Genomic DNA, 72089 nt, shown 5'->3' on the forward strand with positions numbered 1-72089 from the left:
CTCCCTTTATGACTGAACTTCACCTTTAAATCCTGACCGTTGATTGAAATCGATCTCAACCGTTGATGAATTCCAGGAAAGTCTATTTAAGAGACCCTCATCTCTTCATTTTGAAACATTGAATGAGAATTTGCATCGAATTGTTGCTAGAATTCATACTCACATTTGCTCATATTCACATATGCAAAGATCAACTTTGACCAAAAGTTGAACAGATTTAACCACGGTTGACTTGTGTTCACTAGTTTCAAAAAGAATTTTGAAATAATTAAATAAATTTATTTAATTAAATGGAGTACTTGCTTTTAATTAATTAAACAAAGTTATTTAATTAAATGAGAAGCCATTCCTAATTAATTAAATGAAGTTATTTAATTAAAAAAGAAAAGTGTCTCTAATTAATTAAAGATTATTTAATTAAATAGAAAAAGTAATTATGAGAGCATATCTCATTTTATTAAATTAAATATCTCAACAAAATCTATCATCAGTTCATAAAGGAAAATTTCCAATTCACTATTGATAAAAAATGAGTTAAATCAGTTATCTCCTTTTCTCTACTCATAATCACATTTGCTCATATTCACATACGCAAAGATCAAGTTTGACCAAAAGTTGACCAGATTTAACAATGATTGACTTGAGTTGGCTAGTTTCAAAAAGAATTTTGAAATAATTAAATGAAATTATTTAATTAAATGGAGTACTTACTTCTAATTAATTAAACAAAGCTATTTAATTAAATGAGAAGCCATTCCTAATTAATTAAATGAAGTTATTTAATTAAATAAGAAAATTGTCTCTAATTAATTAAAGATTTATTAATTAAATAGGAAAAGTAATTATGAGAGCATATCTCATTTTATTAAATTAAATATCTCGACAAAATCTCTCTTCAGTTCAAAAAGGGAAATTTTCAGTTCACTATTCATCAAAAATTAGTTAAATCAGTTAACTCCTTTTTCTACTCAAATTGAATCAGTTAACTCCTTATTTTACTCAATTTAATCTGTTAACTCCCTTTAATTTGGAAATCTCCCTTTATGACTGAACTTTACCTTTAATCCTGTCTGTTGAGTGAAATCGATCTCAACCGTTGATGAATTCTAGGAAAGTCTATTTAAGAGACCCTCATCTTTTCATTTTGAAAGGTTGAATGAGAATTTCCATCGAATTGTTCCTGGAATTCATACTCACATTTACTCATATTCACATACGCAAATATCAAGTTTGTCCAAAAGTTGAACAGATTTAACCACGGTTAACTTGAGTTGACTAGTTTCGAAAATAATTTTGAAATAATTAAACGAAACTATTTAATTAAATGGAGTACTTGCTTCTATTTAATTAAACAAAGTTATTTAATTAAATTAGAAGCCATTCCTAATTAATTAAACGAAGTTATTTATTTAAATAAGAAAAGTGTCTCTAATTAATTAAAGATTATTTAATTAAATAGAAAAAGTAATTATGAGCGCATATCTCATTTTGTTAAATTAAATATCACAACAAAATCTCTCTTCAGTTCAAAAAGGGAAATTTCAAATTCACTTTTGATCAAAAGTGAGTTAAATCGGTTAACTCATTTTTCTACTCAAATTGAATCAGTTAACTCTTTATTCTACTCAAATTAAATCTGTTAACTCCCTTTAATTTGAAAATCTCCCTTTATGATTGAACTTCACCGTTGATTGAAATCGATCTCAACCGTTGATGAATTCCAAGAAAGTCTATTTAAGAGACCCTCATCTCTTCATTTTGAAAGGTTGAATGAGAATTTGCATCAAATTTTTGCTAAAATTCATACTCACATTTGCTCATATGCACATATGCAAAGATCAAGTTTGACCAAAAGTTGACCAGATTTAACCACGGTTGACTTGAGTTGACAAGTTTCGAAAAGAATTTTTAAGTAATTAAAAGAAATTATTTAATTAAATGCAGTACTTACTTCTAATAAATTAAACAAAGTTATTTAATTGAATGAGAAGCCATTCCTAATTAATTAAATGAAGTTATTTAATTAAATAAGAAAAGTGTCTCTAATTAATTAAAGAATATATAATTAAATAGAAAAAGTAATTATGAGAGCATATCTCATTATATTAAATTAAATATTTCAACAAAATCTCTCTTCAATTCAAAAAGGGAAATTTTCAGTTCACTATTGATAAAAAATGAGTTAAATGAGTTAACTCTTTTTTCTACTCAAATTGAAATCGATCTCAACCCTAGATGAATTCCAGGAAAGTCTATTTAAGAGACCCTTCATCTCTTCATTTTGAAATGTTGAATGAGAATTTGCAGCGAATTGTTGTTGGAATTCATACTCACATTTCCTCATATTCACATACGAAGAGATCAAATTTGACCCAAAGTTGACCAAATTTAACCACGGTTTACTTGCATTGACTAGTTTTGAAAAGAATTTTGAAATAATTAAACAAAATTATTTAATTAAATGGAGTACTTACTTCTAATTAAATAAACAAAGTTATTTAATTAAATGAGAAGCCATTCTTAATTAATAAAATAAAGTTATTTAATTAAATAAGAAAAGTTAACTCCTTATTTTACTCAAATTGAATCAGTTAACTCCTTATTTTACTCAAATTGAATCAGTTAACTCCTTATTTTACTCAAATTAAATCTGTTAACTCCCTTTAATTTGAAAATCTTCCTTTATGACTGAGCTTCATGTTTAATCCTAACCGTTGATTGAAATCTATCTCAACCATTGATGAATTCCAAGAAAGTCTATTTAAGAGACCCTCATTTCTTCATTTTGAAAGGTTCAATGAGAATTTGCATGGAATTGTTGCTAGAATTCATACTCACATTTGCTCATATTCACATACGCAGAGATTAATTTTGACCAAAAGTTGACCAGATGTAACAACGGTTGACTTGAGTTGACTAGTTTCAATTTTTTTTTGAAATAATTTAACGAAATTATTTAATTAAATGGAGTACTTACCTCTAATTAATTAAACAAAGTTATTTAATTAAATCAGAAGCCATTCCTAATTAATTGAATGAAGTTACTTAATTAAATAAGAAAAGTGTCTCTAATTAATTAAAGATTATTTAATGAAATAGAAAAAGTAATTATGAGAGCATATATCATTTTATTAAATTAAATATCTTAACAAAATCTCTCTTCAGTTCAAAAAGGGAAATTTTCAGTTCACTATTGATCAAAAATGAGTTAAATCAGTTAACTCCTTTTACGACTCAAATTGAATTAGTTAACTCCTTATTTTACTCAAACTAAATCTGTTAACTCTCTTTAATTTGGAAATCTCTCTTTATGACTGAACTTCACCTTTAATCCTGACCGTTGATTGAAATCTATCTGAACCATTGATGAATTCCAAGAAAGTCTATTTAAGAGACCCTCATCTCTTCATTTTCAGAGGTTGAATGAGAATTTGCATCAAATTGTTGCTGGAATTCATACTCAAATTTGCTCATATTCACATACGCAGAGATCAAGTTTGACCAAAACTTGACCAGATTTAACTACGGTTGATGTGAGTTGACTAGTTTCGAAAAGAATTTTGAAATAATTAAATGAAATTATTTAATTAAATGGAGTAATTACTTCTAATTAATTAAAAAAAGTTATTTAATTAAATGAGAAGCCATTCCTTATTCGTTAAATGAAGTTATTTAATTAAATAAGAAATCAGTTAACTCCTTTTTCTACTCAAATTGACTCAGTTAACTCCTTATTTTACTCAAATTAAATCTGTTAACTCCTTTTAATTTGAAAATCTACCCTTATGACTGATCTTCACCTTTAATCCTGACCGTTGATTGAAATCGATCTCAACCGTTGATGAATTCCAGGAAAGTCTATTTAAGAGACCCTCATCTCTTTTTTTTGAAAGGTTGAATGAGAATTCGCATCGAATTGTTGCTGGAATTCATACTCACATTTGCTCATATTCACAAATGTAGAGATCAAGATTGACCAAAAGATGACCAAATTTAGCTACAGTTGATTTGAGTTGAATAGTTTCAATTTTTTTTTAAAAATAATTAAATGAAATTATTTAATTAAATGGAGTACTTGATTCTAATTAATTAAACAAAGTTATTTATATAAATGAGAAGCCATTCCTAATTAATTAAACGAAGTTATTTAATTAAATAAGAAAAGTGTCTCTAATTAATTAAAAATTATTTAATTAAATAGAAAAAGTAATTATGAGAGCATATCTCAATTTATTAAATTATATATCTTAACAAAATCTCTCTTCAGTTCAAAAAAGATAATTTTCAGTTTGCTATTGATAAAAAATGAGTTAAATTAGTTAACTCCTTTTTCTACTCAAATTGAATTAGTTAACTCCTTATTTTACTCAAATTAAATCTGTTAACTCCCTTTAATTTCAAAATCTCCCTTTATGACTGAACTTCACCGTTAATCTTGACCGTTGATTAAAATCGATCTAAACCATTGATGAATTCTAGGAAACTCTATTTAATAGACCCTCATCTCTTCATTTTGGAAGGTTAAATGAGAATTTGCATCGAATTGTTGCTGGAATTCATACTGACATTTGCTCATATTCACATATGCAGAGATCAAGTTTGACCAAAAGTTGACTAGATTTAACCGCAGTTGACTAAAGTTGACTATATTCGAAAAGAATTTTCAAATAATTAAATGAAATTATTTAATTAAATGGAGTACTTACTTATAATTAATTAAACAAAGTTATTTAATTAAATAAAAAAAAATTCCTAATTAATTAAATGAAGTTATTTAATTAAATAAGAAAAGTGTCTCTAATTAATTAAAAATTATTTAATTAAATAGAAAAAGTAATTATGAGAGCATATCTCATTTTATTAAATTAAATATCTCAATAAAATCTATCTTCAGTTCAAAAAGAGAAATTTCCAGTTCAGTATTGATAAAAAATGAGTTAAATCAGTTGACCAAAAGTTGACCACATTTAACCACGGTTGACTTGAGTTGACTAGTTCTGAAATGAATTTTGAAATAATTAAACAAAATTATTTAATTAAATGGAGTACTTCTAATTAATTAGACAAAGCTATTTAATTAAATGAGAAGCCATTTGTAATTAATTAAATGAAGTTGTTTAATTAAATAAGAAAAGTGTCTCTAATTAATTAAAAATTATTTAATTAAATAGAAAAAGTAATTATGAGAGCATATCTCATTTTATTAAATTATATATCTCAACAAAATCTCTCTTCAGTTCAAAAAGGAAAATTTCTAGTTCACTATTGACAAAAAATGAGTTAAATCGGTTAACTCCTTTTTGTACTCAAATTGAATCAGTTAACTCTTTATTTTACTCAAATTAAATCTGTTAACTCACTTTAATTTGGAAATGTCCCTTTATGACTGAACTTCACCTTTAATCCTGACCGTTGATTGAAATCGATCTCAACCGTTGATGAATTATAGGAAATTCTATTTAAGAGACCCTCATCTCTTCATTTTGAAAGGTTGAATGAGAATTTGTATCGAATTGTTGTTAGAATTCATACTCACATTTGCTCATTGTTGTTAGAATGGAGTACTTACTTCTAATTAATTAAACAAAGTTATTTAATTAAATGAGAAGCCATTCCTAATTAATTAAATAAAGTTATTTAATTAAATAAGAAAAGTATCTCTAATTAATTAAAGATTAGTTAATTAAAAAGAAAATGTAATTATGAGAGCATATCTCATTTTATCAAATAAACTATCTCAGCAAAATTTCTCTTCAGTTCAAAAAAGAAAATTTTCAATTCACTATTGATAAAAAATGAGTTAAATTAGTTAACTCATTTTTCTACTCAAATTGAACCAGTAAACTCCTTATTTTACTGAAATTAAATCTGTTAACACCCCTTAATTTGGAAATCTCCCTTTATGACTGAACTTCACATTTAATCCTGACCATTGATTGAAATCTATCTCAACCGTTGATGAATTTCAGGAAATTCTATTTAAGAGACCCTCATGTCTTCATTTTGAAAGGTTGAATTGAGTTTGACCAAAAGTTGACTAGATTTAACCATGGTTGAATTGAGTTGACTAGTTTCAAAATTTTTTTTGAAATAATTAAATGAAATTATTTAATTAAATGCAGTACTTCCTTCTAATTAATTAAACAAATATATTTAATTAAATAAGAAGCCATTCCTAATTAATTAAATGAAGTTATTTAATTAAATAAGAAAAGTGTCTCAATTTAATTAAAGATTATTTAATTAAATAGAAAAACTAATTATGAGAGCATATCTCATTTTATTAAATTAAATATCTCAACAAAATCTCTTTTCAGTTCAAAAAGGGAAATTTCCAGTTCACTATTGATCAAAAATGAGTTAAATCAATTAACTCCTTTTTCTACTCAAATTCAATAAATTAACTTCTTATTTTACTGAAATTAACTCTATTAACTCCCTTTAATTTGGAAATCTCCCTTTATGACTGAACTTCACCTTTAATCCTGACCGTTGATTGAAATCGATCTCAACCATTGATGAATTCCAAAAAAGTCTATTTAAGAGACCCTCATCTCTTCATTTTGAAAGGTTGAATGAGAATTTGCATCGAATTGTTGCTGGAATTCATATTCACATTTGCTCATATGCACATATGCAGAGATCAAGTTTGAACAAAAGTTGACCAGATTTAACCATGGTTGACTTGAGTTGACTAGTTTCGAATTTTTTTTTGAAATAATTAAACAAAATTATTTAATTAAATGGAGTACTTACTTCTAATTAATTAAACAAAGCTATTTAATTAAATGAGAAGCCAATCTTGATTAATTAAATGAAGTTATTTAGTTAAATCAGAAAAGTGTCTCTAATTAATTAAAAATTATTTAATTAAATAGAAAAAGTAATTATGAGAGCATATCTCATTTTATTGAATTAAATATGTCAACAAAATCTATCTTCAGTTCAAAAAGGAAAATGTCAAGTTCACTATTGATAAAAAATGAGTTAAATCAGTTAACTCTTTTTTCTACTCAAATTGAATCAGTTAACTCCTTATTTTACTCAAATTAAATCTGTTAACTCCCTTTAATTTGGAAATCTCCCTTTATGACTAAACTCCATCTTTAATCCTGACCGTTGATTGAAATTGATCTCAATCATTGATGAATTCCAATAAATTCTAATTAATAGACACTCATCTCTTCATTTTGAAAGGTTGAATGAAAATTTGCATCGAATTTTTGTTGGAATTCTTACTCACATTTGCTCATATTCACATACGCAGAGATCAAGTTTGACCAAATTTTGACCAGATTTAACCTCAATTGACTTGACTTTACTAGTTTCGAAAAGAATTTTGAAATAATTAAATGAAATTATTTAATTAAATGGAGTACTTACTTCTAATTAATTAAACAAAGTTATTTATTTAAATGAGAAGCCATTCCTAATTAATTAAATGACGTTATTTAATTAAATAAGAAAAGTGTCTCTAATTAATTAAAGATTATTCAAGTTAAATATAAAATGTAATTATCAGAGCATATCTCATTTTATTAAACTAAGTTTCTCAACAAAATCTCTCTTCAGTTCAAAAAGGGAAATTTTAAGTTCACTATTGATCAAAAATGAGTTAAATTAGTTAAGTCCTTTTTCTACTCAAATTGAATCAGTTAAGTCCTTATTTTACTCAAATTAAATCTATTAACTCCCTTTAATTTGGAAATATCCCTTTATGACTGAATTTCACATTTAATCCTGACCGTTGATTGAAATCAATCTGAACCATTCTTGAATTTCAAGAAAGTCTATTTAAGAGACCCTCATCTCTTCATTTTAAAAGGTTGAATAACAATTTGCATTGAATTGTTTCTGGAATTCATACTCACATTTGCTCATATTCACATATGCAGAGATCAACTTTGACCAAAAGTTGACCAGATTTAACCACGGCTAACATGACTTGACTAGTTTCAAAAAGAATTTTGAAATAATTAAATGAAATTATTTAATTAAATGGAGTACTTACTTCTAATTATTTAAACAAAATTATTTAATTGAATGAGAAACCATTCCTAAATAATTAAATGAAGTTATTTAATTAAATAAAAAAAGTGTCTCTAATTAATTAAAGATTATTTAATTAAATAGAAAAAGTAATTATGAGAGCATATCTCATTTTATTAAATTAAATATCTCAACAAAATCTCTCTTCAGTTCAAAAATGGAAACTTCCAGTTCACTATTGATAAAAAATGAGTTAAATCAGTTAACTCCTTTTTTTACTCAAATTGAATCAATTAACTCCTTATTTTACTCAAATTTAATCTATTAACTTCCTTTAATTTGAAAATCTCCCTTTATGACTAAACTTCACCTTTAATCCTGACCATTGATTGAAATCGATCTCAATCGTTGATGAATTCAAGGAAAGTCTATTTAAGAGACCCTAATCTCTTCATTTTGAATGAGAAACCATTCCTAAATAATTAAATGAAGTTATTTAATTAAATAAGAAAAGTGTCTCTAATTAATAAAATTATTTAATTAAATAGAAAAAGTAATTATGAGAACATATCTCATTTTATTAAATTAAATATCTCAACAAAATCTCTCTTCAGTTGAAAAAGGGAAATTTTTAGTTCACTATTGATAAAAAATGAGTTAAATCAGTTAACTCCTTTTTCTACTCAAATTGAATTAGTTAACTCTTTATTTTACTCAAATTAAATCTGTTAACTCACTTTAATTTTTTAATCTCCCTTTATGACTGAACTTCACCTTTAATCTTGACCGTTGATTGAAATCGATCTCAACCATTGTTAAAATCCAAGAAAGTCTATTTAAGAGACCCTCATCTCTTCATTTTGAAAGGTTGAATCAGAATTTGCATTGAATTGTTGCTGGAATTCATACTCACATTTGCTCATATTCACATACCACGGTTGACTTGAGTTAAATAGTTTCGAAAAGAATTTTGAAACTATTAAATGAAATTATTTAATTAAATAGAGTACTTACTTCTAATTAGTTGAACAAAGTTATTTAATTAAATGAGAAGCAATTCCTAATTAATTAAATAAGAAAAGTGTCCCTAATTAATTAAAGATTATTTAATTAAATAGAAAAAGTAATTATGAGAGCATATCTAATTTTATTAAATTAAATATCTCAAAAAAAATTCTCTTCAGTTCAAAAAGGGAAATTTTTAGTTCACTATTGATGAAAAATGTGTTAAATCAGTTGACTCCTTTTTCTACTCAAATTGAATAAGTTAACTCCTTATTTTACTCAAATTAAATCTGTTAACTTCCGTTAACTTGGAAATCTCCCTTTATAACTGAACTTCACCTTTAATCCTGACCGTTGATTGAAATCAATCTCAACCGTTGATGAATTAAAAAAAAATCTATTTAAGAGACCCTCATCTCTTCATTTTGAAAGGTTGAATGAGAATTTGCATTGAATTGTTGCTAGAATTTGTGCTCACATTTGCTCATATTCACATACGCAGAGATCAACTTTGACCAAAAGTTGACTAGATTTAACCACGGCTAACTTGACTTGACTAGTTTCAAAAGGAATTTTGAAATAATTAAACGAAATTATTTAAATAAATTGACTACTTACTTATAATTAATTAAAACAAAGTTTTTTAATTAAATGAGAAGTCATTCCTAATTAATTAAATGAAGTTATTTAATTAAATAAGAAAAGTGTCTCTAATTAATTAAAGATTATTTAATTAAATAGAAAAAGTAATTATGAGAGCATATCTCATTTTATTAAATTAAATATCTCAACAAAATCTCTTTTCAGTTCAAAAAGTGAAATTTTCATTCCATTATTGATCAAAAATAAGTTAAATCAGTTAACTCTTTTTTCTGCTCAAATTGAATCAATTAACACCTTATTTTACTCAAATTAAATCAGTTAACTGCCTTTAATTTCAAAATCTCTCTTTATGACTAAACTTCACCTTTAATCCTAAGCGTTGATTAAAATCAATCTCAACCATTGATGAATTCCAGGAAAGTCTATTTAAGAGACCCTCATCTCTTCATTTTGAAAGGTTGAATGAGAATTTGTATCGATTTGTTCCTGGAATTCGTACTCACATTTTCTCATATTCACATACGCAGAGATCAAGTTTGACCAAAAGTTGACCAGATTTAACCATGGTTGACTTGTGTTGACTAGTTTCAAAAAGAAATTTTTAAATAATTAAACAAAATTATTTAATTAAATGGAGTACTTACTTCTAATTAATTAAACAAAGTTATTTAATTAAATGAGAAGCCATTCCTAATTAATTAAATGAAGTTATTTAATTAAATAAAAAAAGTGTTTATAATTAATTAAAGATTATTTAATTAAATAGAAAAAATAATTATGAGAGCATATCTCATTTTATTAGATTAAATATCTCAACAAAATCTCTCTTTAGTTCAAAAAGAGAAATTTCCAATTCACTATTGATCAAAAATGAGTTAAATCAGTTAACACTTTTTTCTACTCAAATTGAATCAGTTAACTCCTTATTTTACTCAAATTAAATCTGTTAACTCTCTTTAATTTGGAAATCTCCCTTTATGACTGAACTTCACCTTTAATCCTGACCGTTGATTGAAATCGATCTCAACCCTTGATGAATTTTAGGAAAGTCTATTTAAGAGACCCTCATCTCTTCATTTTGAAAGGTTGAATAAAAATTTACATCAAATTGCTGTTGTAATTCATACTCACATTTGCTCATATTCACATACGCAAAGATCAAGTTTGACCAAAATTTGACCAGATTTAACCATGGTTGACTCTATTTGACTAATTTCAAAAAGAGTTTTGAAATAATTAATGAAATTATTTAATTAAATGGATTACTTACTTCTAATTAATTAAAAAACTTTATTTTATTAAATGAGAAGCCATTCCTAATTAATTAAATGAAGTTATTTAATTAAATAAGAAAAGTGTCTCTAGTTAATTAAAGATTATTTAATTAAATAGAAAAAGTAATTATGAGAGCATATCTCATTTTATTAAATTAAATATTTCAACAAAATTTCTCTTCAGTTCAAAAAGGGAAATTTCCTGTTCACTATTCATCAAAAATTAGTTAATTCAGTTAACTCCTTTTTCTACTCAAATTGAATCAGTTAACTCTTTATTTTACTCAAATTAAATTTGTTAACTCCCTTTAATTTGGAAATCTCCCTTTATGACTGAACTTCACCTTTAATCCTGACCGTTGATTGAAATCTATCTCAATCGTTGATGAATTCCAAGAAAGTCTATTTAGCAAACCCTCATCTCTTCATTTTGAAAGGTTGAATGAGAACTTGCATTGAATTGTTGCTGAAATTCATACTCACATTTGCTCATATTCACATACGCAGAGATCAAGTTTGACCAAAAGTTGACAAAATTTAACCAGGGTTGACTTGAGTTGACTAGTTTTGAAAAGAAATTTTAAATAATTAAAAAAAATTATTTAATTAAATGGAGTACTTACTTGTAATTAATTAAACAAAGCTATTTAATTAAATGAGAAACCATTCCTAATTAAGTAAATAAAGTTATTTAATTAAATAAGAAAAGTGTCTCTAATTAATTAAAGATTATTTAATGAAATAGAAAAAGTAATTATGAGAGCATATCTCATTTTATTAAATTAAATATCTCTACAAAATCTCTCTTCAGTTCAAAAAGGGAAATTTCTAGTTCACTATTGATAAAAAATGAGTTAAATCAGTTAACTCCTTTTTCTACTCAAATTGAATCAGTTAACTCCTTATTTTACTCAAATTAAATCTGTTAACTCCCTTTAATTTGGAAATCTTCCTTTATGACTGAACTTCACCTTTAATCCTGAGCGCTGATTGAAATCGATCTCAACCGTTGATGAATTTTAGGAAAGTCTATTTAAAAGACCCTTGTCTCTTCATTTTGAAAGGTTGAATGAGAATTTGCATCGAATTGTTGCTAGAATTCATACTCACATTTGCTCATATTCACATACGCAAAGATCAAGTTTGACCAAAAGTTGACTAGATTTAACCACGGTTGACTTGAGTTGACTAGTTTCGAAAAGAATTTTGAAATAATTAAACAAAATTATTTAATTAAAATTTGTATTTACTTTTAATTAATTAAACATAGTTATTTAATTAAATGAGAAGCCATTCCTAATTAATTAAATGAAGTTATCTAATTAAATAAGAAAAGTGTCTCTAATTAATTAATGATTATCTAATTAAATAGAATAAGTAATTATGAGAGCATATCTTATTTTATTAAATTAAGTATTTCGAAAAAATTTCTCTTCAGTTAAAAAAGGAAAATTTCCAGTTAACTATTGATCAAAAATGAGTTAAATCAGTTAACTCCTTTTCCTACTCAAATTGAATCAGTTAACTCCTTATTTTACTCAAATTAAATCTGTTAACTTCCTTTAATTTGGAAATCTCTCTTTATGACAGAAGTTCACCTTTAATACTGACCGCTGATTGAAATCGATCTCAACCATTGATGAATTCCACAAAAGTCTATTTAAGAGACCCTCATCTCTTCATTTTGAAAGGTTGAATGAGAATTTGCATTGAATTGTTGCTAAAATTCATACTCACATTTGCTCATATTCACATATGCAAAGATCAAGTTTGACCAAAAGTTGATCAGATTTAACCACGGTTGACTTGAGTTGACTAGTTTCGAAAAGAATATTGAAATAATTAAACGAAATTATTTAATTAAATGAAGTACTTACTTCTAATTAATTAAACAAAGTTATTTAATTAAGTGAGAAGCCGTTCCTAATTGATTAAACGATGTTATTTAATTAAATAAGAAAAGTGTCTCTAATTAATTAAAGATTATTTAATTAGATAGAAAAAGTAATTATGAGAGCATATCTCATTTTATTAAATTAAATATCTCAACAAAATCTCTCTTCAGTTCAAAAAGGGAAATTTCTTGTTCACTATTGATTAAAAATGAGTGAAATCAGTTAACTCCTTTTTGTACTTAAATTGAATTAGTTAACTTCTTATTTTACTCAAATTAAATTTGTTAACTCCCTTTAACTTGAGAATCTCCCTTTATGACTGAACTTCACCTTTAATCCTGACCGCTGATTGAAATCGATCTGAACCGTTGATGAATTCCGGGAAAGTCTATTTAAGAGACCCTCGTCTCTTCATTTTGAAAGGTTGAATGAGAATTTGCATCAAATTGTTGCTAAAATTCATACTCACATTTGCTCTTATTCACATACGCAATGATCAAGTTTCACCAAAAGTTGATCAGATTTAACCACGGTTGACTTGAGTTGACTAATTTTGAAAAGAATTTTGAAATAATTAAATGAAATTATTTAATTAAATGGAGTACTTACTTCTAATTAATTAACCAAAGTTATTTGTTTAAATGAGAAGCCATTCCTAATTAATTAAATGAAGTTATTTAATTAAATAAGAAAAGTGTCTCTAATTAATTAAAGATTACTTAATTAAATAGAAAAAGTAATTATGAGAGCATATCTCATTTTATTAAATTAAATATCTCAACAAAATCTCTCTTCAGTTCAAAAAGAGAAATTTTCAGTTCAGTATTGATCAAAAATGAGTTAAATCAGTTAACTCCTTTTTCTACTCAAATTGAATCAGTTAACTCCTTATTTTACTCAAATTATTTCTGTTAACTCCCTTTAATTTGGAAATCTCCCTTTATGACTGAACTTCACCTTTAATCCTGACCACTGATTGAAATCGATCTCAACCGTTGATGAATTCTAGGAAAGTCTATTTAAGAGACCCTCATCTCTTCATTTTGAAATGTTGAATGAGAATTTGCATCGAATCGTTGCTGGAATTCATACTCACATTTGCTCAGATTCACATACGCAAAGATCAAGTTTGATCAAAATTTGACCAGATTTAACCACGGTTGACTTGAGTTGACTAGTTTCGGAAAGAATTTTTAAATAATTAAACAAAATTATTTAACTAAATGGAGTACTTACTTCTAATTAATTAAACAATGTTATTTAATTAAATGAGAAGCCATTCCTAATTAATTAAATGAAGTTATTTAATTAAATAAGAAAAGTGTCTCTAATTAATTAAAGATTACTTAATTAAATAGAAAAAGTAATTATGAGAGCATATCTCATTTTATTAAATTAAATATCTCAACAAAATCTCTCTTCAGTTCAAAAAGGGAAATTTCCAGTTCACTATTGATCAAAAATGAGGTAAATCAATTAACTCTTTTTTCTACTCAAATTGAATCAGTTAACTCCTTATTTTACTCAATTTAAATCTGTAACTCCCTTTAATTTGGAAATCTTCCTTTATGACTGAACTTCACCTTTAATCCTAACCGTTGATTGAAATCGATCTCAACCGTTGATGAATTCCAGGAAAGTCTATTTAAGATACCCTCATCTCTTCATTTTGAAAGGTTGAATGAGAATTTGCATCGAATTGTTGCTTGAATTCATACTTGCATTTGCTCATATTCACATACACAGAGATCAAGTTTGACCAAATTTAACCACGATTGACTTGAGTTGATTAGTTTCAAAATTTTTTTTGAAATAATTAAACGAAATTATTTAATTATGTAGTGCCAACCCTCATTCACATCTTTTCTGGACATTGTTATTATCTTTAGACTATGATAGACTAGTCTTATGTTGATGGATTAGTGGTATTGTTTTGACACTATCAGACATTATGTTATGGATTCAGTGGTTATATGATGAGATCATTTAGATTTTACATTTCATGCATACATGATGATCATTATACTGTTTTCAGTTATTAGTGATGATTAGAGGGATCGTTTATTATCTTATGTGTTTTATTATGGATACTTACCCCATACTTGCATGTGTATGGTGTGCGTGTTTTCTTATTGTATGGCATTTCTGATGTGGTTAAGGAAGGGAGTCGTAGTCACCTGCTTAGTTAGGATCTACATGATGCACCACTTCCTGCCATTGTCTGTTTAGCTTAGCATTATATATATTGTATGTACATGCATGGTTTTTCTGCAGGTTGTAGGGACCAGTTATCGACTTTCTTGAATTGCCAAGATGAGCATACCCTATTATACTATCTCAATGATAAGAGAAAGGAGATAAATTCTCAAGTCCATATCCCAAACCTTTAAACCAATTGTCTTAGTGAGGTAGGACAAGTATCTGGATATTTTACCCACCGAATGTGACGGATGACATGATTCATGGTTTTTAACCTTTTAGACTGATTTTGAGTGATTTACTCTATGATGGGTTTTCATATTTTACTCTTGGAGGTCTATGGTGAATTTTCTATTAAATAAGTCTTAATAAATGGATTTAATTAATAAATTAATTAATTGAGAAGATTAATATAAAACATCATGTTATTTGATATTTTGATTATAATTAATTGAATGGAATTAATTGAAAAAAAATGAAATAAATAAAAGAAAATTAGAAATTAAAATTAATAATAATAAAGTAATAAATAAATAATAATAATAAAAGTTATAAAGTTAAAATGAAAGTTATAAATATTTAAATAAAAATTATATAAAAAGTAATTAGAGTTATAAGCTTGCATGGGAATTAATGCACTTCTCTATTTCTCAAGTGTCAACAACACGGGGGTTAGTGCATCAATTAAGCACATGGTGTCTACAACCCTAAGGCTCATCTTGAAGGTTGGAAAAGATCCATGCTTAGTTGGTGACACCTTCTAGCTATTTTTTAGAAGCATTCTAGATGTTTCCTGAAAGCTCTTTATATTCAGGCACTCATAGAAGCTTAGACATAGCGTTTGGAGAGCAATTGGAGCATTGGAGGACTCAAGCATTCTGAAGAAGGGAGGAGCTTGCTCTGCGGATTTTTTGAGGAAGAGCTATTTAGCATCAAAATTCGGGTAGATTCTTGTGATTTTAGTTATGCTATTTTTGCATCATGCATTCCCTATCTTCTTCGTGTCTTCCATATGTCTTCTAAGAAGTTTCATATTTATATGCATTCTCAATGTGGGTATATTAATTTAATTGGAGAACTTTATATGCATTCTATAATGCAAATATCTTATTCTTAATTATAGATATAATCTTTGTGAAAAACATACATGGTTATATATTCAGATCTGCATACATATACATATATATAGATATATATTTATATATATATGCATATGTATACATTTATTATGGATCTATTATAAAATTTGAATATATATATATATATATATATATATATAATGCATTGAATTGAGCGATTGATTAAATCACAGTGGAAATCTTCCTTTAATTTAGAAATCTCTCTTTATGACTGAACTTCACCTTTAATCCTGACCGTTGATTGAAATCGATCTCAACCATTGATGAATTTCAGGAAAGTCTATTTAAGAGACTCTCATCTCTTCATTTTGAAAGGTTGAATGAGAATTTGCATCGAATTGTTGCTGAAATTCATACTCACATTTGCTCATATTCACATACGCAAAGATCAAGTTTGACCAAAATTTGACCAGATTCAACCACGGTTGACTTGAGTTGACTTGTTTCGAAAAGAATTTTGAAATAATTAAACAAAATTATTTAATTAAATGGAGTACTTACTTCTAATTAATTAAACAAAGTTATTTAATTAAATGAGAAGCCATTCCTAATTAATTAAATGAAGTTATTTAATTAAATAAGAAAAGTGTCTCTAATTAATTAAAGATTACTTAATTAAATAGAAAAAGTAATTATGAGAGCATATATGATTTTATTAAATTAAATATCTCAACAAAATCTCTGTTCGGTTCAAAAAGGGAAATTTCCAGTTCACTATTGATAAAAAATGAGTTAAATCAGTTAACTCCTTTTTCTACTCAAATTGAATCAGTTAATTCTTTATTTTACTCAAATTAAATCTGTTAACTCCCTTTAATTTGGAAATCTTCATTTATGACTGAACTTCACCTTTAATCCTGACTGTTGATTGAAATTGATCTCAACCGTTGATGAATTCCAGGAAAGTCTATTTAAGAGACCCTCATCTCTTCATTTTGAAAGTTTGAATGAGAATTTGTATCGAACTGTTGCTGGAATTCATACTCACATTTGCTCATATTCACATACGCAAAGATCAAGTTGTCATGCCCAAACTATGAGGGCAAAAACACATAATATTTTTTTTTTAAATTATAATAATTAGATTGCTCAACATTTTAATCTGATTTCTGCAAGAGAAGTAAAGGTTCACTTGAATACATCTTAAGTTTAAATCTCTAGTGGAAGATTACATCAGTAAGATTGATATCGATCATAAGATACGATATTTTATTTGCTTACAACAATGTGAAACAATTATTTAAATGATAATGTAAATGTATTCAAAATTTAGATTAATTGAAAGATATCTAAATTTCAAAACAACTATAGATCTCTTGACAAATATTGATTTAACAATCTAACCGATATTGTAAAGCCACTTTTTAAAAAAAACAATTAACTAAAATGAAAACTGAATATATATATCTAAAATTTAATAACTTTAAACATTTCAACTATCTAATCTTACTAAATTTAAATTTCATTTACTAACAACTAACTAATTATAAAACTATAATACATTAAAACTAGTAAATACAAACATATTAGAAGAGAACTATAGTTCCACAAGTTAGATGATGATAGAACCTATAATCTAGCATGATACATAATTTGTAACAAAATTAAACTTATCTTTTAAATTTTAATGAGATCATCATTCAATTAACGCCAAATTAAAACTATAATTGCTACTCCGCTATATTAAATATATATTTATTTAAAACTACTAACTAATTAAAACCTAAACTATATTACATTTAATATTAATTTGATACTAAACCAACTTAATGACTAATACTAAAATGAATATTGTTAAATTATATATTAAAACTTGAACAATATAATTAAACAACTAGATTTAAAATACTTTCAATCAAATAAAATTAAACTAATTATACTAAGAAATTAAAATTCATGTAAACTAACTAATAAAAAAAAATATTAATAAATAACAAATAAATAAAAAAACTAAACTAACATAACATAAACTAACTAACCTAACACTAAATATTAACCTACTTACTAACTCCTACACCCCAACACAAACCCAAATGATGTGACCCATGTCACATCTCCCCCTCCATCCCTCCATGCATTTTCCTAAGCGCTTTCCATACTGCACACTCTGCCCGAGGTGATATGGAGCGCTGACCTAGGGTGGAGTGATGTGGGCAGCCCAAGAGGAAGTTTAAAGAAATAAATTTAAACTTAAATGCATTCAAAACAACATGACTCAGTGTTTTCCAAGAACGCTTGACCCAAGGTGGAGATGAGGGGACAAGGTGATGTCACCCTCATACCACTTGCAAAGATATGATAAAATTTAATAACAAAGGTCTTTTCAAACTATTTTAGCAGTGCTACATCCACCAAGGAAAGAAGAAAATCATTTAAGGGAAAAGTAATATAGGTAAGGTTTATGATATTTAATATATATGATTATATATATACATTTTTTGAATTTTCTATGTAATTTTAACAAACATAACAATGTTTTCTCCTATTTTATTTATTACAAAATTTGAATGAAAAGGATAATTAATAGAATATTCTCTGTTATTCAAACTCATATGATTCCTTCTCCCATACAAAAGGCAGAGAGTTTTACTCTCTTGCAACACACTTTTTTTTTTGATGAAATATTCTAAGTATAGATTTCAAGCCATGTATATTTTTTGAAAGGTTTTAAACATTGATACAATAGTTTAAGGTATATTAACACCATATTTAATATGAACTCCTATGTAACTTGCATTGCAAAAAAACAACCATAGACGTTAATTCCTTTCCCAAACATAGTTATCATTTGAACATATAAGGAACGTATAAAGAACTTGAAAATTTTCTCAATCCCACTAAATCTACATTCATGATATAATTTTCGTTTCCAATATAGAAGTAAACTTGAAACTTGCCTAATTAAATCAACACCATTTCCATCTTATTTTGATGTGCATCTTTCTCAAATTTAAAATTTAAAATTAAGTCACATGACAAACAAATATACTCAACACCAATTTTATTGGCAAACCTGATTCAAAGGCTCAGCTGGGAAAGAATCAGGAAGAAAACCCGGCTTCGTTGCCAATTACAACAAGGTTTAAAATATACTTACAATAGGATCTCAATCTCAAATTTCAACAATTTAATTAAATTGTCTTCATGACCCTAATCAAGGGATTTATAATGTTTTCTGCAACTCATTTCTAGAACCATAGAGGAACAGAATCTGATCAGGTGACCAAAAGGATGAACAAGAACAATTCAAAACATGCATATTTATACAAGGTTTTCACAACAAGATCTACAACAAATCAACACTAGGGAAAGATGGATTCTTCCAACTAGGAGAAGTTGAGCTCAACACCAAATCAGATGCCCAATCGGGGCTAATTATCAAGAACTTTTGTTCTTCCATTTAAAAATGCCATACTCATACGAGGTTTGTGTTGATGGGTAGGGGCCCATAACACCCTACCCTTTCTCCCTCTTCTCATCCTGAGAAGAGACTCTACACTGGTTGCAGTCCAACTAAATAGACCTTTCCCAAAATTGGTCACTTCTGCCCTCTCCAAGGGTGAGTAATACCAAAACACCCATGCAAGGAAACTCTCAAAATTGTAAACATAAACAAGAAAGGAAAACAACCAAAATAACATGGTTTTCAAATCTTTCCAACATACCCACAACCATACAACATTGAAACAACAACAAAGTAGCATGAGCATGAAACAATACATAAAAACTGAATAAGGGAGATGAGAATTTTCTACCTTCACAAAGAGGTAATGACAAAGAACAAGTTTGAGTAGATTTTCCACTTCCTTCCTTCAATCTTCAAAACTCCTCTCTAAATGTAAAGATTGGGTAACAACCTCCACAAGTCTAAGAAGGGCCTCTAAATAAGCCTCAAACTCAACCACCAAAAGGGACAATAACTATTTCCACCCACTAGAAATTTTAGAAACTTTGAGCTCAACCTACACTATGGTTAAACCCTAAGTGGAGATGAGGTGAGGTAACACAAGATACCCATGGTCAATTGTCGCACAAAGGCAAAAAGAGACTTTTTGAGTGACCTCAAAAGTCAATAAAAGGGGCTTAGGGGTTGGAAAAGACCCCTCACCCATACCCATACCCTTTGGGTATAATAATACCAAGTTTTCAGCCTTAGGAAAGAGGTTTAGAGCCAAATAAAATTTAGGAATAAAATAGGACCATCTAACTACTCTAACTTTGCAGATTAAACAGTAATTCAGATTAAGGGATGACTAACCTCGATTAAGAACCCGAAAGAAAACTGACACCAACTAAACCAACTTGGGTCCAAAGGTTAAACAACTAACCCTAAGAGTGTCAAGCGACACTAAAAGAACATAATTACGAAAATTAACATTCATTGAAAAAAGAAGATACATAAATATATCTTACAATACAATAAGTGAATTACGAACAACAAGGTTTCAAAAATTAGCACAAAGAGATCAGTTGTGTTCCTCGATAGGGTTTCTCAGCTAAATATCTGCACACTCATTACACACATCAGTAGTCCTATAAAATCACATGTACATAAATGTATACGTATCAGAAATTCACATAAATTAAAACATACATCAATAAGGGTTTATTCATCTTGCTTAATTCTTAATCATTTAAAATCTCTTAAATCAAAGTCTCAATCCTACATTTACTGGTTTCATCAACATACATATACATGAAACTTTAAATGACAATCATCAAATATATCTGAAAGTAAAATCACACAACATGAATAATAAAGTATGTTCTAAGCATCAGATAATGTCTCAACATCTCGAGTCGTGAATATCAAAATAATAGTAATGTATCACTATGCTACGATGGGTCGGGGCGAGGCCTCACACAAGTTTGACCAAAAGTTGACAAAATTTAACCACGGTTGACTTGAGTTGACTAGTTTCGAAAAAAAATTTAAAATAATTAAATGAAATTATTTAATTAAATGGAGTAATTACTTCTAATTAATTAAACAAAGTTATTTAATTAAATGAGAAGCCATTTCTAATTAATTAAATGAAGTTATTTAATTAAATAAGAAAAGTGTCTCTAATTAATTAAAAATTACTTAATTAAATAGAAAAAGTAATTATGAGAGCATATATCATTTTATTAAATTAAATATCTCAACAAAATCTCTCTTCAGTTCAAAAAGGGAAATTTCCAGTTCACTATTGATCAAAAAAGAGTTAAATCAGTTAACTCCTTTTTCTACTCAAATTGAATCAGTTAACTCCTTATTTTACTCAAATTAAATCTGTTGACTCCCTTTAATTTGAAAATCTCTCTTTATGACTGAACTTCACTTTTAATCCTGACCGTTGATTGAAATCGATATCAACCGTTGATGAATTCCAGGAAAGTTTATTTAAGAGACCCTCATCTCTTCATTTTGAAAGGTTGAATGAGAATTTGGATCGAATTGTTGCTGGAATTCATACTCACATTTGCTCATATTCACATATGCAAAGATCAAGTTTGACCAAAACTTGACCAGATTTACCCACTGTTGACTTCAGTTGACTAGTTTCAAAAAGAATTTTGAAATAATTAAATGAAATTATTTAATTAAATTGAGTACTTACTTCTAATTAATTAAACAAAGTTATTTAATTAAATGAGAAGCCATTCCTAATTAATTAAATGAAGTTATTCAATTAAATAACAAAAGTGTCTCTAATTAATTAAAGATTACTTAATTAAATAGAAAAAGTAATTATGAGAGCATATCTCATTTTATTAAATTAAATATCTCAACAAAATCTCTCTTCACTTCAAAAAGTGAAATTTCCAGTTCACTATTGACAAAAAATGAGTTAAATCAGTTAACTCCTTTTTCTACTCAAATTGAATCAGTTAACTCCTTATTTTACTCAAATTAAATCTCTTAACTCCCTTTAATATGGAAATATCTCTTTATGACTGAACTTCACCTTTAATCCTAACCGTCGATTGAAATCGATCTCAACCATTGATGAAGTCTAGGAAAGTCTATTTAAGAGATCCTCATCTCTTCATTTTGAAAGGTTGAATGAGAATTTGCATCGAACTGTTGCTAGAATTCATATTCACATTTGCTCATATTCACATACGCAAAGATAAAGTTTGACCAATAGTTGACCAGATTTAACCACAGTTGACTTGAGTTGACTAGTTTCAAAAAGAATTTTGAAATAATTAAATGAAATTATTTAATTAGATGGAGTACTTACTTCTAATTAATTAAACAAAGTTGTTTAATTAAATGAGAAGCCATTCCTAATTAATTAAATGAAGTTATTTAATTAAATAAGAAAAGTGTCTCTAATTAATTAAAGATTATTTAATTAAATAGAAAATGTAATTATGAGAGCATATCTCATTTTATTAAATTAAATATCTCAACAAAATCTCTCTTCAGTTCAAAAAGGGAAATTTCCGGTTCATTAATGATAAAAAATGAGTTAAATGAGTTAACTCCTTTTTCTACTCAAATTGAATCAGTTAACTCCTTATTTTACTCAAATTAAATCTGTTAGCTCCCTTTAATTTGAAAATCTCCCTTTATGACTGAACTTCACCCTTAATCTTGACCGCTGATTGAAATCAATCTCAACTGTTGATGAATTTCAGGAAAGTCTATTTAAGAGACCCTCATCTCTTCATTTTGAAAGGTTGAATGAGAATTTGCATCAAATTGTTGCTGGAATTCATACTCACATTTGCTCATATTCACATACCAAAAGATCATGTTTGACCAAAAGTTGACTAGATTTAACCACGGTTGACTTGAGTTGACTAGTTTCGAAAAGAATTTTTAAACAATTAAATGAAATTATTTAATTAAATGGAGTACTTACTTCTAATTAATTAACCAAAGTTATTTGTTTAAATGAGAAGCCATTCCTAATTAATTAAATGAAGTTATTTAATTAAATAAGAAAAGTGTCTCTAATTAATTAAAGATTATTTAATTAAATAGAAAATGTAATTATGAGAGCATATCTCAATTTATTAAATTAAATATTCTAAACAAAATGTCTCTTCAGTTCAGAAAGGGAAATTTTCAATTCACTATTGATCAAAAATGAGTTAAATCAGTTAACTCCTTTTTCTACTCAAATTGAATTAGTTAACTCCTTATTTTACTCAAATTAAATCTATTAACTCCCTTTAATTTGGAAATCTCCCTTTATCACTAAACTTCAGCTTTAATCCTGACCGTTGATCGAAATCTATCTCAACCGTTGATGAATTCTAGGAAAGTCTATTTAAGAGACCCTCATCTCTTCATTTTGAAAGGTTGAATGAGAATTTGCATCGAATTTTTGCTGGAATTCATACTCACATTTGCTCATATTCACATACGCAAAGATCAAGTTTGACAAAAAGTTGACCTGATTTAACCACAGTTGACTTGAGTTGACTAGTTTCGAAAAGAATTTTGAAATAATTAAACAAAATTATTTAATAAAATGGAGTACTTACTTCTAATTAATTAAACAAAGTTATTTAATTAAATGAGAAGCCATTCCTAATTAATTAAATGAAGTTATATAATTAAATAAGAAAAGTGTCTCTAATTATTTAAAGATTACTTAATTAAATAGAAAGAGTAATTATGAGAGCATATCTCATTTTATGAAATTAAATATCTCAACAAAATCTCTCTTCAGTTCAAAAAGGGAAATTTCTAATTCACTATTGATCAAAAATGAGTTAAATGAGTCAACTCTTTTTTTTACTCAAATCGAATCAGTTAACTCGTTATTTTACTCAAATTATATCTGTTAACTCCATTTAATTTGGAAATCTCCCTTTTTGACTGAACTTCACCTTTAATCCTAACCGTTGATTGAAATAGATCTCAACCGTTGATGAATACCAAAAAAGTCTATTTAAGAGACCCTCATCTCTTCATTTTGAAACTTTGAATGAGAATTTGCATCAAATTGTTGCTGGAATTCATACTCACATTTGCTCATATTGACATACGCAAAGATCAAGTATGACCAAAAGTTGACCAAATTTAACCACGGTTGACTTGAGTTGACTACTTTCAAAAAAAAAATTGAAGTAATTAAACGAAATTATTTAATTAAATGGAGTACTTACTTCTAGTTAATTAAACAAAGTTATTTAATTAAATGAGAATCCATTAATAATTAATTAAATGAATTTATTTAATTAAATAAAAAAAGTGTCTCTAATTAATTAAAAATTACTTAATTAAATAGAAAAAGTAATTATGAGAGCATGTCTCATTTTATTAAATTAAATATCTCAACAAAATCTCTGTTCAATTCAAAAAGGGAAATTTCCAGTTCACTATTGATCAAAAATGTGTTAAATCAGTTAATTCCTTTTCCTATTCAAATTGAATTAGTTAACTCCTTATTTTACTCAAATTAAATCTATTAACTCCCTTTAATTTGGAAATCTCCATTTATGTCTGAACTTCACCTTTAATCCTGACCGTTGATTGAAATCGATCTCAACCGTTGATGAATTTCAAGAAAGTCTATTTAAGAGACCCTCATCTCTTCATTTTGAAAGGTTGAATGAGAATTTGCATCGAATTGTTGCTGGAATTCATACTCACATTTGCTCATATTCACATATGCAAAGATCAAGTTTGACCAAATGTTGACCAGATTTAACCACGGTCGACTTGAGTTGCCTAGTTTTGAAATTTTTTTTGAAATAATTAAATGAAATTATTTAATTAAATGGAGTACTCACTTATAATTAATTAAACAAAGTTATTTAATTAAATGAGTAGCCATTCATAATTAATTAAATGAAGTCATTTTATTAAATAAGAAAAGTGTCTCTAATTAATTAAAGATTACTTAATTAAATAGAAAAAGTAATTATGAGAGCATATCTCATTTATCTCAACAAAATCTCTCTTCAGTTCAAAAAGGGAAATTTTCAGTTCACTATTGATCAAAAATGAGTTAAATCAGTTAACTCTTTTTTCTACTCAAATTGAATCAGTTAACTCCTTATTTTACTCAAATTAAATCTGTTAACTCCCTTTAATTTGGAAATCTCCCTTTATGACTGAACTTCACCTTTAATTCTGACCGTTGATTGAAATCGATCTCAATTGTTGATGAATTCAAGGAAAAGTCTATTTAAGAGACCCTCATCTCTTCATTTTGAAAGGTTGAATGAGAATTCGCATCGAATTGTTGCTGAAATTCATACTTACATTTGCTCATATTCACATACGCAAAGATCAAGTTTGACCAAAAGTTGACCACATTTAACGAGAGTTGCTTGAGTTGACTAGTTTTGAAAAGAATTTTAAAATAATTAAAAGAAATTACTTAATTAAATGGAGTACTTACTTTTAATTAATTAAACAAAGTTATTTAATTAAATGAGAAGCCATTCCTAATTAATTAAATAAAGTTATTTAATTAAATAAGAAAAGTGTCTCTAATTAATTAAAGATTATTTAATTAAATAGAAAAAGTAATTATGAGAGCATATCTCATTTTATTAAATTAAATATCTCAACAAAATCTCTCTTCAGTTCAAAAAGAGAAATTTCCAATTCACTATTGTTGAAAAGTGAGTTAAATCAGTTAACTCCTTTTTCTACTCAAATTCAATCATTTAACTCCTTATTTTACTCAAATTAAATATGTTAACTCCCTTTAATTTGGAAATCTCCCTTTATAACTAAACTTCACCTTTGATCCTGACTGTTGATTGAAATCGATCTCAACCATTGATGAATTCTAGAAAAGTCTATTTAAGAGACCCTTATCTCTTCATTTTGAAAGGTTGAATGAGAATTCGTATCGAATTGTTGCTGGAATTCATACTTACATTTGCTAATATTCACATACGCAAAGATCAAGTTTGACCAAAAGTTGACCAAATTTAACCAAAGTTGACTTGAGTTGACTAGTTTTGAAAAGAATTTTGAAATAATTAAACAGAATTATTTAATTAAATGCAGTACTTACTTTTAATTAATTAAACAAAGTTATTTAATTAAATGAGAAGCCATTCTTAAGTAATTAAATGAAGTTATTTAATTAAATAAGAAAAGTGTCTCTAATTAATTAAAGATTATTTAATTAAATAGAAAAAGTAATTATGAGAGCATATCTCATTTTATTAAATTAAATATCTCAACAAAATCTCTCTTCAGTTCAAAAAGGGAAATTTCCAGTTCACTATTGATCAAAAATGAATTAAATGAGTTAACTCCTTTTTGTACTCATATTGAATCAGTTAACTCCTTATTTTACTCAAATTAAATCTGTTAACTCCCTTTAATTTGGAAATCTCCCTTTATGACTGAATTTCACCTTTAATTTTGATCGTTGTTTGAAATCGATCTCAACCATTGATGAATTCCAAGAAAGTTTAGTTAAGAGACCCTCATCTCTTCCTTTTGAAAGGTTGAATGAGAATTTGCATCGAATTGTTGCTGAAATTCATATTCAGATGTGCTCATATTCACATACACAAAGATCAATTATGACCAAAAGTTGACCAAATTTAACCACGATTGAGTTGAGTTGACTAGTTTCAAAAAGAATTTTGAAATAATTAAACGAAATTATTTAATTAAATGGAGTACTTACTTCTAATTAATTAAACAAAATTATTTAATTAAATGAGAAGCCATTCCTAAATATTTAAATGAAGTTATTTAATTAAATAAGAAAAGTGTGTCTAATTAATTAAATATTATTTAATTAAATAGAAAAAGTAATTATGAGAGCATATCTCATTTTATTAAATTAAATATCTCAACAAAATCTCTATTTAGTTCAAAAAGAGAATTTTAAGTTCACTATTGATGAAATATGAGTTGAATCAGATAACTCCTTTTTCTACTCAAATTGAATCAGTTAACTCCTTATTTTACTCAAATTAAATCTGTTAACTCTCTTTAATTTAGAAATCTCATTTTATGACTGAATTTCACTTTTAATCCTGACCGTTGATTGAAATCGATCTCAACGGTTGATGAATTCAAGCAAAGTCTATTTAAGAGACCCTCATCTCTTCCTTTTGAAAGGTTGAATGAGAATTTGCATTAAATTGTTGCCGGAATTCATACTCACATTTGCTCATATTCACATACGCAATGATCAAGTTCGACCAAAAGTTAACCAGATTTAACCACGGTTGACTTGAGTTGACTAGTTTCGAAAATAATTTTGAAATAATTAAACAAAATTATTTAATTAAATGAAGTACTCACTTCTAATTAATTAAACAAAGTTGTTTAATTAAATGAGAAGCCATTCCTAATTAATTAAATGAAGTTATTTAATTAAATAAGAAAAGTGACTCTAATTAATTAAAGATTATTTAATTAAATAGAAAAAGTAATTATGAGAGCATATCTCATTTTATTAAGTTAAATGAGTTAATTTCTTTTTCTACTCAAATTGAATCAGTTAACTCATTATTTTACTCAAATTAAATCTTTTAACTCCCTTTAATTTGGAAATCTCCCTTTATGACTGAACCTCACCTTATATCCTGACCGCTGATTGAAATTGATCTCAACCGTTGATGAATTCCAGGAAAGTCTCTTTAAGAGACCCTCATCTCTTCATATTGAAAGGTTGAATGAGAATTTGCATGGAATTGTTGTTGGAATTCATACTCACATTTGCTCATATTCACTTACGCAAACATCAAGTATGACCAAAAGTTGGCCAAATTTAACCATGGTTGAAATGAGTTGACTAGTTTCGACAAAAATTTTAAAATAATTAAATAAAATTATTTAATTAAATGGAGTACTTACTTTTAGTTAATTAAACAAAGTTATTTAATTAAATGAGAAGCCATTCCTAATTAATTAAATGAAGTTATTTAATTAAATGAAAAAAGTGTCTCTAATTAATTAAAGATTAATTAATTAAATATAAAAAGTAATTATAAGAGCATATCTCATTTTATTAAATTAAATATCTCAACAAAATCTCTCTTCAAATCAAAAAGGGAAATTTCCAGTTCACTATTGATAAAAAATGAGTTAAATCAGTTAATTCCTTTTTCTAATGAAATTGAATCAGTTAACTCCTTATTTTAATCAAATTAAATCTGTTAACTCCCTTTAATTTGAAAATCTCCCTTTATGACTGAACTTCACCTTTAATCCTGACCGTTGATTGAAATCGATTTCAACCGTTGATGAATTTAAGGGAAAGTCTATTTAAGAGACCCTCCTCTCTTCATTTTGAAAGGTTGAATGAGAATTTGTATTGAATTGTTGCTGGAATTCATACTCACATTTGCTCATATTCACATATGCAAAGATCAAGTTTGACCAAAAGTTCACCAAATTTAACCACAGTTGACTTGAGTTGGCTAGTTTCGAAAAGAATTTTGAAATAATTAAACGAAATTATTTAATTAAATGGAGTACTTACTTTGAATTAATTAAACCAAGTTATTTAATTAAATGAGAAGCCATTCCTAATTAATTAAATGAAGTTATTTAATTAAATAAGAAAAGTGTCTCTAATTAATTAAAGATTATTTAATTAAATAGAAAAAGTAATTATGAGAGCATATCTCATTTTATTAAATTAAATATCTCAACAAAATCTCTCTTAAGTTCAAAAAGGGAAATTTCTAGTCCACTATTTATCAAAAATGAGTTAAATCAGTTAACTCCTTTTTCTACTCAAATTGAGTCAGTTAACTCCTTATTTCACTCAAATTAAATTTGTTAACTCTCTTTAATATGAAAATCTCCTTTTATGATCGAACTTCACTTCTAATCCTGGCCGTTGATTGAAATCGATCTCAACTGTTGATGAATTCTAGGAAAGTCTATTTAAGAGACCCTCATCTATTCATTTTGAAAGGTTGAATGAAAATTTGCATCGAATTGTTGTTGGAATTCATACTCACATTTGCTCATTTTCACATACGCAGAGATCAAGTTTGACCAAAAGTTGACCAGATTTAACCACGGTTGACTTGAGTTGACTAGTTTCGAAAAGAATTTTGAAATAATAAAATAAAATAATTTAATTAAATGAGAAGCCATTCCTAATTAGTTAAATGAAGTTATTTGATTAAATAAGAAAAGTGTCTCTAATTAATTAAAGATTACTTAATTAAATAGAAAAAGTAATTATGAGAGCATATCTAATTTTATTAAATTAAATATCTCAACGAAATCTCTCTTCAGTTCAAAAAGGGAAATTTTCAGTTCACTATTGATAAAAAATGAGTTAAATCAGTTAACTCATTTTTCTACTCAAATTGAATCAGTTAACTCCTTATTTTACTCAACTTAAATCTGTTAACTCCCTTTAATTTGGTAATCTCCCTTTATGACTGAACTTGACCTTTAATCCTGACCGTTGATTGAAATCGATCTCAATCATTGATGAATTTTAGGAAACTCTATTTTAGAGACCACGGTTGACTTGAGATGACTAGTTTCGAATTTTTTTTTAAAATAATTAAACAAAATTATTTAATTAAACGAAGTACTTACCTCTAATTAATTAAACAAAGTTATTTAATTAAATGAGAAGTCATTCCTAATTAATTAAATGAAGTTATTTAATTAAATAAGAAAAGTGTCTCTAAATAATTAAAAATTATTTAATTAAATAGAAAAAGTAATTATGACAGCATATCTCATTTTATTAAATTAAATATCTCAACAAAATCTCTCTTCAGTTGAAAAAGAGAAATTTCTAATTCACTATTGATCAAAAATGAGTTTGACTAGTTTCAAAAAGAATTTTAAAATAATTAAACGAAATTATTTAATTAAATGGAGTACTTACTTCTAATTAATTAATCAAAATTATTTAATTAAATGACAAGCCATTCCTAATTAATTAAATGAAGTTATTTAATTAATTAAGAAAAGTGTCTCTAATTAATTAAAGATTATTTAAATAAATAGAAAAAGTAATTATGAGAGCATATCTCATTTTATTAAATTAAATATCTCAACAAAATCTCTCTTCAATTCAAAAAGAGAAATTTGCAGTTCACTATTGATCAAAAATGAGTTAAATCAGTTAAAACCTTTTTCTACTCAAATTGAATCAGTTAAGTTTTTATTTTACTCAAATTAAATCTGTTAACTCCCTTTAATTTGGAAATCTCCCTTTATGACTAAACTTCACCTTTAATCCTGAGTGTTAATTAAAATCGATCTCAATCGTTGATGAATTCTAGAAAAGTTTATTTAAGAGACCCTCATCTCTTCATTTTGAAAGGTTGAATGAGAATTTCCATCGAATTGTTGCTGGAATTCATACTCATATTTGCTCATATTCACATACGAAGAGATCAAATTTGACCAAAAGTTGATCAGATTTAACCACGATTGACTTGAGTTGACTAGTTTCGATAAGAATTTTGAAATAATTAAACGAAATTATTTAATTAAATGGAGTACATACTTTTAATTAATTAAACAAAGTTATTTAATTAAATGAGAAGCCATTCCTAATTAATTAAATGAAGTTATTTAATTAAATAAGAAAAGTGTCAATAATTAATTAAATATTATTTAATTAAATAGAAAAAGTAAATACGAGAGCATATCTCATTTTATTAAATTAAATATCTCAACAAAATCTCTCTTCACTTGAAAAATGGAAATTTCCAGTTCACTATTGATAAAAAATGAGTTAAATCAGTTAACTCCCTTTTCTACTCAAATTGAATACGTTAACTCCTTGTTTTACTCAAATTAAATCTGTTAAGTACCCTTAATTTGGAAATCTCCCTTTATGACTGAACTTCAGCTTTAAACCTGATCGCTGATTGAAATCGATCTCAACCGTTGATGAATTTCACGAAAGTCTATTTAAGAGACCCTCATCTCTTCATTTTGAAAGGTTGAATGAGAATTTGCATCGAATTGTTGCTGGAATTCATACTCACATTTGCTCATATTCACATATGCAAAGATCAAGTTTGACCAAAAGTTGACGAGATTTAACCACGGTTGACTTGAGTTGACTAGTTTCGAAAAGAATTTTGAAATAATTAAACAAAATTATTTAATTAAATGGAGTACTTACTTCTAATTAATTAAACAAAGTTATTTAATTAAATGAGAAGCAATTCCTCATTAATTAAATGAAGTTATTTAATTAAATAAGAAAAGTGTCTCCAATTAATTAAAGATTATTTAATTAAATAGGAAAAATAATTATGAGAGCATATCTCATTTTATTAAATTAAATATCTCAACAAAATCTCTCTTCAGTTCAAAAAGGGAAATTTCCAGTTCACTATTCATCAAAAATGACTTAAATAAGTTAACCCCTTTTTCTTCTCAAATTGAATCAGTTCACTCCTTATTTTACTCAAATTAAATCTATTAACTCCCTTTACTTTGGAAATCTCCCTTTATGACTGAACTTCACCTTTAATCCTAACCGCTGATTTAAATCGATCTCAACCGTTGATGAATTCCACAAAAGTCTATTTAAGAGACCCTCATCTCTTTATTTTGAAAAGTTGAATGAGAATTTGCATCGAATTATTGCTGGACTTCATACTCACATTTGCTCATATTGACATACGCAGAAATCAAGTTTGACCAAAAGTTGACTAAATTCAACCACGGTTGACTTCAGTTGACTAGTTTTGAAAATAATTTTGAAATAATTAAACAAAATTATTTAATTAAATAGAGTACTTACTTCTAATTAATTAAACAAAGTTATTTAATTAAATGAGAACCCATTCCTAATTAATTAAATGAAGTTATTTAATTAAATAGGAAAAGTGTCTCTAATTAATTAAAGATTATTTAATTAAATTGAAAAAGTAATTACGAGAGCATATCTCATTTTATTAAATTAAACCTCTCAAAAAAACTCTATTTAGTTCAAAAAATGGAAATTTCCAGTTCACTATTGATAAAAAATGAGTTAAATCAGTTAAGTCCTTTTTCTAGTCAAATTGAATCAATTAACTCTTTATTTTACTCAAATTAAATCTGTTAACTCTCTTTAATTTGAAAATCTCTCTTTATGACTGAAATTCACCTTTAATCCATACCACTGATTGAAATTGATCTCAACCGTTTATGAATTCTAGGAAAGTCTATTTAAGAGACCCTCATCTCTTAATTTTGAAAGGTTGAATGAGAATTTGCATCAAATTGTTGCTGGAATTCATACTCACATTTGCTCATATTCACATACGCAAAGATCAAGTTTGACCAAAAGTTGACCAGATTTAACAACGATTGACTTGAGTTGACTAGTTTCGAAAAGAATTTTAAAATAATTAAACAAAATTATTTAATTAAATGGATTACTTACTTCTAATTAATTAAACAAAGTTATTTAATTAAATGAGAAGCCATTTCTAATTAATTAAATGAAGTTATTTAATTAAATAAGAAAAGTGTCTTTAATTAATTAAAGATTACTTAATTAAATATAAAAATTAATTATGAGAGCATATCTCATTTTATGAAATTAAATATCTGAACAAAATCTCTCTTCAGTTCAAAAAGGGAAATTTCCATTTCACTATTGATCAAAAATGAGTTAAATTAGTTAACTCCTGTCTCTACTCAAATTGAATTAGTTAACTCCTTATTTTACTCAAATTAAATCTGTTAACTCCCTTTGATTTAGAAATCTCCCTTTATGACTGAACTTCACCTTTAATCCTGACCGCTGATTGAAATCGATCTCAACCGTTGATGAATTCATCGAAAGTCTATTTAAGAGATCCTCATCTCTTTATTTTGAAAGGTTGAATGAGAATTTGCATCGATATGTTGCTGGAATTCATACTCACATTTGCTCATATTCACATACACAAAGATCAAGTTTGACCAAAAGTTGACCAAATTTAACCATGGTTGAATTCAATTGACTAGTTTTGAAAAAAATTTTAAAATAATTAAATAAATTATTTAGTTAAATGGAGTACTTACTTTTAAATAATTAAACAAAGTTATTTAATTAAATGAGAAGCCATTCTTAATTAATTAAATGAAGTTATTTAATTAAATAAGAAAAGTTTCTCCATTTAATTAAAGATTATTTAATTAAATAGAAAAAGTAATTATGAGAGCATATCTCATTTTATTAAATTAAATATCTCAACAAAATCTCTCTTCAGTTCAAAAAGGGAAATTTCTAGTTCACTATTGATAAAAAATGAGTTAAATCAGTTAACTCCTTTTTCTAGTCAAATTGAATCAGTTAACTCCTTATTTTACTCAAATTAAATCTCTTAACTCCCTTTAATTTGGAAATCTCCCTTTATGACTAAACTTCACCTTTAATCCTGACCGCTGATTGAAATCGATCTCAACCGTTGATAAATTTTAGGAAAGTCTATTTAAGAGACCCTCATCTCTTCATTTTGCAAGGTTGAATAAGAATTTGCATCAAATTGTTGCTGAAATTCATACTCACATTTGCTCATATTCACATACGGAAAAATTAAGTTTGACCAAAAGTTGACCAGATTTAACCATGGTTGACTTGAGTTGACTTGTTTCGAAAAGAATTTTGAAATAATTAAACGAAATTACTTAATTAAATGAAGTACTTACTTCTAATTAATTAAAAAATGTTATTTAATTAAATGACAAGCCTTTGTTAATTAATTAAATGAAGTTATTTAATTAAATAAGAAAAGTGTGTCTAATTAATTTAAGATTACTTAACTAAATAGAAAAAGTAATTATGAGAGCATATCTCATTTTATTAAATTAAATATCTCAACAAAATCTCTCTTTAGTTCAAAAAGGGAAATTTCCAGTTCACTATTAATCAAAAATGAGTTAAATCACTTAACTCATTTTTCTATTCAAATTGAATCAATTAACTCCTTATTTTACTCAAATTAAATCTGTTAACTCCCCTTAATTTGGAAATCTCCCTTTATGACTGAACTTCACCTTTAATCCTGACCGCTGATTGAAATCAATCTCAATCGTTGATGAATTCTAGAAAAGTCTATTTAAGAGACCCTCATCTCTTCATTTTGAAAGGTTGAATGAGAATTTGCATCGAATTGTTGCTGGAATTCATACTCACATTTGTTCATATTCACATACACAAAGATCAAGTTTGACCAAAAGTTGTCCAGATTTAACCACGGTTGACTTGAGTTGACTAGTTTCGAAAAGAAATTTGAAATAATTAAACGAAATTACTTAATTAAATGGAGTACTTACTTTTAATTAATTAAACAAAGTTATTTAATTAAATGAGAAGCCATTCTTAATAAATTAAATGAAGTTATTTAATTAAATAAAAAAAGTGTCTCTAATTAATTAAAAATTACTTAATTAAATAGAAAAAGTAATTATGAGAGCATATCTCATTTTATTAAATTAAATATCTGAACAAAATCTCTCTTCAGTTTAAAAAGGGAAATTTCAAGTTCACTATTGATCAAAAATGAGTTAAATCAGTTAACTCCTGTTTCTACTCAAATTGAATCAGTTAACTCCTTATTTTACTCAAATTAAATCTATTAACTCCCTTTAATTTGGAAATCTCCCTTTATGACTGAACTTCACCTTTAATCCTGACCGCTAATTGAAATCGATCTCAACCGTTGATGAATTCTAAGAAAGTCTATTTAAGAGACCCTCATCTCTTCATTTTGAAAGGTTGAATGAGAATTTGCATCGAATTGTTGCTGAAATTGATACTCACATTTGCTCATATTCACATACGCAAAGATCAAGTTTGACCAAAAGTTGACCAGATTTAACCACGGTTGACTTGAGTTGACTAGTTTCAAAAAAAAATTTGAAATAATTAAATGAAATTATTTAATTAAATGGAGTACTTACTTCTAATTAATTAAACAAATTTATTTAATTAAATGAGAAGCTATTCCTAATTACATAAATGAAGTTATTTAATTAAATAAGAAAAGTGTCTCTTATTAATTAAAGATTACTTAATTAAATGGAAAAAATAATTATGAGAGCATATCTCATTTTATTAAATTAAATATCTCAACAAAATCTCTCTTCAGTTCAAAAAGGTAAATTTTCAGTTCACTATTGATCAAAAATTAGTTAAATCAGTTAACTCCTTTTTCTACTCAAATTGAATCGATTAACTCCTTATTTTACTGAAATTAAATCTGTTAACTCCTTTTAATTTGGAAATCTCCCTTTATCACTAAACTTCACATTTAATCCTGACCGCTGATTGAAATCGATCTCAACCGTTGATGAATTTCTTGAAAGTCTATTTAAGAGAGCCTCATCTCTTCATTTTGAAAGGTTGAATTAGAATTTTCATCGAATTGTTGCTAGAATTCATACTCACATTTTCTCATATTCACATACGCAAACATCAAGTTTGACCAAAAGTTGACTAGATTCAACCACAGTTGACTTGAGTTGACTAGTTTCAAAAAAAAAATTTAAATAATTAAACGAAATTACTTAATTAAATAGAGTACTTACTTCTAATTTTTTTTTTTTACAAAAAGAGGGGTAAAAATTTATTAAGACAGAAAGGAATACAACAAGGAGAGCTCAACAAGGAGCTTGATCCTGAGCAACAAGATCATCAAATTCTTGCACCATCTCAAAGGATAGTTGCCCCCTATCCCTAATATTCCAACCCGGATCATGACTAGAAGCCCATTTGGGTAAACAATCAACAGTTCTATTCCATTCATGAGGAATATACATGAACCTAATGAACTGAAAAAAGGAAGAGAAGAAAAGAATCTGCTTAACAACAGTGTCCAGTTGCCAACTAACATCCTCAAGCTCTACCGAAGAAAGCATGTTCACCACCACCTAGAAATCAGACTCACAAATAATCTTACTCCATCCCCACAAGAAACACTATTACACATCATATAAAATAGCTTGAGCTTCCATGAGATTGTTAGTATAATTACCCTTATGAACTAAGAAGAAAAATTTAACATCCCCAGAACTACAACGAGCCACTCCGCCAATACCAGCCAGACCAGGATTCCCATGGAAAGAACCATCAGTGTTAATTTTTAGAACTCCACAGGGAGGAGGAGTCTAGTGCCCATCCCGGTTAACTCAACCCTTCCTCTGATGGTGAAGCTGCCTGGACATAGAAGGAAACCTATGAGCTGCAACCCCATCCTGCAGATGAAAATTGAGGCGATTATAGATAGCAAGATCAACCGGATCCATACCCCCATCAAGCTCACACTTCACAAGAATAGTTTCCTAAAGAGAATGTGATATTTTCCACCAAAGATGCAAAACACCAAGCTGAACATCTTGAAATATGCGACGATTCCTCTCCAACCAGATATTCCAAAGCATGAAAGATGGGCCAGCAATCCAAGCAACATGGAGAGAAGAAGACTTGGAGGGGGCACTACCCAAGCGGGCCCAGAACTTAGGCAAAGAGGAAGCATGCTGACAAGAGCAACCCCAAGCGCTCCACCAAAGGTGCCATATCTGAGTAGAATAGGAGCAATGGAAGAACAGATGGGAGACAGACTCCTCGCCATTACCACACAAAACACAATAAGAGGGGCCCTGAAATCCATGTTTACAAAGATTATCCCAGGTAACACAATGGTTGTGAGCCACTACCCACATGAAAAAATTGCACTTGGACCAAGAAACTTTATTCCAAACTTGCTTCCACCAAGGGACCTCAGCATCCCCAAATAATTGTCTAGTTATCTCCTAATACCCAGTAGAGACATGATATTTACTAGAAAGGGTATTGCCCCAAGCCAAAACATCTGGACCAAGCAAAGAAGAACACTCTCTAGAGGCTAGAATTTGAGAAAGCTCCTGACGATCCATGTCTGTACCTCCAAGAGGCCAATTAGAGGAATGCTTCCATCTGTAACCAACAACAGGTCACAATTGATAAGGAGTCTTGTAATGAGCCACTTTATCCCATCTAGCGGCAAGAAAAGAGTCACAAAGAGGCTGAAGATGAGGGTATATGGATAAAATGGAAGGGAATCCATCCCAAGCATCAGACCAAAACAAAGCCTGAGAACCTCCTTTACATATCCAGAACAGACCCCTCTTCACCAACATCGCACCTGTCTTCAAAGTATGCCAAACCATTAAGCCATGACCTTCAAGAGGAAGTGCAGAAATAGAGCAAAGATCAGCACCATGAAAATATTTATGAGTGATAATACGATCCCAAAGTTGATGTTGTCCAGAGCACCATTGCCAATAAAGTTTAGTAGCCAAAGCTTGACTACTCAATAGAGTAGATCGAAGACCAAGACCACCCTCCTTTTTAGGCCTACAAACAGTTGCCCAATTAACCAAGCTCCATTTAGTACTATGCAAATTACCACTCCAAAGGAATTGTCAAGAAAGAGCATCAAACTCTTTGAGAAAGTAAATAGGTGCAACATGAACCATGCTTCTATAAATAGGAAGAGCTTGGATAACAGCTTGAAGAAGAGTAACCTGGGCAGCAGTAGAAAGCCATCTATGAGTCCAATGATTTACCTTATCCTGAAGCTTGGTAATAAAATTTTGCCAGAAGAGACGTTGCTGCCTAGAAACAGCAATAGGAATGCCAAGATAAGTCAAAAGAAGTGAACCTATCTGAAACCATAGGATACCAACAATCCTGTGCTGAATAGAATCAGGAGTGTTAAAAAAGTAAATGAAAGATTTGTGCTCATTAACTTTCTGGCCTGAAGCTTCCAAATAAACGTCCAAAGTATGTCGAAAGGCTTCAGCTTCCTTGATCCTAGCAAGATCGGCAAGAGCAAAATCATCAACAAATTGAAGATGGGAAAGAGAAGGTAAGCCATTACCCCACCACCAGCCTTGAATAGAATTCTGGGACACCTGAAGCTTAATGAATCTACCCAAGCCTTCAGCCATGATGATGAATAGATATGTGGAGAGAGGGTCACCCTTGTGGAGGCCTCTAGAAGCACCAAATAGTTGTGAAGGTTGACCATTAATAAGAACAAAAAAAGAGGCAGAAGTAACACAACTCATAATCCAACTCACCCAGTCAGAGCTAAATCCAAAAGAAAGAAGAATACTCCTTAGGAAGCTCCATTTAACTCTATCGTAGACTTTAGCCATATCCAGCTTAACAAACATGGCTCTCTCCCTTGAAGTAGCCATAGAGTGAATAGCCTCAGTAGCAATAACCACCCCATCCAAAATTTGTCTGCCAGCAACAAAACCACCTTGTTCTTCTGAGATAATAATGGGAAGCCACATTTTCAGTCTCTCAGCAATCAGCTTAGTAATAACTTTGTAAACCACATTACATAAGGCAATTGGTCTTAAAAACTCCAATTGATTAGCACCCTCTCTCTTAGGAATAAGAGTCAAGAATGTAGAGATCAAAGCTCGAAGCATCTGCTTGCTAGCATAGGATTCTTTAACCACCTCCAACAAATCATGATTAATGATGTCCCAAAATTCCTAAAAGAATTCAACTGGAAAGCCATCAGGACCAGGAGCCTTCCCCTTAGGCATGCCAAAGACCACCTCCTCCAGCTCTTCCAAAGAGATAGGACGCATGAGATAATCATTCATTTCCTAAGTCATAAGGGAAGGAATACAGGACAAAATAATATTTTCTTCATTATCAGCAGGAGGAGAGTCCTCAGAAAAGAGGGTAGAGAAGTACGAAAGAGCCTCCTGGAACAAAGCTGGTAATGAATTTAGTTGGATACCTTGAGAATTAACCAAAGAAGAGATAGTGCTCTGATTTCGGCGAGATTGCACTGTTTTATGGAAAAAGGTAGTGTTTCGATCACCTTCCTGGAGCCAATCAACTCGAGCCTTTTGCTTCTAAAAAATTTCCTCTCGAAGTTCCCATTCTTCTAGAGCTCTAGAAGCAAGGGATTCAGCCTGGCCAAGATCCTTTGAGAAACCTCGATCTCTAATCTCCCTTGTGATGACATCAAGATTTTCTTGAGCAAGCCTCTTCATAAAGTGAAGGTTCCCAAAGCATTCCCTATTCCATATCTTGAGCTGCCTTTTAACATATTGAAGCCTTTTAGAAAATGAGAACATTGCAGTACCATATGCAGGAGCACCATCTTTCCACCAACAAAAAACAAAATCATGAAGAGAGGAGTCACGAAGCCACATCAACTGGAACTTAAAAGGAGGATGCTTCGGAACATAAGCCCCTATAGTGAAAAATTTGATTGGCCAATGATCTGAACCCCTCCAATCAAGGATTTTTGGAGAGATAGTAAGGCTGCCACTAAGCCAGAAGCAAGAAACAAGAAATCTATCCAGACGTTCTGAGATAGCAGCAACACCAGTCCTGCGATTATTCCAGGTATAGAGGCCATTAGAAGGCTTAACATCAGAGAGATGCAAAAGAGATACGTGTTGCCGAAGAAGAGCAGAAGAAGGCCCCAATCTAGCCAAACCACCATGCTTCTCTTCCAGACTTAAAACTGAATTGAAGTCCCCTGCTAACACCCAAGGATGATAAGGATGACAATTTCTAATATATTGAATATGTTCCCAAAGTTCCTCATTTCCCACAAGATCAATAGGTGCATACACATTAGTAACCATGATTACCTCTCCAGAGTCTAGAGCAGAAGCTACAATAGAGAGAGCTGATCGAGAAGACATCCAGCCAAGAGGAGAAATTTTTTGAGGATCCCAAAATATAGATAAACCACCAGCACTGCCTGTTGCCCCAAGACACTGGCATTGGCCACGAGACCAAATACTAGAGGCATGTTGGACCATAGACTCCACAGAGAGCTTAGTCTATTGGATACAAAAAAACATCAGGACTATGATCAACCACCAAGTTATGAATAGCCTTTTGTCTAGGGATCCTATTCAACCCCCTTACATTCCATGAGAGAATAATCATCATTGGGTAGAATTGGGAAAATGAGAATCCAAAGGTTTCACTGAACCAGACTCAATCAATATATCTCCTGTGAGTTTAATCTTCTCTTGGTCTGTTTTGTGCCCACTCCTTAGAGGGGGAGTAGAAGAAACCTGCTTAAAGGGTCGAGGCAGCAACCCCAAGGGGAGAGGAGATCCCTTGCCCTTACCTGATGGTAGCACATCCTTAACCAAGTCAGCCAAAACAACATCATTATCTTCCAACACTACAGGAGTCACCAGAGCCTCTGTCACAGGAGCTACAAGAACCTCACAGTTCTGATATACTACAACTTGAGATGCCCCACAAGCATCATTAGGAACAGATCTCTCATCTGGGCAAACTGGATCAGAAGAGATAGGAGGAGGAATACCCTCCTCTAGAACCATACTATCCAGCACCTCAAAGCGGTTAAAACCTGAATCAGATAATCTTTCTTTCAAAGGCCTCTTTTGACCACGTCCCTTAGCTCAAGGGCGAACAGGGGTAAATCCATCCTTATCCTGCATTGGAGCCTTACCCTTACCTATAGCATCTTGTGGATTCATCCCCTTGGTAGTATTAACCATTTGAGATTGTCCTTTCCCTATAGTATCTGCCAAACCACCAGCATTGACAGTTGTAGAACGATCCACTCCTTTGAAACTCGAGTTACGGGGGCACTGCCACAGTAAATGACCATACTCATGACAAATCCGGCAACAGAAAGGGAGCGATTCATAATCTAACTGCTGCACCCAAGAAGAATCCCCTAGACAAATTTCCAAAGAATTTGATAATAAGTTATTCAAATTAATTTCAACACAAATTCTAGCATAAGAAATAACCTTTTTATTGAGGGATTGATGTGCAATCGCAGTCGGCTTCCCCAAAAAAGTAGTAATTTATCGAAGGATGTCTTCATGCCAAAATTTCAAGGGAAGACGAGGCAAGCGAACCCAAACTGGCACTATTGAAGGGAGATCCTCAGCAGAATTAAAACCTGAATGCCAAGGTTTGACAAATAACCCCACATGGTTGTAGAAATAAGGGCCTCCTTCAAAAACATGATCACGATCAGACATGCAAGAGAATACAACAAAAAAATAACTATTCCTTGCCAACATAATCTCCATATCGCCTTCCAGCTGCCAAGAGCAGCGGATCCATGCCTCAAGAGCAGATAGGGAAATTTGGATTCCAAGAAATTTGCATATCAAAGCACGCTTGGTCCAATAATCAATGTCCTCCATTACAGCCGTTGGAGGAATAACCAGAACAGGGCGATCATGGCTACGCGAAAAACAACCATTAACTTTTTTCAGCTTGGAGCTCTCCCCTGAATCAAACAATTCCGATCGCATTGCATGCATAGTTGGAGAAGAACCATCTGTTCTCACCAATAGAGAAGAAATCCCAGGCCCTACCATGCAAACAATAAAACCCCAATCCAAAATTGACTGCAGAAGATCTCCAAAAACATCGACGCAAATTATGTCCAGTAGCTAGCAAACCAAAATTTAATTAAATGAGAAGTCATTCCTAATTAATTAAATGAAGTTATTTAATTAAATAAAAAAATTATCTCTAATTAATTAAAGATTACTTAATTAAATAGAAAAAGCAATTATGAGAGCATATCTCATTTTATTAAATTAAATATCTCAACAAAATCTCTCTTCAGTTCATAAAGGGAAATTTTCATTTCACTATTGATCAAAAATGAGTTAAATCAGTTAACATTTTTTTCTACTCAATTTGAATTAGTTAACTCCTTATTTTACTCAAATTAAATCTGTTAACTCCCTTTAATTTGGAAATCTCCATTTATGACTGAAGTTCACCTTTAATCCTGACCGTTGATTGAAATCGATCTCAACCGTTGATGAATTCAAGGAAAGTCTATTTAAGAGACCCTCATCTCTTCATTTTGAAAGGTTGAATGAGAATTTGCATCGAATTGTTGCTAGAATTCATACTCACATTTGCTCATATTCACATACGCAAAGATCAAGTTTGACCAAAAGTTGACCAGATTTAACCACGGTTGACTTGAGTTGACTAATTTTGAAAAAAAAATTTAAATAATTAAATGAAATTATTTAATTAAATGGAGTACTTACTTGTAATTAATTAAAAAAAGTTATTTAATTAAATGAGAAGCCATTCCTAATTAATTAAATGAAGTTATTTAATTAAATAGGAAAAGTGTCTCTAATTAATTAAAGATAATTTTTTAAATAGAAAAAGTAATTACGAGAGCATATCTCATTTTATTAAATTAAATATCTCAACAAAATCTCTCTTCAGTCCAAAAAAGAAAATTTTCAGTTCACTATTGATCAAAAATGAGTTAAATCAGTTAACTTTATTTTCTACTCAAATTGAATCAGTTAACTCCTTATTTTACTCAAATTAAATCTGTTAACTCCCTTTAATTTGGAAATATCTATTTATGACTGAAGTTCACCTTTAATCCTGACCGTTCATTGAAATCGATCTCAACCGTTGATGAATTCCAAGAAAGTCTATTTAAGAGACCCTCATCTCTTCATTTTGAAAGGTTGAATGAGAATTTGCATCGAATTGTTGCTAGAATTCATACTCACATTTGCTCATATTCACATACGCAAAGATCAAGTTTGACCAAAAGTTGACCAGATTTAACCACGGTTGACTTGAGTTGACTAGTTTTGAAAAGAATTTTGAACTAATTAAATGAAATTATTTAATTAAATGGAGTACTTACTTCTTATTAATTAAACAAAGTTATTTAATTAAATGAGAAGCCATTCCTAATAAATTAAATGAAGTTATTTAATTAAATAAGAAAAGTGTCTCTAATTAATTAAACATTATTTAATTAAATACAAAATGTAATTACGAGAGCATATCTCATTTTATTAAATTAAATATCTCAACAGAATCTCTCTTCAGTTCAAAAAGGAAAATTTTCAATTCACTATTGATAAAAAATGAGTTAAATCAGTTAACTCCTTTTTCTACTCAAATTGAATTAGTTAACTCCTTATTTTACTCAAATTAAATCTGTTAACTCCCTTTAATTTGGAAATTTTCCTTTATGACTGAACTTCACCTTTAATCCTGACAATTGATTGAAATCGATCTCAACCGTTGATGAATTTTAGGAAAGTCTATTTAAGAGACCCTCATCACTTCATTTTGAAAGGTTGAATGAGAATTTGCATCGAATTGTTGCTAGAATTCATACTCACATTTACTTATATTCATATACGCAAAGATCAAGTTTGACAAAAACTTGACCAGATTAAACCACGGTTGACTTGAGATGACTAGTTTCGAAATTTTTTTTGAAATAATTAAATGAAATTATTTAATTAAATGGAGTACTTACTTCTAATTATTTAAACAAAGTTATTTAATTAAATGAGAAACCATTCCTAATTAATTAAATGAAGTTATTTACTTAAATAAGAAAAGTGTCTCTAATTAATTAAAGATTATTTAATTAAATAGAAAAAGTAATTATGAAATCATATCTCATTTTATTAAATTAAATATCTCAACAAAATCTCTCTTCAGTTCAAAAAGGGAAATTTAAAGTTCACTATAGATAAAAAATGAGTTAAATCAGTTAACTCCTTTTTCTACTCAAATTGAATCAATTAACACCTTATTTTACTCAAATTAAATCTGTTAACTCCCTTTAATTTGGAAATCTTCCTTTATGACTGAACTTCACCTTTAATCCTGACCATTGATTGAAATTGATCTCAACTGTTGATGAATTCCAAGAAAGTCTATTTAAGAGACCCTCATCACTTCATTTTGAAAGGTTGAATGAGAATTTGCATCGAATTGTTGTTAGAATTCATACTCACATTTGCTCATATTCACATACGCAAAGATCAAGTTTGACAAAAAGTTGACCAAATTAAATTACGGTTGACTTGAGTTGACTATTTAGAAAAGAATTTTGAAATAATTAAATGAAATTATTTAATTAAATGGAGTACTTACTTTTAATTAATTAAACATAGTTATTTAATTAAATGAGAAGTCATTCCTAATTAATTAATTGAAGTTATTTAATTAAATAAGAAAAGTGTTTGTAATTAATTAAAGATTATTTAATTAAATAGAAAAAGTAATTATGAGAGCATATCTCATTTTATTAAAGTAAATATCTCAACAAAATCTCTCTTCAGTTCAAAAAGGGAAACTTTCAGTTCACTATTGATCAAATTGAATCAGTTAACTCTTTATTTTACTCAAATTAAATCTTTTAACTCCCTTTAATTTGAAAATCTCCTTTTATGACTAAACTTCACCTTTAATCCTGACTGTTGATTGAAATCGATCTCAACCTTTGATGAATTCCAAGAAAGTCTATTTAAGAGACGCTCATCTCTTCATTTTCAAAGGTTGAATGAGAATTTGCATCAAATTGTTGCTGCAATTCATACTCACATTTCTTCATATTCACATACGCAAACATCAAGTTTGACCAAAAGTTGACTAGATTTAGCCACGGTTGACTTGAGTTGACTCATTTTGAAAATAATTTTGAAATATTTAAACTAAATTATTTAATTAAATGGAGTACTTACTTCTAATTAATTAAACAAAGTTATTTAATTAAATGAGAAGCCATTCCTAATTAATTAAATGAAGTTAGTTAATTAAATAAGAAAAGTGTCTCTAATTAATTAAAGATTATTTAATTAAATAGAAAAATTAAAAATGATTGCATATCTCATTTTATTAAATTAAATATCTCAACAAAATCTCTCTTCAGTTCAAAAAGAGAAATTTCCAGTTCATTATTGATCAAAAATGAGTTAAATCAGTTAACTCCTTTTTCTACTCAAATTGAATCAGTTAACTCCTTATTTTACCCAAATTAAATCTATTGACTCTCTTTAATTTGAAAATCTCCTTTTATGACTGAACTTCAACTTTAATCCTGACCGTTGATTGAAATCAATCTCAACCGTTGATGAATTCCAAGAACGTCTATTTAAGAGACCCTCATCTCTTCATTTTCAAAGGTTGAATGAGAATTTGCATCGAATTGTTGTTGGAATTCATACTCACATTTTTTCATATTCACATACGCAAAGATCAAGTTTGACCAAAAGTTGACCAGATTTAACCACGGTTGACTTGAGTTGACTAGTTTCGAAAAAAAATTTTAAATAATTAAACAAAATTATTTAATTAAATAGAGTACTTACTTCTAATTAATTAAACAAAGTTATTTAATTAAATGAGAAGTCATTCTTAATTAATTAAATGAAGTTATTTAATAAATAAGAAAAGTGTCTCTAAATAATTAAAGATTATTTAATTAAATAGAAAAAGTAATTATGAGAGCATATCTCATTTTATTAAATTAAATATCTTAACAAAATTTCTCTTCAGTTCAAAAAGGGAAATTTTCAGTTCACTATTGATCAAAAATGAGTTAAATCAGTTAACTCATTTTTCTACTCAAATTGAATCAGTTAACTTCTTATTATACTCAAATTAAATCTGTTAACTCCCTTTAATTTGGAAATCTCCCTTTATGACTGAACTTCACCTTTAATCCTGACCGTTGATTCAAATTGATCCAAACCGTTGATGAATTCCAGAAAAGTCTATTTAAGACACCCTCATCTCTTCATTTTGAAAGGTTGAATGAGAATTTGCATCGAATTGTTGCTGGAATTCATACTCACATTTGCTCATATTCGAATACGCAGAGATCAAGTTTGACCAAAAGTTGGCCAGATTTAACCATAGTTGACTTGAGTTGACTAATTTCGAAAAGAATTTTAAAATATTTAAACAAAATTATTTAATTAAATGGAGTACTTACTTTTAATTAATTAAACAAAGTTATTTAATTAAATGAGAAGCCATTCCTAATTAATTAAATAAAGTTATTTAATTAAATAAGAAAAGTGTCTCTAATTAATTAAAGATTATTTAATTAAATAGAAAAAGTAATTATGAGAGTATATCTCATTTTATTAAATTAAATATCTCAACAAAATCTCTCTTCAGTTCAAAAAGGGAAATTTCTAGTTCACTATTGATAAAAAATGAGTTAAATCAGTTAACTCCTTTTTCTACTCTAATTGAATCAGTTAACTCTTTATTTTACTCAAATTAAATCTGTTAACTCTCTTTAATTTGAAAATCTCCTTTATGACTGAACTTCACCTTTAATTCTGACCATTGATTGAAATCGATCTCAACCGTTGATGAATTCCAAGAAAGTCTATTTAAGAGACCCTCATCTCTTCATTTTGAAAGGTTGAATGAGAATTTGCATCGAATTGTTGTTGGAATTCATACTCACATTTCTTCATATTCACATACGCAAAGATCAAGTTTGACCAGATTTAACCACGGTTGACTTGACTTGACTAGTTTCAAAAAAAAAATTTAAATAATTAAACGAAATTATTTAATTAAATGGAGTACTTACTTCTAATTAATTAAAGAAAGTTATTTAATTAAATGAGAAGTCATTCTTAATTAATTAAATGAAGTTATTTAATTAAATAAGAAAAGTTTCTCTAATTAATTAAAGATTATTTAATTAAATAGAAAAAGTAATTATGAGAGTATATCTCATTTTATTAAATGAAATATCTCAACAAAGTCTCTCTTCAATTCAAAAAGAGAAATTTCTAGTTCACTATTGATAAAAAATGAGTTAAATGAGTTAACTCCTTTTTCTACTCAAATTGAATCAGTTAACTCCTTATTTTACTCAAATTAAATCTATGAACTCTCTTTAATTTGGAAATCTCCCTTTATGACTGAACTTCACCTTTAATCCTGACCGCTGATTGAAATCGATCTCAACCGTTGATGAATTTCAGGAAAGTCTATTTAAGAGACCCTCATATCTTCATTTTGAAAGGTTGAATGAGAATTTGCATCGAATTGTTGCTGGAATTGATACTCACATTTGCTCATATTCACATATGCAAAGATCAAGTTTGACCAACAATTGACCACATTTAACTATGGTTGACTTGAGTTGACTTGTTTCGAAAAGAATTTTTAAATAGTTAAATGAAATTATTTAATTAAATGGAGTACTTACTTGTAATTAAATAAACAAAGTTATTTAATTAAATGAGAAGCCATTCCTAATTAATTAGATGAAGTTATTTAATTAAATAAGGAAAGTGTAATTATCTAAAGATTTCTTAATTAAATAGAAAAAGTAATTATGAGAGCATATCTCATTTTATTAAATTAAATATCTTAATAAAATCTCTCTTCAGTTCAAAAAGGGAAATTTTCAGTTCACTATTGATAAAAAATGAGTTAAATCAGTCAACTCCTGTTTCTACTCTAGTTGAATCAGTTAACTCCTTATTTTACTAAAATTAAATCTTTTAACTCCCTTTAATTTGGAAATCTCCCTTTATGACTAAACTTCACATTTAATCCTGACCGCTGATTGAAATCGATCTCAACCGTTGATGAATTCCACGAAAGTCTATTTAAGAGACCCTCATCTCTTCATTTTGAAAGTTTGAATGAGAATTTGCATCGAATTGTTGCCAGAATTCATACTCACATTTGCTCATATTCACATACGCAAAGATCATGTTTGACCAAAAGTTGACCAGATTTAACCACAGTTGACTTGAGTTGACTAGTTTTGAAAAAAAATTGTAAATAATTAAACGAAATTACTTAATTAAATGGAGTACTTACTTCTAATTAATTAAGCAAAGTTATCTAATTAAATGAGAAACCATTCCTAATTAATTAAATGAAGTTATTTAATTAAATAAGAAAAGTGTCTCTAATTAATTAAAGATTATTTAATTAAATAGAAAAAGTAATTACGAGACCATATCTCATTTTATTAAATTAAATATCTTAACAAAATCTCTATTCAGTTCAAGAAGGGAAATTTCTAGTTCACTATTGATAAAAAATGAGTTAAATCAGATAACTCCTTTCTCTACTCAAATTGAATCAGTTAACTCCCTATTTTACTTAAATTAAATCTGTTAACTTCCATTAATTTGGAAATCTCCATTTATGATTGAACTTCACCATTAATTCTGACCGTTGATTGAAATCGATCTCAACCGTTGATGAATTTCAAGAAAGCCTATTTAAGAGACCCTCATCTCTTCATTTTGAAAAGTTGAATGAGAATTTGCATTGAATTGTTGCTAGAATTTATACTCACATTTGCTCATATTCACATACGCAAAGATCAAGCTCAACCAAAGGTTGACCAGATTTAACCATGGTTGACTTGAGTTGACTAGTTTTGAAAAGAATTTTAAAATAATTAAACAAAATTATTTAATTAAATCGTGTACTTACTTCTAATTAAATTAACAAAGTTATTTAATTAAATGAGAAACCATTCCTAATTAATCAAATGAAGTTATTTAATTAAATAAGAAAAGTGTTTGTAATTAATTAAAGATTATTTATTTAAATAGAAAATTAATTACGAGAGAATATCTCATTTTATTAAATTAAATATATCAAAAAAATCTCTGTTTTGTTCAAAAAGGGAAATTGCCAGTTCACTATTGATAAAAAATGAGTTAAATCAGTTAACTATTTTTTTAACTCAAATTAAATCAATTAACTCCTTAATTTACACAAATTAAATCTGTTAACTCTCTTTAATTTTAAAATCTCCCTTTATGACTGAACTTCACCTTTTATCCTAACTGTTGATTGAAATCGATCTCAACCGTTGATAAATTCCAGGAAAGTCTATTTAAGAGACCCTCATCTATTCATTTTGAAAGGATGAATGATAATTTGCATCGAATTGTTGCTGGAATTCATACTCACATTTGCTCATATTTACATATGCAAATATCAAGTTTGACAAAAAGTTGACCAGATTAGACCACGGTTGACTTGAGTTGACAAGTTTCAAAAAAAAATTTCAAATAATTAAACAAAATTATTTAATTAAATAGAGTACTTACTTCTAACTAGTTAAACAATATTATTTAATTAAATGAGAAGCCATTCCTAATTAATTAAATGAAGTTATTTAATTAAATAAGAAAAGTGTCTCTAATTAATTAAAGATTATTTAATTAAATAGAAAAAGTAATTACGAGAGCATATCTCGTTTTATTAAGTTAAATATCTCAACAAAATCTCTCTTTAGTTCAAAAAGGGGAATTGCCAATTAACTATTGATAATAAATGAGTTAAATCAATTAACTCCTCTTTCTACTCAAATTAAATAAGTTAACTCCTTATTTTACTCAAATTAACTCTATTAACTCCCTTTAATTTGGAAATCTTCATTTATGACTGAACTTCACATTTAATCCTGACCGTTGATTGAAATCGATCTCAACTATTGATGAATTTCAGGAAGGTCTATTTAAGAGACCCTCATCTCTTCATTTTGAAAGGTTGAATGAGAATTTGCATCGAATTGTTGTTGGAATTCATACTCATATTTTCTCATATTCACATACGCAAAGATCATGTTTGACGAAAAGTTGACCAGATTTAACCACGGTTGACTTGAGTTGACTAGTTTAGAGAGAAATTTTGAAATATATAAACAAAATTATTTAATTAAATGGAGTACTTACTTCTAATTAATTAATAAAATTTATTTAATTAAATGATAAGCCATTCCAAATTAAATAAATAAAGTTGTCTAATTAAATAAGAAAAGTGTCTATAATTAATTAAAGATTATTTAACTAAATATAAAAAGTAATTACGAGAGCATATCTAATTTTATTAAATTAAATATTTGAACAAAATCTCTCTTCAGTTCAAAAAAGAAAATTTTCAGTTCACTATTGGTAAAAAATGAGTTAAATCAGTTAACTCCTTTCTACTACTCAAATTGAATTAGTTAACTCTTTATTTTACTCAAAATAAATCTGTTAACTCCCTTTAATTTGGAAATCTCCCTTTATGACTGAAATTCACCTTTAATCCTGACCGTTCATTGAAATCGATCTCAACCGTTTATGAATTGCAAGAAAGTCTATTTAAGAGACTCTCATATCTTCATTTTGAAAGGTTGAATGAGAATTCGCACCGAATTATTGCTGGAATTCATACTCACATTTGCTCATATTCACATATGCAAAGATCAAGTTTGACCAAAAGTTGACCAGATTTAACCACAGTTGACTTGAGTTGACTAGTTTCGAAAACAATTTTGAAATAATTAAACAAAATTATTAAATTAAATAGAGTACTTACTTCTAATTAATTAAGCAAAGTTATTTAATTAAATGAGAAGCCATTCCTAATTAATTAATTGAAGTTATTTAATTAAATAATAAAAGTGTCTCTAATTAATTAAAGATTATTTAATTAAATAGAAAAAGTAATTACAAGAGCATATCTCATTTTATTAAATTAAATATCTCAACAAAATCTCTCTTCAGTTCACAAACGGAAATTTTCAGTTCACTATTGATAAAAAATGAGTTAATCCTAACCGTTGATTGAAATCGATCTCAACCGTTGATGAAATCAAAAAAAGTCTATTTTAGAGACCCTCATCTCTTCATTTTGAAAGGTTGAATGAGAATTTGCATTGAATTATTCTTGGAATTCATACTCAAATTTCTTCATATTCACATACCCAAAGATCAAGTTTGACCAGAAGTTGACCAGATTTAACCACGGTTGACTTGAGTTGACTAGTTTCAAAAAGAATTTTGAAATAATTAAACGAAATTATTTAATTAAATGGAGTATTTACTTCTAATTAATTAACCAAAATTATTTAATTAAATGGGAAGCCATTCATAATTAATTAAATGAAGTTATTTAATTAAATAAGAAAAGTGTGTCTAATTAATTAAAGATTATTTAATTAAACAGAAAAAGTAATTACGAGAGCATATCTCATTTTATTAAGTTAAATATCTCAACAAAATCTTTCTTTAGTTCAAAAAGGGCAATTTCCAGTTCATTATTGATAAAAAATGAGTTAAATTTGTTAACTCTTTTTTCTACTCAAATTTAATCAGTTAACTCCTTATTTTACTCAAATTAAATCTGTTAACTCCCTTTGATTTGGAAATCTCCCTTTATGACTGAACTTCACCTTTAATCATGACCGTTGATTGAAATTGATCTCAACCATTAATAAATTTCAGGAAAGTCTATTTAAGAGACCCTCATCTCTTCATTTTGAAAAGTTGAATGATAATTTGCATCGAATTGTTGCCAGAATTCATACTCACATTTGCTCATATTCACAGATGCAAAGATCAAGTTTGACCGAAAGTTGACTAGATTTAACCACGGTTGACTTGAGTTGACTAGTTTCAAAAAAAAATTTGAAATAATTAAACAAAATTATTTAATTAAATGGATTACTTACTTCTAATTAATTAAACAAAGTTATTTAATTAAATGAGAAGCCATTCCTAATTAATTAAATCAAGTTATTTAATTAAATAAAAAAAGTGTCTCTAATTAATTAAAGATTATTTAATTAAATAGAAAAAGTAATTACAAGAGCATATCTCATTTTATTAAATTAAATATCTCAACAAAATCTCTCTTCAGTTCAAAAACGAAATTTTTTTAATTCACTATTGATAAAAAAATGAGTTAAATCAGTTAACTCCTTTTTGTACTCAAATTGAATCAGTTAACTCATTATTTTACTGAAATTAAATCTGTTAACTCCCTTTAATTTGGAAATTTCCCTTTATGACTAAACTTCACCTTTAATCCTGACCGTTGATTGAAGTCGATCTCAATCGTTGATGAAATCCAAGAATGTCTATTTTAGAGACCCTCATCTCTTCATTTTGAAAGATTGAATGAGAATTTGCATCGAATTGTTGCTAGAATTCATACTCACATTTGCTCATATTCACATACCCAAAGATCAAGTTTGACTAGAAATTGACCAGATTTAGCCACGGTTGATTGAGTTGACTAGTTTCGAAAAGAATTTTGAAATAATTAAACGAAATTATTTAATTAAATGGAGTATTTACTTCTAATTAATTAAACAAAGTTATTTAATTAAATGGGAAGCCATTCCTAATTAATTAAATGAAGTAGTTTAATTAAATAAGAAAAGTGTCTATAATTAATTAAAGATTATTTAATTAAATAGAAAAAGTAATTACGAGAGCATATCTCATTTTATTAAATTAAATATCTCAACAAAATCTCTCTTTAGTTTAAAAAGGGAAATTTCTAGTTCATTATTGATCAAAAATGAGTTAAATCAGTTAACTCCTTTTTCTACTCAAATTGAATCAGTTAACTCCTTATTTTACTCAAATTAAATCTGTTAACTCCCTTTAATTTGGAAATCTCCCTTTATGACTGAACTTCACCTTTAATCATGACCGTTGATTGAAATTGATCTCAACCATTGATGAACTCTAGGAAAGTCTATTTAAGAGACCCTCATCTCTTCATTTTGAAAAGTTGAATGAGAATTTGCATCGAATTGTTGCTGGAATTCATACTCACATTTGCTCATATTCACATATGCAAAGATCAAGTTTGACCAAAAGTTGACCTGATTTAACCATGGTTGATTTGAGTTGACTAGTTTCGAAAAGAATTTTGAAATAATTAAACAAAATTATTTAATTAAATGGAGTACTTACTTCTAATTAATTAAGCAAAGTTATCTAATTAAATGAGAAACCATTCCTAATTAATTAAATGAAGTTATTTAATTAAATAAGAAAAGTGTCTCTAATTAATTAAAGATTATTTAATTAAATAGAAAAAGTAATTATGAAATCATATCTCATTTTATTAAATTAAACATCTCAACAAAATCTCTATTCAGTTCAAAAAGGTAAATTTCTAGCTTACTATTGATCAAAAATGAGTTAAATCAGTTAACTCCTTTTTTTACTCGAATTGAATCAGTTAACTCCTTATTTTACTCAAATTGAATATGTTAACTCCCTTTAATTTGGAAATCTCCCTTTATGACTGAACTTCACCGTTAATCCTGACCGTTGATTGAAATCGATCTCAACCGTTGATGAATTCCAAGAAAGTCTATTTAAGAGACCCTCATCTCTTCATTTTGAAAGGTTGAATGAGAATTTGCATCGAATTGTTGCTGGAATTCATACTCACATTTTTTCATATTCACATACGCAAAGATCAAGTTTGACCAAAAGTTGACCAGATTTAACCACGGTTGACTTGAGTTGACTATTTTTGAAAAAAAAATTTAAATAATTAAATAAAATTATTTAGTTAAATGGAGTAGTTACTTCTAATCAATTAAACAAAGTTGTTTAATTAAATGGGAAGTCATTCCTAATTAATTAAATGAAGTTATTTAATTAAATAAGTGTAATGCCTCACCAAGGGACCCAAAAGAATTAACCTAAATTTTTACTAAGTTTGCCAAACAATTTTTTTTTTAAAACATGAAAGTAAAACCATTCATAACATCTGCGGAAGTAGTAGTAACATCCAATTGAAAGTAAACATAACATTACAAATTACATTCTTTTAAGATCCCTTAACGTTAAATCATATCTAATAATAACTATTCATCTAACATCACATCCTTATGAAATAACCATGATACATCCAATGTTCTTAAACAATATACAAGTGTTCTTTTTGTAAATACATTTTAGTTTAGCTAAATCATCCACTGTATATGTTACAAAGTATGAAAATCTTGAAAGAATAAACATTCATGTAAATAAACTACCTCATCATCCAATATTAATCCATGATGCAATATCATAATGAAACCATAAACAACACTTGATATATCATCACAAAAGATATAAATATCCATCATAAAAGATAATCATATACCACAAACATAAATAACTAAGTGCACGATTCCTCCCAACCATTAATAGCATCATTAGACCATCGTGGATCTTAGCCATCTCTCTATGCGTAACATTCCAAAGCATCGAAGAGATCATCGGTATTATCATAGTAGGAATGTCACTCCTAAAACATCCTACTAACTTGCAAAGTAAAGTATAGGATACCATCATCTAACATATGCAAATCATCAATATAAAAAATATACCAATAAATACATCCATCATAAGGTATATCATCTATCATAATGCTCCAAGAACATAGTGAAGGTAAATACCAACCAAGAATGCTCCACTCACGGTGTCTCCAACGGATCTCAAATGGTAAGAGTGGAAAATACACTACCACCCGACCGCGTGGAACCTAAGTGGTCTACTCCCACCGTGCTGAGGAGATAATCTTAAGTTCCAAACAGGCTATCAAAATCACATAGCATAAGAATACTCTCTAAGTCCAAGAATTCTAAAAGTATACTAACTCAAAAGTTCCAATCACAAAATTGACATCTAATCCCAAAGGCACAACAATAAGTACACCACCAAAGGTACAGAAAATCTATAGAGGAGACTCAAGCTACATACTAGGGAGTGTCATCAAATGGTTGCTTGAGTTACCCTGGACTGGTCTCTCATTAGACCCCGGACCCTCAAGCGTTGAGTTACCTTGGACTGGTTACTCTAAACTCCGGACCCTCAATGTGGCACATGTGGAAACCAAGAAGCCCTCTCAAGAAGACAAGGCACTTCTCCCATCTTTAGTCTATACAAGCACTCAAGGCATGGGTAGTCCAAATATCTCTAACTTATCTTTTTAGTGTGTTTCCTCCCCATAAATTTTAATTACTAGATTATCACTTATTACATAACTTGCATTAGGTTACCCTGGTACTGACCACTTTGGGCTTCGGACCCCTATGCAAGCCACTCCCATAGTCATGTACCTAGACAACCTCTTCTAAGCACATAAATTCACAGTTGTGTCCCATACCACAACACTCATAAAGATCAAACTCGGTTCCTTAACAGGCAACCTAATAATAAGATGGTTCTCCCATCCAAGAACACATAAAGCTCCTCAAAATAAACCTCATAAATATAATCTTCAATATGAATCACAATATCCATTGGTTCTTAACAAAAAACCAAGAATATCTCAAAATAATATTGATCATATGACATCATCAAAAAATAAATCAACACTTCAGTCCCATCATGGCGACTGAAAAGCAATCTAAGGATAATTGATCAATGACTCAAAAATGGTTAAGTCAAGTGTCTCAGATACAAATAACTCAGCTTCACTCAAGAAGACTGATAAGCAATAACAATCAGTAATACAATCATCTCATAGAGCACACCATCACATAACCATGGTTGGGTTTATAAAGATCAGAATACGACATCATCATGACATCACAATCATAACCCCTGAGCCTCTGGTAGACGTCCTATAACTGGTCAACACTAGTCAACCCAAAACTCAAAATAAGAAGCATATTGAATACACAATACAAACACATGTTTTGGTTTATTAAAATCACATACTTGATTAATGTGTAGATGTTTTCAATTTTTGTTTAAGGTATACTTCAACTGTCTTAAGTTTCATCATTTGACCTACAGGTCAACCCATTTGTTCCCTGATAGCATTATCTTTAATTTTTTAAGAATTACATTTTAAGAATAACTTAAGAATTAATACTTTACTCATTAAATTGATCATCATTGACCCTTAATTAACTTGTTTTTTTTATTTAACTATGATCCATATTCTAATTGATTAACTCTTCTCTAATGTTACAACTTTTCGAGATAATCAAAGAATCATTATTCTTTTATAAAAGAACCAATTTTCAATTTTCAAATAAGAAGATTATAACTTAATTAAAACGAATAATTTAATCAATCAATTAACATAGGTACACAATCTATGACTCTTTAACATTCTAATAGTTCTCAATTAAATATTACTAAGTCTCACTATTAAAATATCTAAGGTCATTATTCAAGTCATCAGAATAAGACCTATTAACTTTGATATCAATATTTTTACAATCTCATTAAAAGAATTATATCAATTAAATCTCTATTACATAACTTAATTATTAATTAAATCTAATTAACTTTCATTAATTGATTTAATTAATAATTGCATAACCATAGCAACGTTCCAATTAACATTAGTTGACTAATAACTAACTAGAATTCTTTAAGATAAAAGTCAACTATAGTTCAATACTCAATGATCATGTTACTAATTCAATAATAATAACTTGTTAATAAATAACAAGCTATATTGAAACTCTTAATAATAATCTTGTAATATCCACATTCGTCGTACTTTCAATGAATACTAATATTCTCTTGATAGAACAATTAAAACTCTATTATCAATTAAATCTAATTAATTTTATGATTACATTAACTAGTAGCTATGTCAATAAGTACATGATTATCAGCTGATAATAGTTTCGTTCATTAAAAGTCAACTATGTATCATTCCGTCAATGTTCAAATTATTACTTTGCTAATAAAAAATTATAATAAATCCCCAATATTAATATCTCAACTAAATACTTCCTATGTTGGTTGATAAATAGATTAATTATACTTCTTCTACTATTAACTAATCTTAATTAAATTAGATTAGTTAATAAATCATATAAAACTAATGCATAAAAATAAGATTATACTAAGAGAAGATTGCAATAATATCTTAATTCATTCCATGCTTTGATATATTATTTTTGTGAAGTTTAAACATAAAGAACTCTTGGTTATGGGGAATGAAAAAATATCTGTCCTTGAATAAAACAGTCTTAGTACAACGGCCATATCTCCCTAATGAACCGTTGGATCAGGCTGAAATTGAAATATGTTGAAGAGGGCCAAGTTGCGCCAATTTTAACTAGAGCGATCAAATAAATTCGATCACAATAAAAAGTTATGAATGACTGAGTTCGGGTCTATCCAAGGGGTAGTGACAGGACAATTTGTGATGAATTAAGAATTTCTCCTAAAACGTAATTGTTCTCTAAATTTACCCATTCATCCATCTAATAGGTTTGTCCATACACATCTGAAAATATAATTTGATAGAAAGATTACATCTAACCATTCAAATTTTCAACTTAGAATTTCTATTTTAATTTCAAATCTTGTCTATCTAATTTCACAACATAAATTCGAACCCAAACCCGATCCAGATTTAATTTTTCTTTAATTGGATCTAGGGTTCTCTAATGAGTTCTCTATTGTTTTCTTTTGCAACCAAATAAATACATATCTAGATTTCAATTCATATCATAGATTTAATCACAGAGAGTATTCAGATACATATAACAAACATGATGAAGACAAGAAGAGAAATAGTGCAAATAGAATATGAGAATATCACGAGTGCACCTGGACACTGATGCTAATTTTTCATGCCTAATAAGTCCATAAAAAATCTCTTCCTTCTCCAACATTCGCAATTCCTCTATGATCCAAGCCAACCAAAATTCTCACGTGACAAGAAGTGCTTGAAGAAGCATAAGAACATGTAGAAACATATGAGCATGAGCATATAGAAGCATATGAGCATGTAGAAGCATATGAGCTTCTCAAATGCATATAAGCTTTGAAGCTTGAAGCTTCCATTTTAGCTTGAAGCTTTGTAGCTTCCATTAAGCTTTTTGCTTGTAGCTTCCATTAAACTTCCATTTAAGCTTGTCCAAACACACTAGGAGAGCCTCTATTTAAAGGCCTCTAAGATGCATCTAGAAAGTGTCTAGAAACAACTAGAAGATAAGCATGCCAACCAAGCATGAATCTTCTCCAACCTTCTAGATGAGTCATAAGGTTGTAGACACCATGTGCTCAAATAAAATGCTAACTCCATAGTGTAGACAACTTGTGCATTCTTAGAGTACAAACCCCTGTGTTGTCTACATGACAACTCTCGAGAATTTGCCAACTCCTATGTGAGCAAATATTAATATAATATTTAATTTACTTTTTTCAATTTAATTTATTTATTTATTAAATCTCATACACTAACTTTAATAACTCCACTTTTCAATCTTAGTATATTTATATTTTAATCACATGAAATCTAGAATCTTTTAATAATTTTAAATATATTTTTCACTTCTAAATTTTATTTTCAAAACTTAATTGCTAAAATATTTATTAGCTTAATAATAATAATATTTAGTCATTTATTAAAAAATGAACTCCAAATATATTATTATTAAAATAAATATTGTCATATTCCAAACTTAAACTTATAACTTTTATCTTCAAGTTTAATTATTTTATTTAATTCATTTTCAATTAATTAAATAAAATAAATATTAAAATATCATATTAATTTTTGATTTAATTAAACCATTAATTAAATCTTTTAATTAGGCTTAATTAATAGAAAATACATCAAAGACTCATAGAATAAAATATGAAAAATCCATCATAGTCAAAATACATACAAAATCAAACCAAGGGTTAATATCATGAATTACGTCATATGATGCATTCAGAGGGTACTCAACTCAAATAATTGTCCTAATTTTTCAATTAGGGCAAATGGCTTAAAGGGTAGGGATTTGGACTTGAGAATTTATCTCCCCTCTTTTATCATTGAGATAATGTGATAGAGTACGCTCATCTTGGCAATTCAGGGAAGTCGATACCCGGTACCTACAACCTACATAAAAACCATGCATGTACAAGCACAAAATATACTAAACTAAATAGGTAATGGCAGGAAGTGGTGCATCATGTAGATACTGACTAGCAAGTGATTATAACTCCCTTCCTTAACCACATCAGACATGCCATACATAATAGCAAACACGCACACCATACACATGCAAGTATGGGGTAAGTAACCATAAGAAAACACATAGAATAAACCATCTCTCTAAACATCATTAATAACTGCAAACAATGAAAATAATCATCATGCATACATGAAATGTAAAATCTAAGTGAACTCATAACATAATAAATTGAATTCATAGCACAATATTTAATAGTCTCAAAACAATGTTGCTATCCATCAACATGAAACAAGCCCCAAAAGAGCTTGACAATGACAACAAAAATGCGATCTAGGGGAAGGCACTACAATAAGAAAAGTGTCTCTAATTAATTAAAGATTATTTAATTAAATAAAAAAATTAATTACGAGAGCATATCTCATTTTATTAAATTAAATATCTCAACAAAATATCTCTTCAGTTCAAAAAAGAAAATTTTCAGTTCACTATTGATAAAAAATGAGTTAAATTAGTTAACTCCTTTTTCTACTCAAATTGAATCAGTTAACTCCTTATTTTACTCAAATTAAATCTGTTAACTCCCTTTAATTTGAAAATCTTACATTATAACTGAACTTCACCTTTAATCCTGACCATTGATTGAAATCGATCTCAACCGTTGATGAATTCCAGGAAAGTCTATTTAAGAGACCCTCATCTCTTCATTTTGAAAGGTTGAATGAGAATTTGCATCGAATTGTTGCTGAAATTCATACTCACATTTGCTCATATTCACATACGCAAAGATCAAGTTTGACCAAAAGTTAACCATACTTAACTACGGTTGACTTGAGTTGACTAGTTTCGAAAAGAATTTTGAAATAATTAAACAAAATTATTTAATTAAATGAAGTACTTACTTCTAATTAATTAAACAAATTTATTTAATTAAACGAGAAGCCATTCCTAATTGATTAAATGAAGTTATTTAATTAAATAGGAAAAGTGTCTCTAATTAATTAAAGATTATTTAATTAAATAGAAAAAGTAATTATGAGAGCATATCTCATTTTATTAAATTAAATATCTCAACAAAATCTCTCTTCAGTTCAAAAAGGGAAATTTCCAGTTCGCTATTGATCAAAAATGAGTAAAATTAGTTAACTCCTTTTTCTACCCAAATTCAATTAGTTAACTCCTTATTTTACTCAAATTAAATCTGTTGACTCCCTTTAATTTGGAAATCTCCCTTTATGACTAAACTTCACCTTTAATCCTAACCGTTGATTGAAATCGATCTCAACCGTTGATGAATTCCAAGAAAGTCTATTTAAGAGGCCCGTATCTCTTCATTTTGAAAGGTTGAATGAGAATTTGCATCGAATTTTTGTTAGAATTCATACTCACATTTGCTCATATTAACATACGGAAAGATCAAGTTTGACCAAAAGTTGACTAGATTTAACCACTGTTGACTTGAGTTGACTAGTTTTGAAATGAATTTTGAAATAATTAAATGGAGTACTTACTTCTAATTAATTAAACAAAGTTATTTAATTAAATGAGAAGCCATTCCTAATTAATTAAATGAAGTTATTTAATTAAATAAGAAAAGTGAATCTAACTAATTAAACATTATTTAATTAAATAGGAAAAGTAATTATGAGAGCATATCTCATTTTATTAAATTAAATATCTCAATAAAATCTCTCTTCAGTTCAAAAAGAGAAATTTCCAGTTCACTATTGATCAAAAATGAGTTAAATCAGTTAACTCCTTTTTCTAATCAAATTGAATCAGTTAACTCCTTATTTTACTCAAATTAATTCTGTTAACTCCATTTAATTTGGAAATCTCTCTTTATGACTGAACATCACCTTTAATCCTGACCGTTGATTGAAATCGATCTCAATCGTTAATGAATTCCAAAAAAGTCTATTTCAGAGACCCTCATCTCTTCATTTTGAAATGTTGAATGACAATTTGTATCGAATTGTTGCTGGAATTCATACTCACATTTGCTCATATTCACATACGCAAAGATCAAGTTTGACTAAAAGTTGACCAAATTTAACCACGGTTGACTTGAGTTGACTAGTTTCGAAAAGAATTTTGAAATAATTAAATGAAATTATTTAATTAAATGAAGTACATACTTCTAATTAATTAAACAAAGTTATTTAGTTAAATGAGAAGCCATTCCTAATTAATTAAATGAAGTTATTTAATTAAATAAGAAAGGTGTCTCTAATTAATTAAAGATTATTTAATTAAATAGAAAAAGTAATTATGAGAGAAAATCTCATTTTATTAAATTAAATATCTCGACAAAATCTATCTTCAGTTCAAAAAGAAAAATTTCCAATTCACTATTGATAAAAAATGAGTTAAATGAGTTAACTCATTTTTCTACTCAAATTTAATCAGTTAACTCCTTATGTTACTCAAATTAAATCTATTAACTCTCTTTAATTTGGAAATCTTCCTTTATGATTGAACTTCACCTTTAATCCTGACCGTTGATTGAAATCGATCTTAATCGTTGTCGAATTTTATGAAAGTCTATTCAAGAGACCCTCATCTCTTTATTTTGAAAAGTTGAATCAGAATTTGCATCGAATTGTTGCTGGAATTCATACTCACATTTGCTCATATTCACATAAGAAAAGTTCAAGTTTGACAAAAAGTTGATCAGATTTAACCACGGTTGACTTGAGTTGACTAGTTTCGAAAAGAATTTTGAAATAATTAAACGAAATTATTTAATTAAATGGAGTACTTACTTCTAATTAATTAAACAAAGTTATTTAATTAAATGAGAAGCCATTCCTAATTAATTAAATGAAGTTATTTAATTAAATAAGAAAATTGTCTCTAATTAATTAAAGATTATTTAATTAAATAGAAAAAGAAATTATGAGAGCATATCTTATTTTATTAAATTAAATATCTCCACAAAATCTCTCTTCAGTTAAAAAAAAGAAATTTCCAGTCTATTATTGATAAAAAATTATTTAAATTAGTTAACTCCTTTTTCTCCTCAAATTGAATAAGTTAACTCCTTATTTTACTCAAATTAAATCTGTTAACTCCTTTTAATTCAGAAATCTCCCTTTATGATTGAACTTCACCTTTAATCTTGACCGTTGATTGAAATCGATCTCAACTGTTAATGAATTCCAAGAAAGTCTTTTTAAGAGACCATCATCTCTTCATTTTGAAAGGTTGAATGAGAATTTGCATCGAATTGTTGTTGGAATTCATATTCACATTTGCTCATATTCACATACACCAAGATCAAGTTTGACCAAAAGTTGACCAGATTTAACCATGGTTGACTTGAGTTAACTAGTTTCAAATTTATTTTTTAAATAATTAAATAAAATTATTTAATTAAATGGAGTACTTACTACTAATTAAATAAACAAAGTTATTTAATTAAATGAGAAGCCATTTCAAATTAATTAAATAAAGTTATTTAATTAAATTAAAAAAGTGTCTCTAATTAATTAAAGATTATTTAATTAAATAGAAAAAGTAATTATGAGAGCATATCTCATTTTATTAAATTAAATATCTCAACAAAATTTCTCTTCAGTTCAAAAAGGGAAATTTTCAGTACACTATTGATAAAAAATGAGTTAAATCAGTTAACTCCTTTTTCTACTCAAATTGAATCAGTTAACTCTTTATTTTACTCAAATTAAATCTGTTAACTCTGTTTAATTTGGAAATCTCTCTTTATGACTGAACTTCACCTTTAATCGTGACCGTTGATTGAAATCGATCTCAACCATTGATGAATTCCAGGAAAGTCTATTTAAGAGACCCTCATCTCTTCGTTTTGAAATGTTGAACGAGAATTTGCATCGAATTGTTGCTGAAATTCATACTCACATTTGCTCATATTCATATATGTAAAAATCAAGTTTCACCAAAAGTTGACCAGATTTAACCACGGTTGACTTGAGTTGACTAGTTTTGAAAAGAACTTTTAAATAATTAAGCGAAATTATTTAATTAAATAGAGTACATACTTCTAATTAATTAAACAAATTTATTTAGTTAAATGAGAAGCCATTCCTAATTAATTAAATGAAGTTATTTAATTAAATAAGAAAAGTGTCTCTAATTAATTAAAGATTATTTGATTAAATAAAAAAAGTAATTATGATGGCAAATCTCATTTTATAAAATTAAATATCTCAACAAAATCTCTCTTCAATGCAAAAAGGGAAATTTTTAGTTCACTATTGATAAAAAATGAGTTAAATCAGTTAACTCCTTTTTCTACTCAAATTGAATCAGTTAACTCCTTATATTACTCAACTTAAATCTATTACCTTCCTTTAATTTGGAAATCTACCTTTATGACTGAACTTCACCTTTAATCCTAACAGTTCATTGAAATCGATCTCAACCGTTGACGAATTCTAGGAAAGTCTATGTAAGAGACCCTCATCTCTTAATTTTGAAAAGTTGAATGAGAATTTGCATCGAATTGTTGCTGGAATTCATACTCACATTTTCTCATATTCACATACGCAAAGATCAAGTTTGACCAAAAGTTGACTAAGTTTAACCACGATTGACTTGAGTTGACTAGTTTCGAAAAGAATTTTTAAATAATTAAACAAAATTATTTAATTAAATGGAGTACTTACTTCTAATTAATTAAACAAAGTTATTTAACGAAATGAGAAGCCATTCCTAATTAATTAAATGAAGTTATTTAATTAAATAAGAAATGTGTCTCTAATTAATTGAAGATTATTTAATTAAATAGAAAAAGTAATTATGAGAGCATATCTCAACAAAATCTCTCTTCAGTTCAAAAAGAGAAATTTCCAGTTCACTATTGATGAAAAATGAGTTAAATTAGTTAACTCCTTTTTCTACTCAAATTGAATCAGTTAACTCCTATTTGACTCAAATTAAATCTGTTAACTCCTTTAATTAGGAAATCTCTCTTTATGACTCAACTTCACCTTTAATCTTGACCGTTGATTGAAATCGATCTCAGCCATAAATGAATTCCAAGAAAGTCTTTTTAAGAGACCGTCATCTCTTCATTTTGAAAGGTTGAATGAGAATTTGCATGGAATTGTTGTTGGAATTCATACTTACATTTGCTCATATTCACATACACCAAGATCAAGTTTGACCAAAAGTTGACCAGATTTAACCACGGTTGACTTGATTTAACTAGTTTCAAATTTATTTTTTAAATAATTAAACGCAATTATTTAATTAAATGGAGTACTTACTTCTAATTAATTGAACAAAGTTATTTAATTAAATGAGAAGCCATTCCCAATTAATTAAATAAAGTTATTTAATTAAATAAAAAAAGTGTCTCTAATTAATTAAAGATTATTTAATTAAATAGAAAAAGTAATTATGATAGAATATCTTATTTTATTAAATTAAATATTTCAACAAAATGTCTCTTTAGTTGAAAAAGGGAAATTTTCAGTACACTATTGATAAAAAATGAGTTAAATCAGTTAACTCCTTTTTCTACTCAAATTGAATCAGTTAACTCCTTATTTTACTCAAATTAAATCTGTTAACTCTCTTTAATTTGGAAATCTCTCTTGATGACTGAACTTCACCTTTAATCGTGATCGTTGATTGAAATCGATCTCAACCATTGATGAATTCTAAGAAAGTCTATTTAAGAGACCCTCATCTCTTTGTTTTGAAATGTTGAACGAGAATTTGCATCGAATTGTTGCTGAAATTCATACTCACATTTGCTCATATTCATAAATGCAAAAATCAAGTTTGACCAAAAGTTGACCAGATTTAACCACGGTTGACTTGAGTTGACTAGTTTTGAAAAGAATTTTGAAATAATTAAGCAAAATTATTTAATTAAATGGAGTACATACTTCTAACTAATTAAACAAATTTATTTAGTTAAATGAGAAGCTATTCCTAATTAATTAAATGAAGTTATTTAATTAAATAAGAAAAGTGTCTCTAATTAATTAAAAATTATTTAATTAAATAGAAAAAGTAATTATGAGAGCACATCTCATTTTATTAAATTAAATATCTCAACAAAATCTTTCTTCAGTTCAAAAAGAGAAATTTCCAGTTCACTATTGATAAAAAATGAGTTAAATGAGTTAACTCTTTTTTCTACTCAAATTGAATCAGTTAACTCCTTATTTTACTCAAATTAAATCTGTTAACTCCATTTAATTTAGAAATCTCCATTGATTACTGAACTTCACCTTTAATCCTGACCGTTGATTGAAATCGATCTCAACTGTTGATGAATTTCAAGAAAGTCTATCTAAGAGACCCTTATCTCTTCATTTTGAAAGGTTGAATGAGAATTTGGATGAAATTGTTGCTGGAATTCATACTCACATTTGCTCATATACACATACGCAAAGATCAAGTTTGACCAAAAGTTGACCAGATTTAACCATGGTTGACTTGAGTTGACCAGTTTCGAAATAAATTTTGAAATAATTAAATGAAATTATTTAATTAAATAGATTACTTACTTCTAATTAATTAAACAAAGTTATTTAATTAAATGAGAAGCCATTCCTAATTAATTAAATGAAGTTATTTAATAAAATAAGAAAAGTGTCTCTAATTAATTAAAGATTATTTAATTAAATATAAAAAGTAATTATGAGAGGATATCTCATTTTATTAAATTAAATATCTCAAAAAAAATTCTCTTCTGTTCAAAAAGGGAAATTTCCAGTTCACTATTGATAAAAAATAAGTTAAATCAGTTAACTCCTTTTTCTACTCAAAATTAATCAGTTAACTCCTTATTTTACTCAAATTAAATCTGTTAACATCCTTTAATTTGAAAATCTCCCTTTATGACTGAACTTCACCTTTAATCCTGACCCTTGATTGAAATCGATCTCAACCGTTGATGAATTCCAAGAAAGTCTTTTTAAGAGATCCTCATCTCTTCATTTTGAAAGGTTGAATGAGAATTTGCATCGAATTGTTGTTGAAATTCATACTCACATTTGCTCATATTCACATACGCAAAGATCAAGTTTGACCAAAAGTTGACCAGATTTAAGCACAGTTGACTTCAGTTGACTAGTTTCAAAAAGAATTTTGAAATAATTAAACAAAATTATTTAATTAAATGGAGTACTTACTTCTAATTAATTAAACAAAGTTATTTAATTAAATGAGAAGCCATTCCTAATTAATTAAATGAAGTTATTTAATTAAATAAGAAAAGTGTCGCTAATTAATTAAAGATTATTTAATTAAATAGAAAAAGTAATTATGAGAGCATATCTTATTTTTTTAAATTAAATATCTTAACAAAATCTCTCTTTAGTTCAAAAAGGGAAACTTGTAGTTCACTATTGATTAAAAATGAGTTAAATCAATTAACTCTTTTTTCTAATCAAATTGAATTAGTTAACTATTTATTTTACTCAAATTAAATCTGTTAACTCCTTTTAATTTGGAAATCTCCCTTTATGACTGAACTTCACCGTTAATCTTGACCATTGATTGAAATCGATCTCAACTGTTGATGAATTCCAAGAAAGTCTATTTAACAGACCCTCATCTCTTCATTTTGAAAGGTTGAATGAGAATTTGCATCGTATTGTTGCCGAAATTCTTAGTCACATTTGCTCATATTCATATATGCAAAGTTCAAGTTTGACCAAAAGTTGACCAGATTTAACCACGGTTGACTTGAGTTGACTAGTTTTGAAATTTTTTTTGAAATAACTAAACGAAATTATTTAACTAAATGGAGTGCTTACTTCTAATTAATTAAATAAAGTTATTTAATTAAATGAGAAGCCATTCATAATTAATTAAATGAAGTTATTTAATTAAATAAGAAAAGTGAATCTAACTAATTAAACATTATTTAATTAAATAGGAAAAGTAATTATGAGAACATATCTCATTTTATTTAATTAAATATCTCAACAAAATCTCTCTTCATATCAAAAAGGAAAATTTCCAATTCCATATTGATCAAAAATGAGTTAAATCAGTTAACTCCTTTTTCTACTCAAATTGAATTAGTTAACTCCTTATTTTACTCAAATTAAATCTGTTAACTCCCTTTAATTTAGAAATCTCCATTTATGACTGAACTTCACCTTTAATCCTGACCGTTGATCGAAATTAATCTCAACCGCTGAGTAATTTCAAGAAAGTCTATTTAAGAGACCCTCATATCTTCATTTTGAAAGGTTGAATGAGAATTTACATCGAATTGTTGTTGGAATTCATACTCACATTTGCTCATATTCACATACGCAAAGATCAAGTTTGACCAAAAGTTGACCAAATTTAACTACGGTTGACTTCAGTTGACTAGTTTCGAAAAAAATATTTAAATAATTAAACAAAAATTATTTAAGTAAATGGAGGACTTACTTATAATTAATTAAACAAAGTTATTTAATTAAATTGGAAGCCATTATTAATTAATTAAATGAAGTTATTTAATTAATTAAGAAAAGTGTCTCTAATTAATTAAAGATTATTTAATTAAATAGAAAAAGTAATTATGAGAGCATATCTCATTTTATTAAATTAAATATCTCAACAAAATCTCTCTTCAGTTCAAGAAGGGAGATTTACAGTTCACTATTGATAAAAAATGAGATAAATCAATTAACTCCTTTTTCTGCTCAAATTAAATCAGTTAACTCCTTATTTTACTCAAAATAAATCTGTTAACTCCCTTTAATTTGAAAATCTCCCTTTATGACTGAACTTCACATTTAATCTTGACCGTTGATTGAAATCAATCTCAACTGTTGATGAATTCCAGGAATGTCTATTTAAGAGACCCTTATCTCTTCATTTTAAAAGGTTGAATGAGAATTTGCATCGAATTGTTGCTGGAGTTCATACTCACATTCGCTCATTTCACATACACAAAGATCAAGTTTGAATAAAAGTTGACCAGATTTAACCATGGTTGACTTGAGTTGACTAGTTTTGAAAAGAATATTGAAATAATTAAACGAAATTATTTAATTAAATGGAGTACTTACTTCTTATTAATTAAACAAAGATATTTATTTAAATGAGAAGCCATTCCTAATTAATTAAATGAAGTTATTTAATTAAATAAGAAAAGTGTCTTTAATTAATTAAAAATTATTTAATTAAATAGAAAAAGTAATTATGAGAGAAAATCTCATTTTATTAAATTAAATATGTCAACAAAATCTCTCTTCAGTTCAAATAGGGAAATTTCCAGTTCACTATTGATCAAAAATGAGTTAAATCAGTTAACTCCTTTTTCTCCTCAAATTAGATCAGTTAACTCCTTATATTACTCAAATTAAATCTGTTAACTCCCTTTAATTTGAAAATCTCCTTTTATGACTGAACTTCACCTTTAATCCTGACCGTTGATTGAAATCGATCTCAATCGTTGATGAATTTTAGAAAAGTCTATTTAAAAGACTCTCATCTCTTCATTTTGAAAAGTTGAATGAGAATTTGCATCGAATTGTTGCTAGAAGTCATACTCACATTTGCTCATATTCACATACGCAAAGATCAAGTTTCACCAAAAGTTGACCAGATTTAACCACGGTTGACTTGAGTTGACTAGTTTTGATAAATTTTTTTAAATAATTAAACAAAATTATTTAATTAAATGGAGTACTTACTTCTAATTAATTAAACAAAGTTATTTAGTTAAATGAGAAGTCATTCCTAATTAATTAAATGAAGTTATTTAATTAAATAAGAAAAGTGTCTCTAATTAATTAAAGATTATTTAATTAAATAGAAAAGGGAATTATGAGAGCATATCTCATTTTATTAAATTAAATATCTCAACAAAATCTCTCTTCAGTTCAAAAAGGGAAATTTCTAGTTCACTATTGATCAAAAATGAGGTAAATCAGTTAACCCCTTTTTCTGATCAAATTGAATCAGTTAACCCCTATTTGACTCAAATTAAATCTTTTAACTTCCTTTAATTTGGAAATCTCCCTTTATGACTGAACTTCACCTTTAATCCTCACCGTTGATTGAAATCGATCTCAACCATTGATGAATTCCAATAAAGTTTATTAAAGAGACTCTCATCTCTTCATTTTGAAAGGTTGAATGAGAATTTGCATCGAATTGTTGCTGAAATTCATACTTACATTTGCTCATATTCACATACGCAAAGATCAAGTGTAGCCAAAAGTTGACCAGATTTAACCACGGTTGACTTGAGTTGACTAGTTTCGAAATTTTTTTTGAAATAATTAAATGAAATTATTTAATTAACTGGAGTACTTACTTATAATTAATTTTAAAAAATTATTTAATTAAATGAGAAGCCATTCCTAATTAATTAAATAAACTTATTTAATTAAATAAGAAAAGTGTCTCTAATTAATTAAAAATTATTTAATTAAATAAAAAATGTAATTATGAGAGCATATCTCATTTTATTAAATTAAATATCTCAACAAAATCTCTCTATAGTTGAAAAAGGAAAATTTACAGTTGAAAATTTATTTTACTCAAATTAAATCTGTTAACTCCCTTTAATTTGGAAATCTCCCTTTATGACTAAACTTCACCTTTAACCCTGACCGTTAATTCAAATCGATCTCAACCATTGATAAATTCGCAAAAGTCTATTTAAGAGACCCTCATCTCTTCATTTTAAAAGGTTGAATGAGAATTTGCATCAAATTGTTCCTGGAATTCATACTGACATTTGCTCATATTCACATACGCAAAGATCAAGTTTGACAAAAAGTTGACTAGATTTAACCACGGTTGACTAGAGTTGACTAGTTTCGAAAAGAATTTTGAAATAATTAAACAAAATTATTTAATTAAATGTTGTCCTTTCTTTTAGTTAATTAAACAAAGTTATTTAATTAAATGAGAAGCCATTCTTAACTAATTAAATAAAATTATATAATTAAATAAGAAATGTGTGTCTAATTAATTAAAGATTATTTAATTAAATAAAAAAAGTAATTATGAGAGCATATCTCATTTTATTAAATTAAATATCTCAACAAAATCTCTCTTCAGTTCAAAAAGGGAAATTTCCAGTTCAATAGTGATAAAAAATGAGTTAAATCAGTTAACTCTTTTTTCTACTCAAATTGAATCAGTTAACTCCTTATTTTACTCAAATTAAATCTGTTAACTTCTTTTAATTTGGAAATCTCCCTTTATTACTGAACTTCATCTTTAATCCTGATCGTTGATTGAAATCGATCTCAACCGTTGATGAATTCCAAGAAAGTTTATTTAAGAGACTCTCATCTCTTCATGTTGAAAGGTTCAATGAGAATTTGCATCGAATTGTTGCTGAAATTCATACTCACGTTTGCTCATATTCACATACGCAAAGATCAAGTTTGACCAAAAGTTGACCAAATTTAACCTAGGTTGACTTGAGTTGACTAGTTTCAGAAAGAATTTTGAAATAATTAAACGAAAATATTTAATTAAATGGAGTACATACTTCTAATTAATTAAAAAAAGTTATTTAGTTAAATGAGAAGCCATTCCTAATTAATTAAATGAAGTTATTTAATTAAATAAGAAAGGTGTCTCTAATTAATTAAAGATTATTTAATTAAATAGAAAAAGTAATTATGAGAGAAAATCTCATTTTATTAAATTAAATATCGCGACAAAATCTATCCTCAGTTCAAAAAGGGAAATTTTCAGTTCACTATTGATAAAAAATGAGTTGAATTAGTTAACTCCTTTTTCTACTCAAATTTAATCAGTTAACTTCTTATGTTACTCAAATTAAATCTATTAACTTCTTTAATTTGGAAATCTCCCTTTATAATTTGCATCGAACTGTTGCAGGAATTCATACTCACATTTTCTCATATTCACATACAGAAAGATCAAGTTTGACTAAAAGTTGACCAGATTTAACCACAGTTGACTTGAGTTGACTAGTTTCGAATTTTTTTTTAAATAATCAAACAAAATTATTTAATTAAATGGAGTACTTACTTCTAATTAATTAAACAAAGTTATTTAAGTAAATGAGAAGCCATTCATAATTAATTCAATGAAGTTATTTAATTAAATAAGAAAAGTGTATCTAATTAATTAAAGATTATTTAATTAAATAGAAAAAGTAATTATGACAGCATATCTCATTTTATTAAATTAAATATCTCAACAAAATCTATCTTCAGTTCAAAAAGGAAAATTTTCAGTTCACTATTGATAAAAAATAAGTTTAATTAATTCACTTCTTTTTCTACTCAAATTGAATCAGTTAACTCCTTATTTTACTCTAATTAAATCTGTTAACTCACTTTAATTTGGAAATCTCCCTTAATGACTGAACTTCAACTTTAATCCTGACCGTTGATTGAAATCGATCTCAACCGTTGATGAATTCGAGGAAAGTCTATTTAAGAGACCGTCATCTCTTCATTTTGAAAAGTTGAATGAGAATTTGCATGGAATTGTTGCTGGAATTCATACTCACATTTGCTCATATTCACATACGCAAAAATCAACTTTGTCCAAAAGCTGACCAGGTTTAACCACGGTTGACTTGAGTTTACTAGTTTCAAAAAGAATTTTTAAATAATTAAAGAAAATTATTTAATTAAATGGAGTACTTACTACTAATTAATTAAACAAAATTATTTAATTAAATGAGAAACCATTCCTAATAAATTAAATAAAGTTATTTAATTAAATAAGAAAAGTGTCTCTAGTTAATTAAAGATTATTTAATTAAATAGAAAAAGTAATTATGAGAGCATGTCTCATTTTATTAAATTAAATATCTCAACAAAATCTTTATTTAGTTCAAAAAGGTAAATTTTCAATTCACTATTGATAAAAAATGAGTTAAATCAGTTAACTCCTTTTTATACTCAAATTGAATCAGTTAACTCCTTATTTTACTCAAATTAAATCTGTTAACTCAGTTTAATTTGGAAATCTCCCTTTATGACTGAATTTCACCTTTAATCCTAACCGTTAATTTAAATCGATCTCAACCGTTGATGAATTTCAGAAAAGTCTATTTAAGACACCCTCATCTGTTTATTTTGAAAGATTGAATGAGAATTTGCATCAAATTGTTTCTGGAATTCATAGTCACATTTGCTCATATTAAAAAATGCAAAGATCAAGTTTGACCGAAAGAATTTTAAAATTATTTAATTAAATGGAGTACTTACTTATAATTAATTAAACAAAGTTATTTAATTAAATGAGAAGCCATTCCTAATTAATTAAATGAATTTATTTAATTAAATAAGAAAAGTGTCTCTAATTAATTAAAGATTATTTAATTAAATAGAAAAAGTAATCATGAGAGCAAATCTTCTTTTATTAAATTAAATATCTAAACAAAATCTCTCTTCATTTGAAAAATAGAAATTTCCATTTCTCTATTGATAAAAAATGAGTTAAATCAGTTAACTCCTTTTTCTACTCAAATTGAATCAGTTAACTCCTTATTTTACTCAAATTAAATCTGTTAACTTCTTTTAATTTGGAAATCTCCCTTTATTACTAAACTTCATCTTTAATCCTGACCGTTGATTGAAATCAATCTCAACCGTTGATGAATTCAAGAAAAGTCTGTTTAAGAGACCCTCATCTCTTCA

The sequence above is a fragment of the Cupressus sempervirens genome, chromosome 9 (assembly GCF_028749045.1).
Source record: "Cupressus sempervirens isolate cs-2001-9-10 chromosome 9, ASM2874904v1, whole genome shotgun sequence".
NCBI lineage: Eukaryota > Viridiplantae > Streptophyta > Pinopsida > Cupressales > Cupressaceae > Cupressus > Cupressus sempervirens.